Raw genomic sequence first — 58,145 nt, forward strand, 5'->3', positions numbered from 1 at the left:
ATACTTGTTTGGGATTTTTTTTTTCTTCTTTTTAGTTTTAGTCTAAAAATGAAGGCAATATCACAATTTTTAAAGGATGATATTAATATTATAAAGGTTTTATCAAATATGCAAGACTTTATTTTGCACAAACCAAACTAATATTGGATTTAAAAAATAGAGTTTAAACGATATTTTCCTTATTTATATTAAGTTCTTTTTTTAGTCATAGACTCTTTGAATAAAATTGACTCGACCCTATTGAACTTTTAAAAAAATAGGGGTTTTGGCTTCTTAGACATGAATGCAAATACCACCTAAAAATATGTAAATTAGGATTAAGTATGATTACCCTATTCCTAATTTATTTTTTTAGCTCACAACTTCTCAATCTACTTATAATAATTATTATATTCAATAAAAATTATCCACAAAACTTATATGGTTATTATATCATGGATTATATGAAATCATGATAATTAGATGACATTCAAAAGGAATCTATTTTTAATTATTAGTAATACTAGTTATTATTTTATTGAAATTAGTGGAGGTAGTATTAGAGTGTATTTGACATTGATTCTAGTAAGTGTTTCTAATATTTCTAATACTTGAAAAATAAAACTTTTCAAGTATTAGAAATGGTAGAAGCACTTCCTAGAATCACTGTTGTGAGGGTTTCCCTCTACATGTCTTCCCCCAAATTCAAAACCCCTTAGTTTGTCCAAGGTAAGCAGATGATCCGTCTGAGATCAATATGTTTGGACCAAAACAAACTCCGTATGACGCAAGAGGAGATAGATTTTCTTCTTTTTCAATGTCAAACGGAATGGACAAACCAAGCTAACTGGGACTTCCAGACGGACCAACCAACACAACCGGAGATTCTAGCCATTAAACAAATGGTTAATCACACCCAATGCCTGAGTGACGGCCTAGACGACATTTATGCCTAAAAATCAATGTCTACTAATTGCTACGCGCAATCAACGACATTGACAAATGTAAATGCTTAGTCAACTACATGGTCCGAGACTCTTGCTCGACAGTCAGCAAATGACACCAATCAATGGCTCTTGTTTGGTATGATTGCCCAATCCGCGCAGAGATGATGGCATTGACTCTCTTGCTAAGGCTTGATTTCCGCTCTGATAGCAATCATCATGCAAGAAAGGCATGAATGCATAATCAACGCTATGACAATGGTGTCATCCGCTTTATAAAAACCCCTCGAGAAGCATGAAAAAATACTCGCTTACAGAGCCATTCCAAAATAGTTGGACTCATCCTCATCGACTTCTAACTTAAGCTTTGGAGGGGTATACCCGGACCACCTGTTTGGACATCCTTCTATGCAAGGAAGAAGTTCGTTTGACTCTAGTGATGCTATTCAGACCCAAATCCGGTTGACACTACACCAACAACTGCCAAACGCACTCTTAATCATTTTGAGTAAGCTTTGAGAGTTGGTAATGATCATAGTCCTAGTATGAAAGTGAGTGAATGGATTAAGTACAACCTTTCCAAGGATTAAGCTTTATACTTATAATGTGATTATTAATATTTTTATTGGAATTACTTCTAGTGGAAATATTTCCTCTCTGAATTTTTTTTTTAGAGATAGTTACTTATCACATACTTCTAAGAGTACATTTGATAGTGTTTCTACTTATAGTGTTTTTCGTGAAATTTTTTTCTTTAAAAGTGTTTTTAGGATAATTACCTATCAAAAGTGTGTTTAATAGTATTTCTATTCAAAGTGTTTTGTTTGAATTATTGTTAAACAGACTTCAAGTATTTTTCCAAACAACACAAGTTATTTTCCAAACATTACAAGTGATTTTTTTTTTTTTCAGATTTTTAAAAATGTTTCCTAAATTTTACCAAACACTTTTTTTTTTTTTTCAAAAACACTTTTTAGGCTAAAAGTACTTCCTAAAATCACTACTAAACGAAAGTATATTTGGCAGTGATTCCAAAAAGTATTTTTAATCTTTACAATACTTGAAAGATAGAAATTTTACAAGTATTAAAAAATGTAGAAACACTTCCTAAAATTATTGTTAAATGTTTAAAAACACTTCTTAAAATCACTATCAAACATACTCTAAAAGTGTATTTTATAGTAATTTTATGAAGTATTTCTAATCTTTTGAAAGAGAAAAATTTTCAAGTATTAAAAAGATTAAAAATATTTTTTAAAATTACTGTCAAATGCAATCTAAGAAGCATTACAAGTGATTTCTCAATTTTATAAAAATACTTTCTAAATTTTATCAAATCCCTTATTTTTCTTTCAAAATACTTTTGATGCTAAAAGTGCTTTATAAAGCTATTGAAATGGTATTCTTAATTTTGTTGGCTTTGGGTTGCACTTGTTTATTATTAGGAGAACATTTGGTTAATAATGAGTAAGTTTAAGATTGTTATGTGCAAACATATTTTTAGGGAAGGAAATATTATGTTGTTTATCTTACTCATATATTAATAATTAGAGTTCATTAACATTCAAGTCATAATATATACATATAGATATAGAATTAGAAATTTAAATTATTTAAATTATATATAAAAAATAAAAAATTAAATTAAATTTAAAAAATATATAAAAATAATTAAATAAATTTCTTTTTTTTTAAATCTCTTTATTTTCTTTTACAACAATTTTTTGGCAAAATTTTCAATAATCCATCATATCTTTGTGCATTTGCTTCGTCCTCTCAATCACCTTGGCCCGGCAGCAAAAGAAAAACTAATTGCCCATTATGGTACATTTGTTTTTTTCTTTGAAATTTTCTGACAATATTTTGAATATTAGAAGTACAGAATGCTTGAATCCATGTCATTTTCCTTTTTTCCAAAAGACATGGAATCCTCAAACCATGTACTTGGATAAGTTTCCAAGATTTGCAGGTGGGCATCTTCCTAGGATTGGGGGCCATAATAATGTATATGTTGATGGTGTTTGGTCAGTTCTTGTCACTTCTTCTACCCATTTTTCACTAGTGGGTCACACAAAATGATATGTTAATCTTCTAAACCCAAAATTATTATTTGTTTCCCTCAATAGGAAATGAATAAAAGTCATAATAAGTTATAATAAATTTATTTTTGATATTTTTATTTATTTTTTAGAGTATTCTAAAGCCTCTAAATATGATTAATAGATATAAAATAGGATCGATGAATAATGATAATAAAAGTTTGTTTGATGATAATTTTTAAAAATGTTTTTAATGCTTTTAACACTTAAAATTTTTTATATTTCAAATATTAGAAAAATTAGAAACATTTTTTCAAATCAATATTAAACATACTATGTGTTTGTTAGCATGTCTTTTAATTTTTGAATGATGATCCATTACTTTTCTTTGGGTGATACTCTAGAACTTCTTAATGAAACCTTAGGTTTGCTCTCTTTCGTCTTCTAACCATTTTTGTATTCTATATTTTATTTTATTTTATTTTATTTTATTTTTTCTCATTATTATAATTTTATTAGTATTCCCCTCCTTAAATCCTAAAACATTAAAGTTTGTTTAGTAACTGTTTTTAAAAATAGTTCTAAAAAATAATTTTTCAAAACAATTTTTGAAAACTATTATATGATATTTTATAAAACAAAAGTTTGTTTTGAAACCTAAAATATTTTTAACTTGTTTGCAATATATTTTAAAAATAATTTTTATGTTTAAAACTTTATTTTTAATCATTATACATATTTATATAATTATTTTTTTAAACAATTCTAAAAAAGCAAATTAAAACAACTAAAAGATTTTATATAAAAATATTCTATTTTTTTTCTTGAAAACAAAAAACAAAAAATGATTTTCTGGTTACCAAATGTGTTTTCCAACTTTTTTGTGTTTTGAAAAACAAAAACTAATTCTCGAAAAAGTTGTCAAACAAGTCTCAAAGCTCTATCCTACCTATTGGATAGTAGAAATCCATCTTACGTTGTCTTATATTAAGTATAGAAATCTTGCCTTAACGTTATGATGTAGTCACTCCATTATTTTTGTCATGATTCTAATTCAAAAAGAGTAATCATCTATTACAAACAAGTTTGAATTAACTCGAACTTTTCAATCTTTTGTGGATGTTTTTGTCCTCTTATATATGTTTCATGTGTCTATATATCTATATAGGTTGACATCGTTTATGTATGTTTTAATTTGGCATATTAGTACTTGTCTCACTCTCATCACTTGTTTTATGTTATGTGATTTAGTTATTAAATCAATTATTTTGGTTGTCCATTAATTGACAATCTTTGTAATATTGACTATTAACAACAATGTTCTTAAATTTCTATGCAATGAAATCATGTTGATTTAGCTATTTGAAACATTTTGATGTTCAAGCTTATAATTTTTTAAATACATTTGGTAACTTTGTATAATTTTTGCCATATTTAATTAATTTGAACATGTTAAAATTTTGAAATTCATCCTCTTTTAAAGGATAGTTAAGGATAAATAAATAAATTTCTTTTGTAATTTGAAACTTCACTTGAACTTCTAAATGTTGGGATTTTGGCTAATTCTATATAGATTGACTTTTGAGAGTCAAAATTTTTTTTAAAAAAAAAAAGGATAGAAAAAGCTTTTATTTGTGTTTTATTTCTATTTACAAGAATTTAATATAGAAGTAAGAAAAAAAAAAAGTTACTTCATATGGAAGTTTTATTTTGCCCTCTACAAGAAGTTCTTTCCTACTTCTAGCTAGAGCTAAAATAGGAAGTTATTTTGATAAGACTCTAAATTAATACTTCACATATGAAGACTCTAATACATTGTTGTAAATAAATTAAAATAAAATAAAACAAACTTGAATGGAATGGATTCACTCATTAATCGTTGCATGCACATGCATGAGATTACTAAAGAAGCTTAAAATTTGTGAAAGAGGGACAAAAGAAGTACAAAAGGTTAGAAATTCTAATGGATCCAAGTCCATTTTTTATTTAGTTAAATTTTAAGGGCACATTTTAATAGTGAGTTATTAGAAGTGTTAGAAAAGATGATTAATCCAACCTAAGGCAATCATCTTAAATAGGGGTGAATAGGATGATGATCTCTTTTTACAAATTTAAATTATGTGAATGTAAGATACAATTATATGTAAATATATAATAAAATCAATATAAATACAACTGTATCTAAAATAAAAGAGTAAGGAAGAGATAATGCAAACACGAGATTTTTATAGTGGTTCAATGCAATCTGACCTACGTCCACTCTCCTCTAACTTCAATCCCAAACTTGAAGTTCTACTAATTCAAAACTTTCAAACCAAGCCTTCAAGTAATATAATTTGATTATGATTCCAATCAACCCTCTTGGATTTTTGGTTTCAAACACCCTTTATAATATTCAAAAATACCTCATTCTTGAACAACTCCTCAATTGATACCTCACACTTGAGAATCCTCAAGCATTATCTCACACTTAGATTTTTTCTCTCAAAGATTTACAAATAAAAATATGAAATATTCTCACAAAATTCTAATACAAAATTTAGACTCAAATAATACAAGATAAATTAAGATTGGATGGTGCATTAATGATATACAAGTTTTAAAACAAAGTGCATTCTAAAACACTCTCTTAAAATTCAAATATATTTAATAAATGTTTCGAAAGGTTAAACTCTTAAAACAATGAAAATTAGAGTTTTTTTATAAAGGAGAGAGGTCAAACTAGTCGTTGGGGGTTCATCCAATCGAACTCTTGTTAAATCGATTCACTAACTGTTAGTATTTAATACATGACAGGTGATCATTAAACCTCAACCACCTCTTGACTAATACTCATCCTGATAAGGTTCAACCTCAATCGATCAAATAAGCATTCTAGAAAAGAGAGAAGGTTTTTGCAGCCTTCAATCAATTAAGTTAAATCAGTCAATCAATTCCTAAGCCAGTTCAACTAATTGAGCCGTTTTTGGCTCAACAACCATTTTTTTCAACTTAAAACCTTTTAAACAAGTTTATAAAACATTTGACACAAGGTTTTAGTTGAAAATATGAAATCATCCAATTTAAAAAAATTATAAAAAAAAAACTTTTAGATGATTTTGGTGTATAAGTAAAAAAAAATGTAATACATGAAAAAACTAACATACAAACAACCTTACAAAGAGATTCAATGAAACTTAGGTCTTAAAAAACACTTTTCTTTAAGGTCTCCTTATTCTTATTGATTTCCCTTTAACTTGATTTTGTCTTTACGATTGTCACTTTAAAAATCATCTTATCTAGTCACACTTAAATATAATCATTAGTTTCAAATCTTATTTTGATATCATCAAAATCGAGATTAAAAACCAAACCTTGATTTCACAAGAAGATATGTTTTTATAACTTTACAACTTTTTTAACTTATGAAGATAATACATATAAATAATAGATTACAAAAATTGTGTATAACCTTCTATAGTTTTTCTCTTTCACTTTATATCTTTCAAATAGCTTACAATTTCTCAAATGTCTATATTTCAAAAAAATTTCTCTTTTTGTACAATAAGCTAAGGTAGCGTTTGTTTTTTTTACTTAATTCTAAATAAAATTTAAACTAAATAATACTTAATAGTATTAAATATCAAATTATTCATGTTTTTAAAATTTTATTTATATTAAGTATTGAGAAGTAAAGAAAAACAAACAATTACTTTTAGCATTGAGAAAAAGTTAAATATTTTAACTTATTTTATTCCGTCAAAAATTTTAAGAAATAAGTAATAAATTAAGAAAAAGTAAAAAAAATAAATAAAAAATAAAAAATAAAACAATATGCAATTTGAAAGCAAGCAAAAAGTTAAAAACATAAATAAACAACCCTTAAGATCTAATGATATCCAAAAAAAATTAAAATTTTATCCAAAAAAAAAAAAGATGTATAAATGAATTTTTTATTTATATATTAGTCAATGTATTGTTACATGTAGCTCATGATCTTAGGCGGATTATGTGTTTATATTACCCAAATTATCCTTCCTAGCCAAACAAAACTAAAACCATGTAGTAATCATTTTTGGGCCTAAGCCTAAGCCCAACATTGTTTTGGATAAATATCAGGCTTTCTATTTTCTTAAACAATTTCAAGAATTGGGCTTTCTATAATTCTAAGCCCAATCCAATGTATTTGCTTTCATTGGCTGTTATTGCTACCTAACCCAATAAATTAGCAAATATAACTTTTTAGGCCCTAACTTATAATCTTTTCAAAATATGTTCGTTAAATTATTTTAAAATAAAAATAATTATATGTAGAAATAAAAATATCTTTTTAGAAAAACGTTATTTTTAAAATATATATATATATATATATATATATATATATATATTAAATTATATGTATTGATATCATTATCAATTTATTCATTTTTTCTATTTTTATTCTCACTATTAATGAATATTTAAATAAAATAAATAATTATTCCAATCCAAATATAAGAATGATAATCATTAAAATTCTTTAAAAATATAAATAAAAATAAAATATTCATTCTCATTTGTAAGGGACAATTGTGTTTTGGATCCAGCTAAGCCCAAAAATTAAGTTTTTGTTCATATAAGTTACATAATTGATGAGAATGATATAAAATATGAAGAGACTAATTACCCTTCAAAACTATTTTACACTGTTTGACAAACTGTAGAACCCCATTTTGGGGAGACATCTCTACAGCCCGATTATGACAAGTGTCATCGTCTGGGATGACCACGTGTCACTCCAGGACTGGTTGATAAGGTATCAAGCTAATGGCTTTGTTAGCCAATGAAAGCTGGACACATGGAGTTTTCTTTCAGCAGAAAAAGCTGAAAACCGTTGAGGATGGCAGCTGCAGGGTAGTGGAGAGAGAGAGCTGTGTGAGGCCGTTAGTGCTAGCTGCCAGGAGCGTATGAGAAGGGGCGTTTCTATGACAGAAGAAAGGAGAGGAGGATAGTTTAGCTCGGGAGAGGTGGTGCTTTTGGCGGGGGCTGCCTGGAGATATTTTGGGGGGAGCCCATTGACGACTGTGAGAAATTCTGGAGAGCTTTTTGGGAGCTTGGGCAGGGAGCTTCCTGGAGGGGTTTTTTCATCTTTCTGAGATTGAGTTTTTTAGGAGCGTGTGAGAGAGGGGAGAGGAAAGGAAATTTTCTGAGAGCTTGAGGAGAGCTCAGGGAGAAAACCAGAGGTTCAGTGGTAGCTAGATGAAGAACTTTTTCTGGCGAAGCTACTAGTTACAGGAGAGGAGAAACACAGCAGTCTCCTTGCTCATTTTAGTTAGAGAGGGAGCCTTTCAGGCCACTTGGAAGAGCTAGAGATACAAGCCTTGCCCTTGGGGCTGTTGCTTCTGCTGATAGATCAGCACTAGTAAAGATTGGTTGCACTACCATGTTGGCTGCTGTTAAGATGGAGGTCATGACACCACCGAAGGAGTCACTTGATGAAGTGGAAAAGCTGTTTGGATGGCCTACCTGGACATATATTGTTTGGATGCAGATGGTTCTCTGTTTGATGCTGCATATAGACTTATGATGAATGAGAAAATCAGTCAGTCAATTTTGGTTAGTGGCGAAAGCGAGGCGGGTAAAACAGAGAGCACAAAATTGCTTATGCGTTATCTTGCCTATACGGGAAGGAGATCAGTTGACAATGCTCAGCTTAGCAAGAAGTAGAGTTTGGTTGATTGAGGAATTGAGAAAGAAATATACCAAACTCAGCTGTCCTCAAACGACGCCGACGGCTTGCCGCCGGCGGCGAAACACCTCCGCCACCTCAGCACTTTTGAGCTTCTCTTGTTAACGGGCCCCATGGCACTTTTGAGCCAGCTGACCTTCTTGAGGATTTCATTAATATACCTGTCCGATATTGTGGCTGCGGACAACCCAGCTCTGACCCACTTCCAATACCCAGCTTACCAGCTCTTTCCTTGCCACTTTTCTCTCTAAGCTTATTCATACCTATTTCATACCCATTATCCTTCATACCCATTCTTTTCATGCCCACTGATCATCTCTCTATACTCACATCAAGCCCCTCATTCCACACCTCACCATACTCGTCCTTCATACCCATTCTTTTCATACCCGCTGACCATCTCTCTATACTCATATCTAACCCATTTCCCATCACTATTTATACCCATTAAATCTTTCACGTCCCTACTGATATTTCCACCATGCCCATACTCATTAGATGCCCACCATAATCCTATTCACATTCATCCCTCTCCCACATCCACTCGTCTTACCCATCTTCTTCCATCCAATTTTATTCACTACATGCAACCAGTGTGAATTTTGTTGATTTGGCGGGAAGTGAACGTGCATCTCAAGCAGCTGTCAGCTGGACCAAGATTGAAAGAAGGTTGTCACATAAATCGCAGTCTATTGACCTTTGAAACAGTCATGCGGGAGCTAAGCAAGGGAAGACAAGGACATGTCAATTATGGAGATCATAAGCCTAACACTCTTTCTCTGGATTTCATTAACTATGTTGAGGCAGAAGTATCAAGGTTAAAGCAGCGCCTTCGCCAAGAAGTAGCCTCCGCCACCCCTGCCGCTGTCTCTGGACTTCCCATAAACGAAATTCCCGACCTCTTCGCTTCCGCCTACAGTGATGTCCCTCTCCTTGATTTACAGCCCAAAGAGATCCTTGGTCTCAGATGGCCAGAACAGTCTGGGAAGCTATTGGGATTGATCGTGAATTCATTGAGAGCCCTAGATGGCGCGACTCCGCATGATTGTTCCGAGCCAAGGCAACGTCCCCAATCTGCACGAAAGATTGCTTTTGCATTGGATAAAGAGCCCATCTCCCATCAATTCAAATGGAGATTACCTTTTGTTCTTTTCTGAGAGTTACAGATTTTATGGGATGCAATTGGGGCCCGCCATGCAGCATTATTATGCCCCGTCTGATTTGCGAGAAGATGCATGCCATGCATAGAAAATTCATTAGATGCTTCCACCAAACAGTACATGAATGAGAACCCAAGTCTAGCCAATTCTTGCCCGTCTCCAACCAGTCAATTCAACAGCAATAGTGGGCAAAAATGTTGAGTACTTGGTCGAAGCCTCAGCAACTGAAGTTGAGACCCTTAGTGCTGCATTAACAGCTGCAAAATTGAGAAAAATTAATGGAGATGTTGAACAGATACAGGACAGCTTCAGTTTTCCAGCAACATCAGCAGAGGATTGAGTTATGCATGCGCTCATGCTTGGGAAAAGGGCATTAGGGATATTCAGAAAACTCCGGGAGGTCTTCTTTACAGGCAGGAATGGAGTAACACTCAGTCAATGCTCAAGATACCTTAAGTTTAAGATCCCACTCCGGTTTGGTTTGCATGGCCTCGTTGAGGCCACGTGTCACCTTCATTTTCTTCCTCTTTGATTTTAAAAATAGTTTTTCAAATCCCTTTTTTTAAAAGTAATTTTTCTAAACCCCATTTTTAAATGATTTTCCAAATTCCAATTTCTTAAATAACCTCAACTTCCCCATCTTCCATCTTTCGAGATTTTAGGTTTTAAAAGCCTCATTTTTAATCAAATGTTGATGCCATTTTTCCTTTTGGGCATGCAATTTTCATCTCCCTTGTTTTTAAACTGTTTTAAAATAAGCAAGAATCAAATTTTGTAATTCCTAGTGATGGAATTTATAGATTTGGTTCATGCAAAATAAATGGGCTTTGGTGGGGGCCCTACATATGGGACTTCATGATTGATTGACCGATTGATTGATTCATTAGCTATATGTGATTGATTTACCCTGATCCTTGATATACACATAATCATTTTGTGTTTGATCACTAACCTTGTTTTTGATAGCGCACTGTGGCTCGTGGTCCAGGTACGCATCCACTCTCATCCCGATCATTCTTTATATATATTCTGATTCTCATATGTGCATGATTGATTTAAGTAGTCATTGACTTTCCATATCAATTGTCATGATTGCTTCATTTTATTAGTAGAGACCCGACTTTAGGGACTTAGAGGGGTGCTACGCTCTTCACCGTACCTTCCCGATAAGTAACCTGGCCCCCGAACCCGATCCGGTTTTTCACAGACCACCTTTTCCAAAATAAGGAGTCACACTTAGGGTTTTTCTTTCTTATTTTGTTTACCCTTTTAAAAAAAATAAAACAAAAATAAGTGGCGACTCCAAGTCATTTCTTTTTAATAAATAAAATCAATTTTTCAAATAAAAATCGAACTCGCCATCAGTGGGAAACGCATCGAGCCGAAATGCGGGGTCTACACAAACTTTTTTATCTTAATTTTTTTTAAATAATTATTCTAAAAATTTATTATTTTTAGAAAACTATTTTTAAAAAAAATATATCATTTTTAAAAAATAAATTTGACATATTTTTAGTTATTTTTATATACACAATTTTAAAAATATATATTTTCCAAGATGTTTGATTTTTAAATAATAATAATAATAATAATAATTTATTTTTAGTTTTTTAGAAAATAATGTATTTTTTTCTAAATCACTAAATTATATTACATTTTATTAAGGTTTATAAAAGAAATAAAAAAAAAAATTTATAATGAGCAAATATCATTTTTGAAAAGATAAAAAATTCATATCTCCTTTTTAATTTTCATACTTTTTCTAGATCTTAGAATTAGATGAACTTATATCAACCAAACTTAATTTTTGGAGCCAAGAATCCAAAACACAATTGTCGCACTCTTAATTCATAGGTTGACCGAAAACTACGTTAATAAACAAAGTTTAAAGGTTGTAGAGAATCGAGAAAATAAGGACGTTCACATGCATGACATTCGTACAAAGAAAAAGTGTCGTTGACTCTCTCCGACAAATATGGAATCCGATGTACTCATACAACCTAAAAGCATTTTTAATGCTTGATTTTTTTATTAGAAAAATATAAAATCTTCGATACTATCTTAAAATAAGATCTTTAATCTCCAAATCTTCCATAAAAATTTTCAAATTTAAAACCTCTAAATCTTTGTATAAGATATCAGATTCTTCAATTTTTAATGAAAGTTTTCAATTCTTTAATAACAAATTTTAAATCTTTAAGCCTATTTTTGATTGTTGAAAATTTTATTGGATTAAGTTTCTAACTCCTTAATATCTTAACCATTATTAAAATTTACTTATGATTATTATATTTTTTAAAAATTTAAATTTATTTTATTTATTTTTTAAATTAATTAATTAAAAAAATAAAATAATTCTCATATTTATGAATTTAACTTTTTCCTTTTTTTTTAAGAATAATTCATTTTTAACATAAATGTATTTGACTATTTTAAGTATATATATATATATATTAATAAAATCGTTTATTTCTACAAGAAAAAATTGAAGATATTTTTATCAAAATAAAATTAAAAAATGATAAAATATTAGATTTTCAAAATTGGGTTTTAATGAAACTTTTATTCATATAACCTTATTTGATTGAAAGGCTATTCTTCTTTGATATGGGGCTTGAATGCCTGACGCACGTCCTTTTGACATGTGAATTTTAGGTGACAAAATTTGATGTCATAAGAGTCATATCATTGATGTGTGCGGCAAAAAATATATGTCGTAAAAATTTTTAACCCTCTACGAATGGCCTCTTTAAAATTTGTTTACAAAAACAATTTTAGTATATTAAAGATTGAACAATTTTTATTTTATCATCTTTTATTTTTTTTTTAAATGTTATATTTTTTTTTCTTTTGAGAATCTCAACTATATTTGGAATAAATTTACAAGTTGTATGAGTCCATGGAAGAATCAAATCATAACATAATTCCTTTTTGGTGCTTTAACTTAGGATCAAGTTATAACGTAATTCTTTTCTTAGTATTTAAGTTTTCTAGCAACGAGAAGATTTTAAAGCAACTTGTGTTTGATAACTATTTTCGATAATAATTTTTTGTTTTCTATGACAAAAAAGTAAGAAAACATGTTTGGTAATAAAAAATTGTTTTTATTTTTTAAGAACATCTTTTAATTGTTTTATATTATTTTAACTTGTTGTTTGATGGGTTGTTTTTAAAAAATAATTATATAAGCATATAAAGTGATTAAGAATAAAACATTAGATATAAAAATTAGTTTTAAAGCATATTTAAAAATATTAAAAACATTTTAGGTTTTTAAAGTTCTACAAAATATTAACAATTTTAAAAAACAGTTCTTAAAAACTATTTTTTAGAATTATTTTGAAAATAGTTACCAAATAGACCCTCAATTTCCTCTTTTGTGTTTTTGGCTACTGTCTTAGTTTATTGTTCATATCTTGATATATTATTTGTATATATTTCATTATTTTGTATCTTAATTCTGTTGCTTATACCCTCATCAAATGACCTATATTTGATCATACACTTTCAATGATTGATATGCAAAATTCAATGTCATAGTGTGCATCCACATTTTTCACATGCGTTCCCACTTGATGGTGAGACTCATTTTTTATTTATGAAAATTTGATTTAAAAAAAAAAACTTTTAATTGCCACTTATTTTTATTTTATTTTTTAAAGAGAAAACAAAATAAGAAAGAAAACTCTTTATTATCTATTAGGAAGGTATAGTGGTAACACATTTCTAAGCTCGTATATGTACAATCTTAATAACTAATTAAATGATACAAATAAATATACATGAAAATAATAATGAAATCAAATTACAAGAATGTACAAAATAAATGACAAAAGGATTATGCAAATTGATTTATTGAAATAATTACAAAAAATGATATATCAAAAAAATAGTTTTCAAGAGATCTTAAAGGATTTTATTAAAAATAATTTTGAATTAATGACTTCAATTTTTTTTTTTTTATGAACAAAAAGGTTTCACTTTATTTCCAATAAATGATTTGATTCAACTTCATTTATATTAAATTTTCAAGAAAGTTATTTACACTTATTTTATCAAAATAATTTAATACAAAATTTCAATTGGGTAATAAAAATGATTTTTACTTGCTTTTACTAGAAAATAATATTTTTTTTACAATTTTATTTAAAAAAGTATTTAATTTATTTTCATTTAAGAAATGTGATTTATACAAATTATTTTAAAAAATATAACTTTATCTGTAAAAAAAAAAAATAATTAAAAAAAAGACCTTTGTTGCTTTATTTACAAAAATGTTAAAATTCAATCAAAGTTTATTAAGAAAATGACTTCTACAACTTTAATTTACAAAAATAACTCTCATCTTATTTTCATTAAAAAAATTTATTTAAATCCTCTATTTTTAAATATTATTTTTAATCTCATTAAAAAAAAACATTTTTTGGACAATTATATTAAAAATTAACTTTATTTACAAAACAATTTTCAAACAATTATTATTAAAAACAAAATTTTTGAATTTTATTAAAAACAATTTTCTAGATTTTTCTAAAACCATTTTTTTTTATTAAGAAAACTTACTTTTATTAAAAAGAATATTTTCTAAACCATTATTTTATGAAAACATGTTTATTGAATTTTTCCTTTTATTCAAATAAAATTTAAGGTTTGTTTGATATTTAATTTTGTACACAATGAGTAAATATATATATATATATATATATATATATATATACACAAATATTCATAGAAACTAATAAAAATAAAATCAAATAGGAGTGAAAAATAAAATGTGTACTCTAATAAACTTACAATAAGTTCAATATTCCATTAACGGTTTTTTGAGTCTCACTTTATTTCATGAAATTTCATACTATACGTGTCATAAATTTATATTCAACCAATAAAATTATAGAATGGGTTTATATAAAAACAAAAATAATTCAAATTTTATGTTAATTCACTAAAAGTAAATTAATTCAAATTTTATATTAATTTAATAATTCAAATCTCACAAACAATTATTACTATTAAAATGAAAGCAAGAAAAAGTAAAATGAGATAAAATGAAGCAAAATAGTTATTTATTTATTTTTGAAATCATGCAAAGAAGACTAAGGGTGAAGAGAAGGTGAGGGAAATCGCAGGAGGACAAAAGGGAGAAAGGAGTCGTCGGTCGATAGTGACGACTGGCAGTAGGGGAAGTATGGGAGGAGAGAGAATGAGGGAGTAGGTGGGAGGTAAGTGGAGAAGAGAGAAAATAGAGGAGAGAGTCAAAAAGAAAATGAAGAAAAAAAATATAATAATAATAATAATAATTAAAAAATATATATATATATATATATATAAAATAATAGAAATTAAGAATTAAATAATAAATTTATCAAAAATATCATATAATCGAGATTTAAATAAAATTAAATTTAAAATGAATATAAAAATAAAATTATGATAAATTTTGAGGTTTATCCATGACATCGATGTCTTAATTTTTTATTTATGAATTATTGTAAAATTAAAGGGAAAAGTAGTAATGTTATTAGAAAAAAGTCTTTAAAATATTTCAAAAAACATCTTAATTATTGTTTTTGTTGGGAAGCTATTGTCATCCAATAAATTCAAGTATTTGGAAGCCAGCCCTTGATGAGCCAAGCGTCAAGCCTCCCTCAATTTGAATTTTGCAGGAGCGTGTCTCCTCCCTGTTCTTCTCTACAAACGGACAAAACTCCTTCGTCTAATTTCCAACAAAAATATGAAACATCTGTTAAGGATAACCGTGTAATTTCTTATTTCCTCGTTGGCTCCCAACTACGGAAACCGCCGATATTGCAGAGCCTTTGTCAGAGTTGCGCTCCCCGGAAAGCTAACTCTCTGTTCGCGGATAAAACAAATTTCCAAAAAAGGACAAACGTATCACACTTATTCCCTATATGCCAGCCTTGTTTTTATTCGATTTAAATTTCAAATATTTTTAAATTACTAGGCCAAATCATTTGCCGTCCGACCTATGTCAAGCCCGTGATTTTTTCCTCATAAAAATCAAAATTATAGTTTTTTTTTTATAAAAATAATATTACGACAAAAAAATAACTTTAAATAAAAATAATTTATTTATTTTTAAATTAAAATAATTAACTTCTTTGATCATCCATAACCTTTACTATTATTCAACCCATTTTTACTCTAATGATAATTTATGAAGATAAATATGTTAATTTAATTATTTATAATTAAATTTAAATTAATTTTACTAAATAATTTTAATACTTAAAATATAAATTAAATAATAAGTTTTAAATCAATAAAATTTAAATTAAAATCAACTTAAATAATTAATTAATAAATATTAAATTTTACATAACAGATATTTTTGGTTTTCCTTTAACGAAAGTATTAATATTTTTATTTTGGTAATAAAATCAATAATATCATTGGTATTAGGATGCTTAGCCTAGTTTAGGAAAAATCAATTACTTGAAGGAAGGATTAAAAAAAAAATAGTTGGCATGATTAATACTGTAAATTTAGTAATTAGTAATGTTAGAAATAAATGCTTAAAAAGGATTAAATATTAAATTATTATTTTTTATATTAATTCATTTTTTAATCTTAATTGTTTTAAAAGTGTCACGCTGTAATATTGAATTAGGAATTACCCAAAAAACCTAGACATATTTGTCATCGATGTTTGTAATGTTAAAATAAATTACAAATTAAATTAGAATTTTTATTTTTATTTTTATTTTTTTTGCATTTTGTTTAAAAGGAAAACAAAATTCAGTTGCGTTTGCAAACGCAACCAAAAAAGGCCAGTTTTATCCAGAATTTCAAAAAAAAGAAAAATGTGAAAAAAAGGGGGAGGGGCAAAACGGGGATAGAAAAAGAACAGCGGGGAAAGCGGGACCCATAGTTTCAAAATTCGGATGATCCGTCAGCTGACATTGTTCTCTCTCTCGGCTCTGCTCTTCTCTTGTTCGCGAAATTCACGCCGTTCTTCGCTGCTATAAGTCTCTTACCTCTCTCTGAAATTTTCTTATCTTTCCCTCTCATTTTCTCGAGAAAACGACCTTACACACAATCGCAGAAATATCACATCCTCTGGTTTCTTCTCCTGAAATATGAGAGTTTTTTCTCTCATTTTCTTGAGAAAAAACTAGAGAGGGAGAGGGAGATGGTCAAGGTCGCGTTGGCGTCTCTCTCTCTTTTCTTCGTTTGAGCCAGAGAACAAATATCCGGAGAGATTTCTCTCTCATTTTCCTCAGAAAAGATAAAGAAAAGAAACAGAGAAATCAATGATGGCTTTTGGTTTGGCGGTCTGATACAAGGAAATAGTTGTTTTCTTTCTTGTGTTATGAGGGAATGTGAAAGTGGTGGCCACTGGTTTTTTTCGCTTGGAGGAATAAACCAGACCGTTGTTTCTCATTTTATCCGAGAAAAAGCTAGAGAGAGAAAGAGAAGGGGAGAAACGGAGGAATTGATGGCGTTTTGTGATATTTTTATATGAAAGCAAACAACTGAGTCTTTCTTTTCATTTCTGAGGAGAACTGTCCACCGGAATTCTAAAGAGATGGATGACGCAATGACTGATGTTCCTGAAGTTCCATTTGAGGCTCAAGAAATTGATCTTGACTACGAGTTCGATGCTCCTCAGTTCTTTGATTTCACCCGGCCGGAATTGTCGGAAGAGGCTCAAGAAGCCGAGTGCTGGTTTGAATCTGCCGAAAGCTATTCGCCTTCGCGTAAGCATTTCAAGAACAAGTTCTTACGTTTAAAAGTTGATTTTTTTCTTTCTTTCAATTATTTTGTCATTTTCTGTTGATGATTTTCAATGCATATTTAGACTTTACATTTGAATTTTCAGTTTTAATTCGCGAAAGGTTGTAGGCTCAGTGAACAAAGAAGTTGAATTGGAGATTGTTAGGATAAGTGGCGGACGGGATTTGTGCGAGCAAATAATTTTTCATAGTTGGATGAATCTTTACCACCAACTTAGAAATTTTCAAATGACATTAGGTCTTGGTAACATCTGCACGTATGCAATTGAATTGGTTCACAACATAAAAAAGAACAGACTTCATATTTTCACGGCCTAAGTTTTAGTTTTGATATGGATGAATTGGATATTACTTGGTGTAATTGTGAATAACTCTGTTTCCTTTTGTTAATAGGCTTCCCTCTTCTATTGATTTGGTTTTCATCATTCCCATTAAAATAAATAAATAAGATAATGAAGAGTCCGTTAGGTAGTGATTCTAAAAAACGTTTCTAATATTTTTAATACTTGAAAATTTTTATCATTCAAGTGTTAGAAATGCTATAAATACTTTCTAGAATTACTCCCAAACGCACTCAAAGACTACAAAGTTAAATTGGCAATTGCCCTTTTTTTTCTTCTTTTTTTTGGCCTCGCAATTTATTAATACTGAACTTCAAAGTTGTGGAAATTTGGATTATGTTTCCTATATCATGGGTTTGTAACATTCATCTTTTCCTTCTGGACTGGCTACTTTTCTCTTGATTTGTACTATAATTATAAATATAGTTAAGTGGAACGTGCTATAGTCTTCAGTCTGGCTAAGTTCATTGATTATCTGTTACAACAATTGATTTCTTGTGGAACTTTCCATGAACTCTTTATTTTTATTTTCAATCTTACAGCTTTTATAGTAGAGTTGTGTTGGAAAGCAGACAGTTCTTTGGAAAATGAGAAGACCTATCCACAATGCAAAGATGTCAAAAATGCTAATCTAATCAACAATAACTCAGATACTGGCATGGACACTGAAACTTCTGCGTTGGATGAAAAAAACAGAGGTAGAATCTGGTCTGTTCACCCTAAATAGTTGTTGATATTTTAACATTCCAATGCCACTTCTGTTTTTTATTTTTATTTTTTTATGTTTGATATTATGCTATAAAAGTGCATACCCAGACAAAAAATATTTATGGTGCATTTTGATGGCAGAAAGAATGACTGATTGATACATAATTTATGTATTTTCCTCCATGTTCTGTGCATTTTTAACATTAAATAGGTTTAGGGTTACAATCTTCAAACTTGGCTCCAATAAAAAAAAGGCTATATTTTCATATGAAACATGGTTAGGTTGTAATCAATATTGTGATGTATTCAAGTTCGTGGAATCAATTGCAGTTGGTCTCAATACAACACAAAACCGTTAAATTTTTGTCAAACCTCCCAAAGTTTACAGAATCTTGTCAAAACTCCTTTGGTGAAGGATAGAACAATGTAGCCATACCATATATCTAGCTTTAACAGCCTCATTTTATAAGAAAAGAAAGGAGGGACTAGGTAGTTTATGTCACCTATGCTCTTCTTTCCCCCCTTTTTCATGATAGGAAAAAAAAAACTTTTTAAACAGAGTTCATTCTTATATTGTATCAATAATTTAATTTTGAATCCTTGGTGAAATTTATTCAATGTTCATGGGAAGATATTGCTTACTTCTCCATGATGTGATCCTTGATTAAACCTGATCTGTACATTTTGTTTTCTATATTTATGCCAAAATTCAGCTCATTTTTTAGAGTCTCAACAAATTTTTTTTTTAGAAGAAGATAAAGTTGGGTACAATAATGATTTGGTAAAAACCTGCAGAAATTAGGTTGAAATTGATAGGCCAAAGGTGAAATTTCCAACCTCCAAATAGATAGTATGGGAAGTTTTTCAATCTTTACCACATAACACAAATGAGATTGGCAGGTATTTGCATGTTCATGATGCTATTCAACTTGAGAATGGTTTCCTCAAGCAACTGACTGTTGCATTTGGTCTGCGTCTTGGCTTGTGTATGTTAACCAATATTCTAGGTCAAGCTAATAAGAAACCAAGCTCATGCTGTTGACAAGCATTTTTAATATAGAGGATGACCTTAAAGTTCTTGTACAACTATGTTGCATGACCTCAGAGTTTAAGTTTCTATGCAGCTGAACGTGCTATATATTTTTTGGCGATTAACATGCTTCATCTCTCTTTCTCTCTCTGTGCCCCAGTCTCTACCCCTTTCCTTCCTTTAAGTTTGGTATTTTGTTTGTTCTGATTGTTTCATCTCTGCACATTCAAAAGTTTCATATGTGTGTGTGTGCCTTCTGTAACTGGTAAACATTTCTACTCTGTATAAAACCACATTACATGAACTTCAGCAAGAATTCTACAAGTGAATCTTTATAAGTTTCTTGTAGTCCTTCTATTATACCTGTTTCTCTATTTATGTAACTGGCTACTTGTTTGTGCTTTTCTATGATTCAACCATGTGGCTAAAGATATTCCAAAAGCTAAAGCAAAATCTCTGTTCAAGTCCAAGTCATGCTTATCAAGAACTTCAACTTTCATGAAACCCACAGCAAGTCATTTGGCCAAACAAAATCAACTATGGGAATTTCATTCCAGTGAATTTATGAGAAGGTATGAGTTATTTTCTTTAAAACTATATTGATTAATAATATTGGCTGGTCTTTAATTTAATCCTTAAATTTGTTATCCACAACATAAGTTATGGACAGGGTTAGAAATTTCTTCCAAAGATTAGTTAAATCATTTGTAATTCTTTTATTTGATCTCATAAAACATGTTTATGCCTTTTGAGATTTTAGTTTACCCTTTTAGTTAGGAGTTTATGTCTGCTTCTTCTGTCTTCCTTTTGTTCCCACTTTATTTATTTCCTTTCTCTGTTTTTCTTTTCTTCATTCATTTGTTCTTACTCAACTACTAGGTTGCGGAAGCCATTACTTGGAATTGATGAGAAAGGTTCAAATAATCGTTCTATGATTGAAAACCAAGCTACAAAGAGGCAAAAGATTGAGGGAGGTTTCTTGCATAAGGTGCACTTTAGTCCATATCTTTGTGTCTCTGATTTCTCTATGTATATATTTTTATGGTCGTAAGTCTTGTATAAATTGTGTGAATAAAGATGTTGTCCACACATTGAACTTTCAAGTACATAAGCATTATAGTTTGATGTACTTAAAACAACAATTGTCATTAATGCTGTTATATATAACACATTTGAAATCTTCAGTAGGTTATGTGCTTCCAGGAAGCAAATGCAGTGAATTCTAGAACTGAAAATTTCTAAAAGTTTTATATATATATAAATTTAGATTAGCTTTTGGAAATTGTCCTTGGTATTGCAAACAAAGAAATGGTTGGAACTGGAAGGAATTTAAGATTATAAATTTTTGAATTGCTATCTGCAACTTCAGTATGCTTTGATTTTTGACATTATGTCTTGTAGCTAGAACCAATATATCTCAGTCCACATGAAGGTTAAGTGTATGCATGCAAGATTTGGTAATGTTGAATTGCCCTTTTTGTATCAGAATATTGTTCCGTATGACATTCAATAGATTCTTTCACTTCCTCATGCAGCACCATAATAATACTTTTTATGATCATGCAAAGCAGGTTTCACATTTGAAGCACCAAGCTTTTTTGGTACATAAGATACCTAAAAAGGTGAATATCTGCATCAAGAAGTACACACCAGTCTTGTAATGAATATTACCTTTTTATTTTGGATGTTCTATTGCTGATAGCCCATGTCTAATGTCCAGTTGTAGTTTACCTGAGACTTCTGTTACTCTAACTTGAACTATTTAAGATTTTTATATATCTGTAAATTTACTGAGCATTTCTTGGTTCGTTTCTGCAGGCAGTTACTATTCCAAGAGAGCCTGACCTAGAAACTGCACACAGGGCACAAAGACATAGGTATACTCTGTTCTTCTAAGATCTATTGATCTTTGTAGTCATATAACTTGAGTAAGGAATAGAAATATTTTACTAATAAGCTGTAGAGAAGATGTTGATTGTTTTGAATTTCAGATTGAAGAAAGATGCACTGTCAAATGAACCTGTGAAATCAAATGCTCGTTCCTTTAAAGCACGCCCCTTGAACAGAAAAGTTGGTGCTTGCAATGAATAAAAATGAGTTCTTTTGAAAAATCTTGTTGATTAAGCTTAAAATGCTAAGACGTGTCTTCTGGGCTTTGCAGATTCTCGAGGCTCCTTCGCTACTCCTCACAAGAAGAAGCAGAACACCGTTGCCAGAGTTTAATGTAACATGTTATTTTGCTTGTGGATCTTTTTCTTTGGAGCACCTCATCATATGGTTTCTTGATGGAATTTCTCAATCCTCCTACTCATTATTTCCCTTTATTTTATTGGTTCTTAGGTGCTTCAACTGAAGTCATCACAAGGGATTCCGAAACATACATCTGATCATGTAGGTTAACTAAGCACTACTTTACCAAATCCATATTTGGAACTGGATAAAACATTTTTGAAATTTGATTCTTCTAAGTTATGCCATTTTCTAAGATATTTGTTCCGTATGTTTTTGCAGTACCACTCTTAATAGTGGTAATATCCTTAAGATATTTTTAATGTTTCCAATTGTTGGAAGATAATAATATTTTTATTTCAGGGAGTGAACCCACCTAACTCTAGTTCTATTTCACAAAATCCAACCATAGACTCCAAAAGGTAATGCATCTGGGCTTTTAACTTTTGTCAGTTTCAATTCAAACTTGAAATTCCTCTTCTACAGTTTCCTTATGTATTCTGTTCTATTCTTCATTTTAATGTTTTAGCTTCTTGAGCTTTCATATTTTGTCAAAGATCCAAAATCTTCTTATCTCATGTAGTAAACAGTCATATATAGACTTTCCATGTTAAACTTTACCAACATCATTGGTTCTCATATTCAAAATTTCTTTGTTTATCAAGTTGGTTGTCGTTGCTGTCTTCAATGATTATATCATCCTTGTGCAGACCAGACTCCGTTAATGCCTCAAAGCAGGAGATTTGTGATATAGTTCACAGAGTCAGAGTTTACCCTCTGAAGAAGAAGGTATTTTACCATCAACATTTCTAGGCCTTTTGTTTAGTTTGTATTGTTAGCAGTTCCCTGATCAGGAGCCATAGTATTTGATATAGATATTTTCAAGCAAATTGGGCCTTGGCGTCTTCCGCAATATCAAACAAGAAGCCATAGTACCTGTGGTAATTCCTTGAAAACAAATTTTATGCTTGTTAATACTATTACTTCATTATTCGGGGTAGTTCATATTTTTTATTTTTGGCCTCTTCTTGTGTTTTCTTAAAATGTTGCTTGCATTGCTTCACAGGAATTCAAGTTTCCAACTGATGATGGGCTTCCGCATGATCCTCCAATAGAACTATTTAGTAAGGTAGGATACAAATTGAGTTGAGCAAGTTCTATTTATTCCTTAAGGTTATGTTTTGTTGGCGGGATAAGATAGGATAGGATTTATATATCCAAGGATATGATTTCTAATGGGATATGATATCCTTAGATATACATATTCTATGGATATAATATTTTAAAATAACATATCCAATGGGATATGCTATATTATATTATATTTACATTTAATTTGTGAAATGAATAAAAAATAATATGAAATATATATTATTTTTCCACATTTAAAATAAAAATTATATTACATTCAAATATTTTCTATTTAAAAAAAAAATGAAATTTCATTTATATTTAACAATATTTATCATTAAAATATTTAAACTTTACAAATATTTTTTTATTTTATGTTATTTAATATATAAAAATAATTTATATATCATACATTAATATTATTTTATAAATTTTTTTTTATTTTTTCTTTTTTAATCATAAATTTAATTTATAATAATTTTTTTTATTTTATAAAATAAATATATTAAAAATAAAAAATTGATAAAAAGATAAATTTTTGATACATGGGATATGTATATCCCATATCTTACCATGGGATTAACATATCCCATATGAAAGGGATGAAAAATAGAGGGTGGATAATATATCCCACCACTTTTCCCATCCCATGTTTGGTTAAACATAGGATATGATAAGTGATGGGATAACTTATCCTATTTCATCACTAACCAAACATAGGATATGATATACTATATCCTATCTCATGTTATATCTGGCCAACCAAACGTAGCATAAAAGTGGATCTACAGTCTTTTTGCTAGAAGTATTTATTCATTTTACCTTGCATTTTTGTAAACCTTATCTCACAATATTTATCACAACTCTTATTTGGTATCTTCTTTTTTAATATGATTGTCAGCTCTCTCTGAAGTCTGAAGTGAAGTCTTCCCAGCCAAAAATGCTTCATCCCAATAAGGTTTTGTTTAGGAAAATTGAAAAATATCAGTTGTGGAGCACAGAAGCTTTGTTTTGTTTATACTTTTATTCTTATTAACTCTGAATGCATTCATTGTTTGAATAAAGGGCTCAAAAGAGAATGCACCAGGTCCCTTCCATCAAGAACATGGGGTATGTAACTGTGAGAACTTTTACCATGTTCCAGTTTAATTTTTATGTTACCTCTGGTTTCAATAGTTTCTAAGCATTTAAAACCAATGGTAAGGTTTTTAAGACTAGAACCATTTTAATATTTCGAGTGACAGTTCAATTCTTACTCCTTTTTATGTAATGGCTCATAACCTCAAGAATCCAACTTGTAGATGATAAATGTGGTTAAAGAAAATCCACAGAGGTCATGGGGGAATCAGAATCAATGTGGAACTGGCATGAGGATTCCCAAATTTGAAACCTGGACAAACGTTAACAGGTAGAACCTTATGCATTGTGGTCTAAATTGGTTCTTCTCTTTTATTTTACTTTCTGACATTACCTGAAACTCTTAGTAGCCTTTTGTTTTGAATATATTCAAAATCTGTGTTTAATGTCTAGTGAAGTACAAAAAGATGTTGAACATATACGAACTGCATTAAGTTTCCAGTTTCCTGACAAACTCTGTGATGTCCTTTCTATTGTGTTAAAACTTTTAAGTAGGTGAATTTCAGTGTAGTATTATCTTGATATCCAAAACTTGACCTAGGTTTGAAATCATTACCACTAAACCTAATTCTGATGTCATATTAGATAACTATTTTCTAAAGATTGTATTTGGTTTTTGGAAAATTTGAGGAAAAATATGAGAGAAAGAAAATAAAAAAGAAAAATGGAAGGAAAATAAAAAATGGGTATAAAAATGGGTATAAAAATCAATTATTTTTGCATGGTTCTTTAAATTGATTTCCCTTATTTTCATCTTCCATTTAAATATTACATAATTTGAAGATATATAAGTTTTAAACTACTTCTAATTATATTTGACTTTTTTTTTCATAATTTTTATACTAAAACCAAATATGAGAAAATCATTTTCTTTAACATTTTTTTCTTTTCTTAATGCTTTCCTAGAAAATTTGAGGAAATATGCGAAAAAAAGAAAATAGAGAGGACAAGTAAAAAAGAAAGGAAAAAATGAAGAAAAATTAAAAATAAATTTATCTTATTTCAAACCCATTTAACATATAATATTAAATTATTTAAAAATACATAAACTAATTTTAGTTATATTTGATTTTCTTTCATATTTTTTATAATAAAACCAAACATGAGAAAATTATTTTCCTTAAGGTGTTTTTTTTTCTTATCTTTCCTTAGTACTTTTCTAGGATCAAACATAACTAAAGGTTTAAGCTGCTACGTAGTGGTCTAATAATGTATATCAAAATCATTTAGACTTCGTATATTAAAAGTTATGCCATTCAACATTGCTCATGAAGTTTATTTGCTGTGGTTTCTTTGCATTTATTGGGAAATGCTAAAATCTAGATAGGAAATCTGATCTCCACAAACATACTGCTGATGACTTTCAGATGCAAAAAGAAGAGTCTCTGAAATGGTAGGGCACACTATGCCGGAAGTATTCTAGTATCTACAGTGATAATGAGTTCCCTTACATTGTTTCCAGCTCTCACAATCTGATAAACTACTTGATAGAAAGGAAAAATATTTGTCACTCTTTTGCAGTGTCTAAATCTATTTGAAATGTGTTGGCATGCACTTGGCATATGATAAAATACCTTGCAAATTAATATATTATATAAAATTTATGTGATAAGAGTCCACACTCAGTCTTGCAATTATATGTGATGATGCTTTGAAGCAGTCCTTCAATTTTCATACCTAATATCCTTTTGGGCCCATCGACAGTATTGAACGGTACTTTCTTTCAGTAGGGTATCGAAAAGGCACCACCAATTATGTGTTGCCACGTATATATTTTCAAGTTTCATGATTATTACCATGGTCTTATTTGTTTGTATCTTTGTACCTTGGTCCTATCTTTTTGTCTTTGATGTATTTAACCTGACCAAAAAAAAATTATTACAGGAGCTTAGACATCCACTGAGAATAAATGAGGTCAAAGTTATGGAACTCACATGTGAACTACTGCAGTTTATGGATGGTGGGCAGTTCCTGCATTTGTGGATGTAAGTTTTACACCCCTGTGATTGAGTCTGTTCTTGGGACAAAAGATTGTGCTATTTGTAAGTGTTGATCCCGAAATCATAGGGCATCTCTTTATAAAAAATTTGAAAGATCAAAGTTGTACAGCTTTCAAGGTTTCAAACACTTCAGCCTTTTCTCGGTTTCATTAGGCAGCAATAATGGAAAATTTCCTTCAAATTCATGCAGATTAGGGACATTATTCAACATATTGAAATGATTTGGACTGTTTCAAAGACTTCTTCATTGGACTCTTTCATTAACCGATCTAAATATCAACTAATCCACCACATTTTTTTCTTGATAAAAAGATAGTTTTTGAAGGAGATGGGATCTTTGCTTCATTTGGAAAACATACAATATTAATGCTAAAATAGTAATTAGGAAGAAAAAGCTGTATTCATTTATTCTCTCATTCTCTTCCCATATTGTTAACAAAGGGTAATTTTTTTTGCATGGATCTCTTGAATGATACTCACGAGTCCAATACTATATACATCCAATTGTACAATGTAAAAATCTGAATCCATTGGCTATTTCAGATTAAAGATCATTTACCATTTAGCATATTAGTCAAAACTGACTAGAAATTGGAAATTGATATTCGAAATATTTGGATGTGAATTACTTATCCCTTAGTCTATTAGTGAACTATCATTGAAAGACTCTACGGAGACAAAGATGAGCTGTAAAGAACATAGAGGAGGTAGGATGGACAATTGGTCAGATCTAATATGGATTGTATATGGACGGTAGTTGGAGTTGATGACTCCTCCTGGGGTTCTCTTATCTTGGGTCTGTGGGGAAGATGATCAAGTTGACCCTTGGGAATAGCTTGATGCATGGGAGTTAGTCATGCTTGAAGTCGTTACTTTAATTGCAAGGAGAGGGATGTCGAAAGCAAGGCCAGTGACTAACATAAAGTTGTAAAAGGTAACATTACTGAAAGGTATGATTGGATCACCTTCTTTTCAGGGATAGCTAGTAAAATTGTTTAATTAACAAACCATGTCTAATACAATAAGTGTCAATACGTTATTTGTGAGTTCAACCATTCCTCAGACCGAGCCAAGGCACACATAACAACCATGTTTCCCAATTGATCAGAAGAGGTTGTCCGCATTCTTTTACAAGAGTGAACTAATTTTTAGTTTTGAATGGATTAATAACCATGAACAAGAGTACATGTCAAATGCTATGCACCATGGTCACCTACAATTCAAACCCGAAGACTTTAATATAATGCCCATGTAATAACGAGTTGTGACTTTCATCATGATATTCTACTGCTAAATCATATTCCTTACCTACAAGAAAGGCAAGAATCAAGAAAATAATACTACTAGTTTTTAACTTTTAGCACTATTCACAATCCTTTAGAAACCCACAAGCCCTCGTGCATTCCCAACCAAACCAGAATGTTGTTACCTGGTCATCAGCAGACAAAATTTGTGGGTTTTATTATTCCAGTTTCTTATGAATAGTACCCAAGGCAACTTAAACCCAAACAGCCAACTGTGTCCTCTGTACCCCTCTGATAGAACAGCCAACTGTGTCCTATGTACCCCTCTGATAGATGATCTATAGTACTCAGAATCAGAGAAACAGGCTTTCAGACAAAGACTTCAGTGACAAGCATTCAAGCAAGCAATAACTGAATACCCTTGCATTCACTCTGTAACAAAATATTTACTGACACCAATCCCTTTCCAACTACATAGAATTACTTGTACAAATATGTTGAAAAAACCAGCTGCCTCTGCCCATTAGTCCTTAATTTCTTTCTTTCTTCTCTTTTTTCATTTTCTACATCCAACACAATTGTCTTTCACAATCATACATCTGATAAAATCTAAGAGCTAAAAACCAAAAACCAAAAGGGAGTTTATACAACTCCATGTAGCCAAAAGAGAAGCAACCCATTTGAACCAAAATTTGGGATTTTCTCCTTTCTGATGATGGAACCCCAAAATGTTATAGGGAGTTCTTGGATATGACCTCATGGAACCTGACAAACCATTGGGCATCATTGGAGGAGGTATTATTGTCTGGTTCGACATGGGGCGGTAGCTGGGCATTTTGCTGCTTCTGGCCTTTGTCCATCACAAAGTGGGCATAATCAATAGGCTTTGGAGGAGAGGAGCAGGGTTTAGCTGGAGGAGCTGGAAGCAAAGAGACCAACACCCTGGCAACTTCATGCATGGTTGGCCTCTCGGATGGATGGCGCTTTGTGCACAGAAGAGCAAGTTGGAAGGTTTTCCTGACGTGAGCTAAGTCCATGCATGTAACAGAAACCTCTGGGTCAACTGCTTCCATTACAGTGTTATCGTCTGCCTTTGACAATATCTGAGCAGCAAAGTTAAAAAATCAATTACTTAACCATTTTCGTAACATAACCCAAGAGATGTTTGAAAATCTAAATTATTTAATAAATTCTTGCATGGCACTTGCCCTTCAAAATAAAAGCCAGTTTGCCTGACATAAAAAAATCAAGTTTTGGAACAAAAATATATAGCACAAACATTGGGGTTAGAGTAACATACCAGTTGATGCAAATTTGATTCATTGTCTACAGCTTTCTTCCCTGTCAGCAGCTCCAGAAGGACAATGCCAAAACTATAAACATCAGATTTTTCATTGAGCCGCGAGGTACGGGCATACTCTGGATCAATGTAGCCAATTGTACCAAGAACATAAGTTGATGCATGAGTTTTTGCAGTAGGAATGCATTTTGCAATCCCAAAGTCAGAGAGATGAGCATCAAAATTTTCATCCAGGAGGATATTTGAGGACTTAACATCCCTGTGAATGATTCTAGGATTGCAATCATGATGAAGATAAGCAAGTCCTTGAGCAGCTCCAACTGCTATTTTCAGGCGGGTTTCCCAATCAAGTTTCACCTTCTTTGATGGTCCTGCCACATATACCAAACTGAAAAGCATTAGTAAATGTCAAAAGTATATGTTGAAATCCCTTCGGGAGGTTGAGGCTGATACTTGTGTTATCACATTCATTATTATAAATATGTAAGTTCAAAAAACATTGTTCTGGAGTTACCATTACTGCATAACATTTAGCTGACGTGATAGACATCAAAACATGTTTGTATTATATAATCCAAACTTTCATCTGAACTTAGAATTTATTTTAAAAAAAATACATAATGCCTGCTCCCAAAATGCTATACCTAGACACGTCCTTAAAAATAGTTTAACATACCCCAAATTCTTTAGTAGATACCACATAGGCGCATCTTTACAAACATAACTTTCAAAATATTTGAACAGGTATCAACTCAAAATAATTGGATCAACTTTAGATCAGATAATTTATCATATACATTTCCAAGGAAAATGATTAACTAACCGTGAAGAAGATCCCATAGAGAACCATTTTCCATGTAATCATAGAAGAGCAGGTTTCCTTTGGGTGATAGTGAGTAACCATGCAAGCTAACAAGGTTTCTATGTTTGATGCTGCCAATGGTTTCAAGTTCAGTCTCAAACTCTCGTAAGTTGTGTGCATATTGGGAATAGATTCGCTTAATTGCAATAGGTCGGGAGTTCTTCAATACACACTTGTACACTGTGCTAGAAGCACCATATCCTATAATGTACTTTTCGCTTAAATTTTCAGTGATTCTCATGATATCCTCGTAGGTGTGAATAGCCATATCCATGTGCAGAATTACAAGCTTGGTAGGACCTGGAAAGAAAACAAAGTGAGGACTCGAAGTGAATTAGAATAAATTATAAATGAAGCATCAAGGAATGTAAATACCTTGCACAATGTTAGAACCATTTATCTGTTGCTTTGGTTGGTTGGATTTGTAAATTGCAACAACAACCATCAATAATAGAGTGAAGAAGCCCAAAGCTATACATGCAACTGCAGTTCTTGAAAAAATTGCTGGTGCAAAGATTATAAAGAGATGGTAAACATTAGCACCAAAATCCCAATCACCACGCAAAAAAGAAAAAATTATATCCATCAGAACTAAAAAAACTAAAGTTTTAGTGGAGTACCTCTGGATTTGGGAACATATGGGCCACAGATTGATCCCAACCAGTTGCCACATAATAATGGGTTTCCAATGAAGCTGCACACACAAATATATTAGTACAAAAAAATTTGGTAAAACTAGAAAGGTTTGATGGTGTACCTGTCAGGCGAAAATCGTGAGAAGTTCCGAATTGGAGGTACAACCCCTGAGAAATTGTTGTAGGAAACGTTCCTGAAATATACAAGAATAAATATGCAACAGAAAGAAAGAAAATAAAAAGGCTTCAGAACACAGGCAGATAGATGGATAAGCAGAAGCCTTACAAAATGGTGAGGCTGAAACAATTGGTCAACTGATCAGGGATTTCTCCATCCAAATTGTTGTTGTTCAGGATCCTATTAAAGTATTTTCAATAAGACCCAGAATGATCATCACAACTCTATAAAGCGCATGTGACAGAATTTCTCAAAGTCAAGGAAAGCGTTAAAATAGTCAAACATACTTACAATGACACAATATTCTGCAACTGACCTAACTCCCTAGGGATACCACCAGAGAGCTTGTTGAATGACATATCACTACAAAGGCCAGAATAAATATTGGCAGATCAGAATCAGCTTACTTGGATATCATAAGCTAAACTAATCATGAATCTTGATTGCAACTCACATTGTCTGTATGCTCCTGAGATTCCCAAATTCTGCTGGCACTGGGCCATCAAGATTATTTCTACTCAAATTCCTACATTTAAAGGCTTTTCCCAAATCAGGCATCCCATCACCAACATAGTAATTGGATATTCACAATGCTTCACTTACAGTGTGAGAAGATGCTCTAGATCACCGACAGAAGCAGGCACAGTTCCCAAGAAACCATTGCTAGATAGATCCCTGAACATGACAATCCAAAGAGCTCCTTGTTACAGATTGAACCTACCACGTGTAACACACAATCTGACAGAACTTACAAGGTATCAAGATTGACAATTCGTCCCAGCTCAAGGGGTATCCTGCCTTTGAAATTGTTTGATGAAAGATTTCTGGCAGTCCAACAAAAATAAGCTCTTTCAGAACAAATAGGGCAGTTGTATCTGTGACATTGGGCATCAAAGTTTAAAATGAAGTAACAAGAACTCAAAAACTCACAGCACAAAACTTACAGATAGGTCAAGCTCTCTAGATTCTGGAAGCCTGGAGGAATAGATCCACTTAGATGATTACCATGCACATTGCTTTGAGAAAAACAAAAACATAAATAAAAAAGCACAGTTAAAAACATTAAAAAGTGGAGGGAAGAATATAAAAAATTGATGAGTTTGCTACTCAGAAATTTGATAGCCTACAATTGATTCAATGCTGTGCAAGAACTGATGTTATGTGGAATTGGTCCTTCTAGATCATTGTTAGCAAGATTCCTGCAAACCAAGCATGACAAACTGATTAATACTAGAATTGATTGATTAAAAGAGATAAAATAATCCCAAATTTGTAGAAATAATCTCTTTCATGTTTGAACTTGAGAAGAAGTATTCCGTTGTTTGGAATAAATGCCCTTCAACATTTGGATTATTTTTATGTAAGTTTTGGAGGAGAAAGTTACCACAAAGAAGTATGAAGGGTGTTTTTGTCAAAAATGGATTATTATTATTAGGGAAAATATGTGGAGGGTTAGATTTGCAAATTTAGGATTATTCCATCCCTTATAATCAAGTAACCCATAATACTAGTACTGCACAAGAGGATTGCATGTAGAAATAAAAGCATACAGTTCAAACAACTGCTCCAGCTTCCCAAGCTCAGCAGGAATACTGCCAATCAATTGATTGTCATTCAATTGCCTGAAAAAAAAAAATTATATTCCCATGAAATACATGCACAGAAAAACAAAATAATAGAGTCAAAAGTGATTGACAGTTCTTACAAATAGCTAAGCTTTGACATATTGCCAAGTTCTGGTGGAATTGGTCCAGTAAGCTTGTTGCCATGGAGGTACCTAAATTAACAATCCAATGCATCAAGGCACAAGATAAGAAAGAAACAGTAGCATGTATCACTAAAATTTCAAAACTCACAGTTTTCCTGTATAACTTAAATTGCCAAGTATTGGTGGTATGGGCCCAATAAGGTTATTCTCACTTAAATCCCTGTAAAGAATAGGAAAAAAGGGATAAAAAAATTCAGTAATTTATGTGCATAAAATATGGCCACTTCCAATCCACTAGAAAGTCAGTCAGTCAGCAGCAAGACTACTTACAAAACAGCAAGGGCTTGCATTAGACCAATCACCTCTGGAATCTTTCCTGTTAGCTTATTTCCTTGGAGTGACCTGATTAAAGAACCAAGAGTTTTATCTTAAATCATGTCACCAATCATTTCACAACATTGATCAATGCTCTTCCCCAAGTAAATAACTTTCATTTGTCCAGTTTCCAAAAGAATGATCTAAACTAGAAAGCTTACAGTGTAGCCACTTGTAGGAACCCAATATTGTATGGAATCTCCCCGGTTATCTGGTTATATGATATGTCCCTGAAATTCCCAATCAATAAACATTTAATCAAAAGTTTACTAGATATAGAAATATAAATACTCAAAGAGTCATCCAAAGGAAACATACAGGATTTCAAAGCTTGTACAGTTACCGATGCTATCAGGGATTGTTCCAGTCAGATTATTGCCTCTTACATCACTGAAAACAATGTAAACAAATAAATGCAGTTTCACAATAAACAAACATCCATTTGAAAAACCAATGCAAAGATAGCATAACAAGGAAGTAATATCACTCACAAATACCACAGGCCTGTTAATTGGCACATGTCAGGGGACAAGGTTCCAGTCAATGAATTCCCCCGCAACCCACTGTGAAGTTAAACAAAACAAATGGATGAAGCAGCACAGTTGTATATTCAATATGAGAAACACTGAAATATATCAAAGGCTCCTACCATAACCTAAACTCCATTACTGGTGGAATTATAGAATCAAGGTTCTTAATTCTGACTATATTTGGATTCGGCTATTACTTACAGGTATTGCAATACTTCATTCCAGTAGATTAGCCTTGGTATCTCACCCGTAAGCTGGTTTCGAGCCAGGTCACTATAAAGACAGTCACCAAATTATTTGTGGTCAAGAACACAATAATAAACAATCCAAGGGCATTGATTAGGAATTCACTTTTACAACATCTACATGCTAATTTTTTTTACTTAGTAACATTTTATCATCATGAAACCCAGGCTGGGAGAATATCAAATTTAAAAAAAAAAATCACTAGCCACAGTTACAAAAGCTTGACCACACTCTTACAAAAGTCAATATTTACATGGGCAGAAATGCATGTAAATACTACAGAACATGCATTGAAAGGAGCTCACATAGTTTTCAGGTTGGGAATCTGAGTCAATGTTGATGGAATAGGCCCAGTCAATTGATTGTTCTTCAAATTCCTACATTAAAACAATTTACTCAATTGCCTGTCCAACAGAACCCAAATCTTTCTCAAATGAAATATATCATGAATCACACTTTATGAGCATTACTTACAACAGCTCAAGTTTCTTAAGCTTGGAAATTGAAAAGGGTATGTCCCCATACAGCAGATTATCAGACAAATCCCTGCATTACACATGCAAACCCTTTGTAAACCACAAAACAAGCAACTCTAGCGCAAACAGAAACAACCGAAAAAAGGCTAATTAAAAAATGAAAATAAAAAAGAGACAAAAAAACAAATGAGGGTGAGAGGACCATACAAAGTTGAAAGAGAAACACAGTTGCCAATCTCATCTGGGAGTTGACCAGTTAATCTATTCCCCTGCAGGTCTCTGCCAAATTCAAACAAAAAACAACAGACTTAATCATGTGTCGTGAGAAAATGGGTTGGAAATAAGCTTGAAAGCAATCAAGTGAAAGAAATACATGGACTGCAGATTCTTCAAATCACCAACTGCTGATGAAATCTCCCCACCCAAGTTCAAATTTGACAAGTTCCTTCAAGAGACAAGCAAAATGCATCAAAGGAGACCCATTTGGATCATGCATCAAGATACAAAAAGTGAAGAAACTATGAAGCATCCATTGGCAGTGGGTAAAGGTGAAAGAAAAAGGAGGAGACAGAAACTTACAGAGAAACAACTGACAAGCTGACATTGTCACAGAAAACTCCTCTCCACGAGCAGAAATCAGCATTATGGACATCGTCCCAGTCGAGGAGTGCGTTAGCCACGTTGCTAAACGACGCCTTTATGGACATCAAGGCTTTTCCTACACCACCATCTTCTCATTAAACACCACTCAACTAATTTAACCCGTTTGGCTGCTGAGAAAATGTAAAGAAAGAAAAGGGGTGCCATTCTGAACATGGCATCTTCAGCATTCGGGCTCAACCCTAGAAACTAAATCTAATGAACTACTTTTAACTGAGTTGAGTCAAAATGGGTGTTTCTTTGTCATTCCTATCGGAAACAAACAAACAAGCAATACAAAATTCCATTTTCTTTGGTTTTCGCATAATTTCTCTGCAATCAAACAGTAGGTCATATCCAATACAGTGGTTTGAGCTACAAAACAAGTTTGAACTTTCCCAAAAACCAAAAGCAAGACAGCCCCAAACATAGCAAAAGCTTAGAGTCACAGTCACCAAAAGAGCAAGCTCAACCAAGACAGGGCAAAAGAAAAACTAAACGTATAGGGAAAAAAAAAAACGAACAAAATTACCTTCATCATTGAGCTGGAAAGCAAGAGAGGAGAGAAAGAGGAAAACCCAGATGAACAAACACACAACAACCCTCTTCTTCACCTCTAACAACAGTTTCTCACCCATCATGGAGTTAAAACAAAAAAAAAACAAAACAAAACAAAACAAACAAGGTAGAGGAAGGAAGAAGAGAGAGAAAGTAGGAAAAGAAGAAGATGGAAGAAAACAAGAAGCAACAATGGTGGGGAGAAAACTGGAGTGAAAGAGGCAGAAGGTTAGCTGGAAGTGTTGGTGACAGAGAGAGAGAGAGAAGTCGAGTAGAGAGGAGTAGAGCAAATGGGTGAAGGAGAGAGAGTGCAGGCGTTTGGCGTGAAGAGTAAGGAAGTGGTTTTATGAGTGATAAATGAATGAAGGAACAAACAAACCAAAACCAAATGAGAGAGAAAAGAGAGCGAGAGAGAGAGAGAGAGAGAGAGAGAGAGAGAGTGCAAACGGCGGTGAAGGGACGTTAAACAGTAGCGATAGGGGTCAAGTGACAGCGGCCGTCACCCGTACCACCCCCGTTCCCCATGTCCTTTCATCTTTTCTACTTCATCCCCCACGCGCCCCGTTCTATTGCGTGACGTTTTTAGAAAACATTTTCAAACAATCTGTTTAGGAATATTTTCTTCAGAAATAATTTTTTAAAAATAATTTTGATAAATAGTTCTATGATGTTTCTATAATAAAAGAATGTTTAAAAATATAAAATATTTTTCAATCTATTTTTGTGTTTTAAAAATTTTTTTTTTAAATAATTTTTTTCAATAATATTTTACTTTTAATCATTTTTTACATGTAAATATTTATTTTTTAGAAACAAATTTAAAAAAATAGGTAAAAAATAATTAAAACTTATATTTATAGCCAAAAATATTTTCATAATTTTTATTCTAAAAAAGAAGAAAGAAAAATATCTCCAGAACATTCCTTCGGATTAAAAGCATTCAAGTGACCAATCACTACTAATTATTAATTTAATGCTCTTTATTATTCCCTCAGAAAATTTAAACATTTACCATTAAAATATAATAATAATGATAATAAAATAAAAAAATAAAACCAGAAAGATACCGGCGGACTTGTCAGAAAAGGACAATAATCATTATAATAATAATAATAATTATTATTATTATTATTATAGTATTTTAATTATTAAGATATGGTTTGACTTGGTTAGAGGCGCGTCAGGAAAGCGCGTAGGAAGAGATTGATGTATTTAGAAAAAACAAAGAAAAGGAGAAAATGCAGCGATCACAGCAGGGGTGGCTACGTATAAAGCTGCTCATAATTTAAAAAATAATAATAATAATATTTTTATTATTATTTCATTCTTAATAATCATAATATAATATTATATTGGGATTGGGACCCAATTTTTAACCCTATATGCTTTTGGTTCAATGCCCAACGCGTATCCCCAGCCGTCGGATCATCCTTCCGTTGGTTCCCAACCAAACTCTAATGGTCATTCGGTTTCCTCCATTTGTCTTCCCCTTTCTTCTTTTCTTTTTCCCCTATTTATTTATTTATTATTATTTTATTTTTCATTTTATTACTTTTTTTTTAACCTCTTAATTTTTAAAATATAAGTAACACGTAGTCTCAAATATCATAAAAAATTTATTCTATTATTACTAAACATTAGTTATTTTTCAAATAAGAAGATTAAAACCCGATTAAAAAAAATTAATATAAGAGTCAAGGGTTATGGGTTTGATCATATTTGATGTATAAAAATACTGTTTTTAAGTTCGAGGGAGGTCATATTGTTGTAAAAGATTTGATCTATTATCACTAAAAATCAATTATTTTTTAGATAAGATAATCAAAACTCAATAAAAAAATTGGTATCCAAACCAAGGGTCATGGGTTTCAAAATTAGTGAATTAGTATTATAACCAAGGGTCATGGGTTCGATCATGTTTGGGGTCATAAAATAACGTTTTTAAGTCTACAAATACGTCAACTAAATTATGATTCTTAAAACAAGTATATGAAAAATATTTTAATTTTTTAATCAATGTGAACTTATTTTGTATAAGAATTACCATTACTTTTTTATTATTATTAAAGATAAAACAAAATATGTATATAAAATATAAATAGACACTTATTTTTAAATTTAAAATAAAAAGAAAATAAGAAAAATCAAAGTGATATATATTGCCCCCTTTATCTCATTAATTAGATTGTATTTTATTTGAAAACTCCGGGTCCAAACCGCAACCAGTTTTGACAGGACAAATTTATTGCATCTTCATTTAATCCCAGTACCATGTTGCGGCTATTATGACTTATATTTATTATATTTTATTAAATTATTTAAAAATTATTATTTATGCAAATTAAAATTTTGGACTAATTGAACAAGTCATAAATCATAATCATGTTAAATTATCATAATTATTAACTTGTTTAATTTTTTATCAAATGAGTGACTCGTATTAGTGTTCTCCATAAAATAATTTATTTGTGTTTATTTTAAATAAATATAATATATTTATTAAAAAAAATTGTATTTGAATTAAGAAAATATTTCAAGAATCATTTGGACTGACAATGGATTGATATTTGGGTTCTAGTGAAGTTGATGTAATTTGACATTTTATATACTTTTTTAGGACTATAAAAATTATATGGTTTGAGTTCTTTTTGGGTATCATGGGGACTTTGAAGAAGAAAGTTTGGAGTAAAAATAAATGGGTTTGAGATGAGTTTGACTATAATTTGTCTTACCTAATTATATATAATTTTAAATAAACAATTATTTTTGTTGATTTTTTATTTTTTAAACATAAATAAAATATTACGTTTTATATTTATATTTATAAATTATATTTATTTTTAATAAATTTTAAAAATAAAAAATTGAAAAATAATTGAAAAGGTTGAAAATTTTAAAAAAAATTCAACAAAGAGTAAATGTTAAAAAAAAAAATTCAACAAAGAGAAGATCTTGAAAAATAATTAAAATTTTGAAATATTAAAAGCAAATTTCCATCTTAAATTTAAATTTTTTTAAAAATAATTTTTAAGCATATAAGGTAAATTTATACTTTTTTTTTATATAAACGTTTTTATTTTTATATAAAAATTTATATTTTAAGGGAAATATATCCAAACAAAGAGTAAATAATTTAATTGTCTTTCCCTCCAAATTTTAATAGATAATTAAACAAGATAAATGTTTTATAATTTATTTCTTACTTATTTTCCTTATATTTTTATCTCTATTTCTTTTTTGCAAACATTTTGAAAACCAAACATAGTTTTAGTTGTTTTTTTTCCTTTTCCTCTCACTTTTCCATGACATCCAAACATACTTTTTAAACATCATGTATAAAAATTATAAATTTATTTTATATCTTTAAAAATTATTTTTAAGAATTTTTAAATTAATTTTTTTTAATACCTCAATTTAAAAAAAAATTAAAATAATTATTTTTCCAATCTAAGGATATGAGAAGTCATGCATCTTATATAAAAGTTACTACTATTTTTTAATTTTAGAAACAAAAAATAAGAAATGTATTATGAAATACCAAGTTGTCATTTGTTTGCTAATTGAAGGCCTTCATGTCAATAAAAATTTGGGAGAATTGTGTTTTACATCCACTTGGGCTTGAAAATTGGCCCAAGGTCCTCATATCACTTGTATTTAAGCCAAAATCCTAGTGGATGAGTGAAAATTAAGTTGAAGGACTTTACTTTTCAAAATTTCCTTAAATGCCCTTAACTATAAATAAATAAATAAAAAAAACAACTAACTTCCCACTCTCTATCATTCTCTTTTTCCCCCTCTCTCTCATTCTCTTTTTCCCCCTCTCTCTCATCATTCACCTTACCTTTCTCTCACGTGTTAATTGATGGGATATGTAAATTAATTCCTTACTAGGGAGGTGTTACTATTTCCATCAATTATTTTTCTTCCAAAAAATCATGCCTAATAAATTGAATATTAGAAATCAATGGTTAAAAATTATTATTACTACATTTTTAAAGTAAATATTTTTTAAACAACTCATAAATTTTTTTTAAAACTTACAAAATATATAATAAATATTTTTTAAACACCTTAAAAAATATTATTATTATTTTTTATCCAACATATATATATATATATATATATATATCTTTAATGTTATAGACAATTATTTGAATATTTTCTCTATTTTATGGACAATACATAGATATTGTCTTAATTTATTATTTTGTAACATGATCATCTTTTAACTAATACTGATAATTAATTTTTAATTGAATAATGTATTATAACTTAATAATTTGAAAAATATTCAAATACCTTTTTAAATCTAAAATAGATGTGGACTTGACATGGTTTAAATTATTAAAGCACGATGTCATTAAGTCAAGTAAATGTATCATATTAAGAGATGTGTATGTAATTATATCATAATTTTCTCTTTTTTTATTTTTTTTCCTCGTACATGATATCTTTTGTATAAAGTTTTGTAAATAAAAAATAACAAAATCTTTTATATAAAGAGGTATAACAACACATTATAATCGAAAAGAGAATATAATGGAACACAAATTAGATTAAAATCACCTTAAATAGGGATACAATAGAAAACATGTAAATGCAAGAAAAAACAAGTTTAAATGAAATTTAAAATAAAAAATCAAAGAAAATAAATTAAAAGTAATAATATAAAAATCGAAGAATCTTCAAAACTATAATTACAACAAAAAAAAAATTTTAAGTTAACTTGATAATTTAAATTAATGATTTTTAAAAAAAAAAAATTACAAATGTTACAAAGATAATTTTTTTTATCCTTTTTAATTCTATTTAAATATGATTTTTTTAATCTCTGTTGACATTATGTTTATAAAGGTAAAATAGTAAAAATATATATTTCATTCGGTTTACTTGTAATAAATACTTTAAATGTGATTAATTTTAATTTTATTTCTTATGTTTTAATTTTGGTAGGGAATATCTAAATGAAATAGTTTGGTAAAAAATATTGATAATTTTTCCTCAACAGTTATTATATGTTGTTTATATTGTCTTAAGTCATTTGAAACAATGACACTAATGTTATCCATTTATATTAATTTGATTTCACAAAAAAATGTAATACATAAATATTATGGTTAATTTTCCTTTATATAGGATGTAAATGTAGTAAGAAAAAATATTGTTAAAACTACTTAGAAGAAATATGCAATTACAAATTTTGGATGATGAAATTTAAAATTTAAAATTAAAACAATTTTTAGGTGAAGGAATGTGTGGGGGAAAAGTGTTCAATCCTTAGGTGACAAGAAAAAAAAGAGTTCAGAATTGATTGAAATTTTGCACAAAGGGTAGCCTTGTACACTCTTGTATAATTAGTACATTTGCCTCATACAGTTAGTACATTTGTCTTGTATAGTGAATGTAACACCCTTATATAGTTAGTGTAACACCCTTATACAATAGTGCAAATTTCATATACAATTTGTGGGTGACAAAGAAAATAAAGAAATGATTCAAAATCGACTAAAATATTTCACAAATGATAACCTTGTACACCCTTGTACACTTAGTACATTTCCCTTGTACAGTTAGCGTAGTACCATTGTACAATGGTGCAATATATCTCTCCTAAGTAATGTGTCCACGTAAGTGTGTTAACCATATTTTTAATGGTTTAACTGAGAAAAGGGTGGATGAATTAGGGTTAATTTTTTTTCCCCAAACATCATTACTAGGAAAGTATCAGAATTTACATGTGAGAGTTAAATAAAGGGCATGACATGAGTATGTAATTTGTGGGTGACAAGGAAAATAAAGGAGTGGTTCAAAATAAATTCAAATCTTTTATAAATGGTAATTTTATACACTGCTTGTACACTTAGTACATTTCCTTTGTACAGTTAGTAAATACCCTTATACAATGACACAAATTTCATATCCCTGTAGTGCATGTATGTTTATATGTGTATTAAATATGATTCTAGTAGTTTGATTAAAAAAATGACAGAAAACTTAAATCCAATTTTTTTATAAACATATTACATTTTTGTGAAAAAAAAATATACAATTGACCAATTCCTTTATTTAATTGTGAACATATTATATTTTAAAAATAAAAAAAGAATAATCAATAAATGAAATTTAATTTTTTTTATTATCTTCATATAAAAAAATAGTATTAAACAAGGTCTTCAATTTTCATTTTTAAAAATAGTTTTCATTTTTTTTAATTAAATGTATTTTAAAAAAGAGACAATATAAAAAATAAAAATTATTTTTAAAAATAAAAGAATAAAAACTATAAAAAAATATTTTAAAACCAAACTCAAACATAATCTATATAATTTTCAACTACTTGTTTTTATTTAAAATGAGTAAATATATCATTTAACTATTTTATATGAGAAAAATTCAATATCTACTGTACTATGTATTGATATAATCAATTTCTAAATACGAAAACATTTTAGTTGGATATTTAAAATAAAAACTCTTCATCTATCCTCTTTCTCTCTTTTTCTTTTTTCTTATTTCAATAAATTTTCAATTAATTCAAATCATTAAAAAAATTCATTGATAAACAAATTTGGAACATTCATATAACTTATTACCAAAAGTCTATGTTAAAAAAAATATTAAAATGTGGAAGGAAAAAGATCAAAAAAAAACTTTAAACTTTTTATTTTATAATAGTAAAAAAAGTAAACTTTAAAATACTTTTTAGTATAAAATAAAAAAAGTAGTAAATATATTTATTTTAAATAGTGTTTTAATCATTAAATTATTTACTTCTAAAATGTAAAAAAAAAATTATTCATTTAAATTAATATTTTTTTGGAAAGTATTTTCCAAAATAATTTTTGAATCATTAATATAATTTTTGTTTATTTATAATTTAAAAATAGAAAATAATGTTGACTTTTCAATTATTTTTAAAAGAGTTTAAAAAATAAAAAAATATTAAATAAAGGAGAATTTAATGGAAGGAACATATAAAGAGTGGTGGTATAAAGACAAAAATGATGGGTGTAAGTCAAATGGGGTATTTTTGTCTATTTCAACCTTATATCCTTGTAATCGATTATGGGTGTTTGAAGGACCTTTATTAATTATCAAGCCCAAGTAGGTCTAAAACACAATTCTCCCTAAAAAATTCATTCAAAATGCTATTGTGAAAACGAATAATTTAATTAAGTAAATCATTGAAAAGGAGAGGGGTTTGAATGGGATGTTTAAAACTTTTTCCAAATAATCAACCAATGACAAAAAAAAATGAGAAAATGAGAAGTAAGACAGTAATAAATTAAAGAGATTAAGATAAGAGATATGAGGAATGATGAGGTTTCCATTATCAAGACTTCTAATAGAAACATTTAAATTTTACACTTGGATTAATCGATTCCAATGGACACTTACAATCTCTTGAAGTACTACATGAATTTGTAAGTGGAAAATCATTGTACCTAGAATAAGAGCTCTAAATAAGAGAAAGAATATTTTTTAAATTGAATGCAGTGTTTTTTTTTTGTTTTTTTATTTATCAATAAATACTCTAAAACTCTTCAATTTATAGAGTTTTAACTCGGGAACCCAAAAAGCCATAAAGAGACCCTCGATCGATTGTGCATCGATTCAATTAGTTCACTAGTCATTGAGACTGTTGGGCTTTCTAAACTTAGCAAAAGGTGTGACCAATCCTTGACTAGCCCTTAACTAGTCAAGACTATGCCTTAACCTACTATACCCTAACTATTAGAAGAGAGAGAAATTTAAGAGCACCATTGACTAACCCTTGGCTAGTCGAGTCCAACTGGTTGAGTCAATTCCCAATTGATTCAATATGTTCCCAATCAGTTCAACTGGTTCTTGACTTTCTCAATTGATTGCACTAAAATTTTGAGATATGAAACTTCTAGTAACTTGTCTACACCTTCTTATAACTTTTTAGATAATGTTAGAAAGTGTTTAACTCAATGTTTTGAATTAAAATAAAAAATCATCTATTTTCTTAATAAAAAGACTATTTTAAGCATAAGAAACGATGAAAATAAACTTTTAAATACTTAAAAAAATAATTTAAACCTAAATGCACCAACAAATACCATCTTATAAATTGTTCTAAGGTTATTGATGTTCTTCCATATTTGTTTTTCTTTAGATTTTCACAATTCAACCTAAAAGTTTCACTTGAGTTAAATCATTAGTAAACTTAACTTTATTTTGTAATCATCAAAGCTTGATTAAGAGAACCTTTGGAATAATAGGTATGACCAATTTTTTTTTTTCTTTCCCTCAAGGATAAAATTCCTCTTACAAGCAAGATCAAACAATTCCTTCTATTGATTATAGAGTTGGAAACTTTGGCACAGTCAAGATGGGAAACTCTAGTCGCTCTAAGATTGTAGGAATGAGTGATGTTTGCTTTGAAACCAATATGGGATGCAAGTTGACATTGAAATATGTAAGGCATGTTCTAGATTTACACCTTAGTCTGATGTCAGGTTTTGTCTTGGATAAGCAAGGTTATGAAAACCACTTTGACAAAGGCAAATGGAAGCTCACTAAGGGATCATTGGTTGTTGCAAAAGGAAAAACATGTTACACTTTGTATAAGACCCAAAGGAAAGTTTGTAATGATGAATTACATGCTATAGAGGGTACTCTCTTGGAGTTGTGGCATAAAAGATTAGGGCATATGAGCGAGAAAGGATTGCAAGTTTTGGCTAGGAAGTTTTTAATTCATTTGGCCAAAAATGAATCCTTGTCTTATTGTGATCATTGTTTGGTTAGAAAACAACATTGGGTTTCCTTTAGTAGCATATCTAAGAAGAAGTTAGAGAAGTTGGAGTTGGTAGACTCTAATGTTTGTGGCCCCATGGATGTGGAAACTCTTGGAGGAAACAAGTACTTTGTCACTTTCATTGATGATGCTACCAAGAAGGTATGGATTTATTTGCTCAGATCAAAGGATCAAGTTTTTCAATATTTTCTATAGTTTCATGCCATGGTTGAGAGATAGACTAGAAGGAAATTGAAATGTTTCAGGTCTGATAATGGAGGTGAGTACACCTCAAGGGAGTTTGAAACTTACTGCACTAAGAATGGTATAAGACATGAGAAAACAGTTCCTAGCACTCCACAACATAATGGTGTGGCTGAAATGATGAATCACACCATCATTGAAAAGGTTAGGTGTATGCTAAAGACAATTAAGTTGCCTAAGGTGTTTTGAGGTGAAACTGCTCAAACTACTTGCTATTTGATAAACAGATCTCTATCAGGGCCATTGAACTTTGAGGTTCCAGAGAAGGTATGGACAGGAAAAGATGTTTCCTATTCTCACTTGAGGGTTTTTGGATGTAAAACTTTTGTGCATATTCCCAAAGAACAGAGATCCAAACTTGATGATAAGACAATTCCACATGTCTTTGTTGGGTATGGTAATAAAGAGTTTGGATTAAAATTGAAGGATCTAACTAAGATGAAATTGGTGAGAAGTAGAGATGTGGTCTTCTAAGAGGATCAAACCTTAGGAGATTTTGATAGAGCTAATCAATTTAAAAGTACAAGTGATGACTTCATTGAGTTGACACCTATTCCTCTATCATTAGAGCAGTCCATAAATGAAGATGAGGAAATTGATGAGCTACTAAGAGATGATAGTGCAAGTGACATACCTGCACAAGAGCTAGTTGAGCATGAGGAGCAGGGGGGTAAGAGGATTTGATATCCTAAGTTAGGAGGTCTACTAAAGAGCATCGTCACTCTACTAGATATCTCTCTTCAGAGTACGTATTAGTAATTGATGAAGGGGAGCCGCAGAGTTTTTAGGAAGTTATGCAAGATGAGATGGATTCCTTGTAGAAAAAGAAAAACCATGAGTTGGTACAACTTCCTAAAGGAAGAAAATCATTGAAAAACAAATGGATGTTCAAGTGGTTGAGAGATATGGTTGAAGAAAATGCAGCTAAGTTGAAGAAGATTCACATAAACAAGAATGCCTCAAACATGTTGACAAAGGTTGTTCCCAAATAGAAACTTCGATTGTGTATTGGGACAATAGGTTTAAACTCCATGTGATGGAGTTATAGATTGACATTCCTTCCTCATGTGTTGGAGAGAGAGATTGTTGGGTTATGTTTGTCCAACCCATGAGCCCATATATTAGGCTATTTTATATTTGGGTATTCCCTAAGCCCAAATATGGATATATAAATAGCATTAGGGCTTTGATATTATGAGAGAGAAGGGAATTTGATTGAGAAAATGAAATAGGATCAGGGTTGTTTTTCTAGGCATTGTTCTAGGGCTCAAGGGTGAAGTTACATGTTCCTTTCATTAAGTTTTTAAAGAATTCTTGTGGTATGTTTTCTCTCTAATTTCTTTTTGTTCATGTTTCCTAGGGTGATGAATTCCCACCTCAAGTGAGGACTTAATTATTGTATTCCCATTTATTAACGCGAAATAAATTTTCTCTGTGGTTTTTTACATCTATTCAGAGGGTTTTTCCATGTTATATTTGGTGTCCTCTTTTGTTGTTGAATGTTCTTGATTGCCATTCTTGATTCTTGTTAAATTGTTATTATTATTGAGAGGTGATTATTATTGTTGAATGGTTGTTATTCTTGTGGATGAGTCTTTTAACCTTGGCAGGTTAATACTCTAGATCTCTCCCTTTATTTTTTCAATAGGCGGGTATAAGAAATTCTCATACCCACCACATCCTACCCTGTTTAATTTTTTTATTTTTTATTTCAAAATTTTTAAATTTTTATTTTTAAATTTTAAATTTTATTAAAATAAAATAAAATTTATAAATAAATAAAATATATGAATATTTATAATTTATTTTTGTGAAAAATAATATTTTATATATGTTTAAAAAGTTGAAAAGTGAAAAAAATCAACTAAAATAATTTTTTATTTAACATTATATATAATTGGGACGGGGTAAGCCAAAGTCATAATTGAACCCATCTCGATTTTTTTAAAATTTGCCAACTTGTCCCAAACTTGTTTATCTTTATCCTAAACCCATCCCATCAAGGGCTAAGTGTGCCCCTTTGTGATCCCTTATCAGTCTCTTCCCATTTCACACTTGAGGACTAGGTTCTTTTCTTTGGTTTTAAGAAAAAGCCATTACACATCGGAAATTTGAAGGAAAAAAAAATAGATTTAACAACGAACCTTCCATCATTTCATAACAGTTATTGTAAAGGAGAAATGTTGATGCGTCAAACCCTTTAGATACATGATATTTCTTGACATTTTCATCATTGGCTAAGAAAGATGACAAAAAGAGTACATGGAGTTGAGAAAGAAGTATAGTGGACAAAAGGTGGAAAGCATGCTTTTGGAAATACTAAGTTTTGCATCAAAATAAGGTCCATTTGCAGTACATAAATGTACTTTTTTATGTAGGTATTGAAAAAGTACCACAAATAAGGTGGTGTCACGTATATATTTTCAAGTCCCATTGTTTATATCTTGGTCCCATTTGTAGAGTCTACTTGCAATACAAAATTTTTTTTTTTTTATAGGTAGTGAATAGAGACCACCAATTAGGTGGTGCCATGTATACATTTTCAAGTCTAATTATTCATACCTTTGTCTTATTTGTTTGTAATCTTATACATTGATTTAATTTCTTTGTGTCCTCATTCAATGGTCTAAATTTGTCCATACATATTCAATGAAGTATGATGGACAAAAGGTGGAAAACATGATTTTGGAAATGCAAAGTTCTACATCAAAATAAAGTCTACCTATAGTACAAAAATGTAATTTTTTTATGTAGATACTGATCCACATGGTTAAATCTAGTTAGTTTACTTGTGAGAATGAGAGTGATTGGATTATATGACATGATTGTTGTAAAAATAAAAATAAAATTAACATGCATTAATTATTTAGCTTTCATCATAAAGCAAGAATATAAATTTAGCACAATGTAGAACTCTTAGTGTTAAATATCTTTGTAAGGAACCTTGAATTACTTTGTTTCTAAGCTTTGAATTATTAGGGTGTATGCAAACTACTCTTAAGACTCTTTAGATCTAAGCATAGCAGAAACATGACATTTAAAACCAATAATAAAACCTAGATCTAGAGATATAGTTACATATTTGTGATCCAGATGTTCCCAAATCCATTATTGTAGGTGTAGAAAGTGTCAAATTTATAAAGAATCCTATAAACATAACAATCTTCCACCTGATGACTTCTTGAGTGTAGACATTGAGATGGTGGAAATTGTTAAAGTAGATGCAAGGGTTCTCTCTCTAGATTAAAGGGAAAGAGTATCAAAAGTTTGAAGTCCTAACCCCTAAGAGGTATTTATAAACTTTAAATTAAGCTTAAGTAACTTGAGCCAACCTTGGGCTTAAGTCAGTTAATCTAGCCCAAAATGGTTGTTAATTGATTACTTAAGACTTCGATTAATCAATTAGCCCAATCTAGATATACCATTCACTAACTTTTGTGCAACTTTGTATTTTTACTAGAATGCCCTTATGCACATAAGTGAACCAATAGCTAATGTAACCCTCACAAATCATACTATCAAGGTTTATGCGCTCGATTGGGGACCATTGAGACACATAAGATAATACTAACTCCCTCAAAATCCAACTTTGAAGTTGACTCAATATCCCATTATGGAGAGTCAATTGTACTCAATACCTTATGTATATTACAACGATACACTAAGTGCTTGAATCTATGACATGTTATCCATTTTATGAAGTCTCCTCATGAATTGTTATTTGTAATCTAACAAGGTGAAAACTATCAGTATCTCAAGATTACCTCTACCATTCTTAAGTTACAAATCCTTTTATTGTGTGATCAAATGACATACTCTAGCTCAAGAAGAGCATATGTAAAATTCTACTAAAGAAATTATTACGATGCCTCAGATTTCATGATCACACATCCTTAACATCACTTAAGGGGGCACATTGTATCAAAGTCGATGAGATATCATGGTGCCTTTATTGAAAATACTTATTACTACTGACTTTCATCGGTAGTGATCAAATCCATAAGGATATATGATTACTTTAGGATCTTACTGTTAAAGCCATTCCTAATTTTAACACAAACTCAATATTTTTTCAAGGTTGAGAGATGATACAGTATAATAGCTTGGTGAAGTCGTGACCACTCAATAATTTTATGTCATAACTCACCGCAAGTCCTATCCAATGTGTAACTATACACATTAGTGCACTCACTATGGAAACCCATCCTGATAGTTAAGACAAGTTATCCCTCCAATTAAAAAGTAGTGTACTACAACCTTAAATGGATTGCTTAAGTCTATAAACCAATTGTGAGTAATTTCTTTACTTGGAAAGAACCCATGATTTGAATATTCCATGCAACTCTCAATGCACCTAAGTCATATACAATGCAAAAGATCTTAGACGAGAATGCTTATAAAGTATAATACATGGAATAAGGATTAATGGAAGTGAAATGGAAATATCATTAAATAAATAATAAATTCCAAATTTGTTACATTATGTCATGCTTTTAAGGTATTTATTCTAATAATCTCTCATTAGTCTTCAAAGCATAATGCTAGCATACTAGATAATCATTTGACACCTATGTCATCCCTATAACCATAAAAGAAAAAAAGAAAAAAACTCTTTCCTTTAATGTCTTGGTGAAAGGATCCACAAGATTTATGCATAATGGAAAACATGACATTTAAAAACATAGATATAGAGATTAGAGGTGTTTACTTTAAATATGGATATTCCGAAATCAATTCCAATTTAATAAAGAGGCTCCATAGGTGTCTTAGATCTCATAAACAGAATAGTCTTCCACTTGATCACTATTTTTCACAGATCTAGACAATTAAAGAAGCATGGTTTTCTCTCGAGAGGGAGATTAGGGTTTTTATCAAGAGTTTGAAAATTAAGAGCGTATAATGAAGCCCTAACCCCCTAAGGGGGTTTATAAGCTTTCTCGTTGACTTAAGTGACTTAAGCTCAACTTGGGCTTAGGTCACTTAATCTAACCCACTTAGGTCTTAATTAATGCGTTCTAGTTAATTAATTAGTCTAGTCTAGAAAGATCATTCATAAGATCCTAACGTTTTTACCAAAAAGTCTTTATACACACATATGAATTAGGAACTAAAAATTCTCTCAAAAATTATGCCACCATGAATTAGGAGCTTGAGTGGGAATCATTAAAACTTATAGGAAAATATTGACTTCTTTATAATTAAATTCTGAAATTGACTCAACATCCTATTATAAAGAGTTAACCGCACTCTAGTACCCTATGATATTATAACGAGAAATAATTTGGATCTATAACAATAATCCACTACATACAGACTCTCTATGAACTATTGTCTGCAATCTAACAAAGTAGATGCTATCAACCTCTTAAGATCACCTTTTCAGTCCTTGAATTATAAATCTTCCTATTATGTGATTAACTAACATACTTTATCTCATAAAATGACATATATCAAATTGCAATTAAGGAATTACTATGACCATATTTTTTTTATCACATGTCCTTTAGGATCACCTAAGGGGACACTTTATCTCAAAGCCATGAGACATCATGATGCCTATATCAAGAATACTATTGTTACTTGTCTTAATCAATAGTGACCTAATTCATAAGGAATATATAACCACTTTAAAGTCTCACTCATATGCCAAAGCTACTAGTGACCTTGACACTAACTCAATATTCTCTCAAGGTTGAGAGTCCATGCAACATAATAGCATGGTGAACTATGACTACTTTATGGTTGATGGCACGATTCACCATAAATCTTGTTTAATATGTAACCATATACACTAGCATACTTATCATAGTGGAGGTAATGCACTAAGGTGGTAGTATATTATAGTCTTTGATTGATTGCCCAATTTTATGAACTAACTATGAATTACTTATCATCCTATAAGAAACTCATGACTTGGATCTTCCGTATAACTCTTAAATACAACTAAGTCATGTACAATGTAAATGATAGAGATGTGAATGCTTAGATAACAATTAATGTAAATAAGGTAGCAAAAGAAATTAAAATATAAATAAATAAATTTATTAATGAAATTATATTCTGTTATATCATATCATACTTTTAAGGACTCTATCATCACAAGTTGTTTGATATATTACAACTTTCCTAATCCACAACCACATACCTCCTTTATTCAATATCTACTATCTCGTGTATGGCCACAAATGACAAACTAACATTAGTATGATCGCCTTCATCATTAGAAAATCATCCATCATATTGAACATCCTCACCTTCAACACTTGGACAATCATCTTCTTTGTCTTCATCTTTTCATCAACATTATCTTCCCTATACCCTAAATTGATGTAGGGACACTATTAAGCGCACAATCATAATTTGATTTCTTGACATCCCTCTAAGTAACAAATATGTGAAGTTACCAAATGATAGGTTCCTTAGAGGCTCAACCAATACATTGGCAACATATAATTCAATTTCATTCATCCTAAATTTATCATAATTTTGCACAAAGTTGAAAAATATTTTCGCTTTTCATAAGATACCAACAATAAATGACAAATTGGAAATGATTTCTACTAATGCTAGCCATGGAGTATATAATATTCAACAACTATTGAGATTTAGTCCCAATAGGCACATTCATAGGTGCCATTATAGCCTTGCCAAAATAAAATGTTACATTTTCACAATTGAAAAATAATTCTAATAGAATGAAATTGTATCTTAATCATATGGTTAAAAGAATCAAAATTAAAAGTACAATTTTGAGAATGACACATCTTAAATTAATATTGAACTTAAAATATAAAATATTTTAAAATACGAAATGAACTTATTAATTATTATTTTTTAATTTTGAAATGCATATAAACCATGCGTATTAATTATATTTAAGATTTTTTTTAATAAATAGAAATATGTCTTAATTTTATTTGATCATCTACATTAATCCAACATTTATGCATATACAATGGTGGCATTAACAGGAAAAGGAAACCTTTGGTCTACAAAAAAAAATTCCTTGAAAGACAAACTACTTATGTAGTAATATCACCCTTTATAATCTATACAAGTGAAGGAAAGTGGTTCACAAAAACTATCACTTGAGACTTAAAACAAGCTTGTTGGATAAATTAATATAAGATTCTTTTGAAACTATTGAATTTGGCATATTTACCATGCTTTTGCACTACTCATTTATCTCTCCTTCCTAATTTCTTCCTAATTTTGGGTGTTTGATCTCGATATTAAATATATGGATACAATAGATAATAGTATAGGGTGATGTGAATTTTTCGAGACTTTGAGCCTAAAATAATATATATATATATAAAGAAGAAATGAACATGCAAAACTCAATTTGATTGGGATCAGGACCATAGTTGTGTGACTCACAATAGTCTAAAGTCATTTTCTTTTTTTGTTTTTAGTTCAAAATATGAGGATTAAAGATCTTACGAAACTCTTGGGCTATATTTGATTCCTAACATAATACGAGGGAAAATGCGATGAAAAGAAAATAAAGAAAAAAAATATAATAAAAGAAAAAATGAAAAGAAATAAAAATTAAATTTAAAATCAATATATTATTTTATATGTTGCTTTAAACTCATTTTACTCATTTTTTATTTTTTTGTAAATGTCAAATAATTTTAAAATATATAAATTTCTAACTAATTTTAATTATTTTTCTTTTCTATTTTTCACATTAAACCCAAATATGCAAAAATAAAATTTCTTAGCATTTTTTTGTTAATAGTATTTTCCACTAATCAAATATAACATTATTGTTGATCAATACTATTTAGAGTAATGACATTTCCATCATCGTAACAAAACAAATGTGAAGAAGAAGAATAAGCAATGCCGTAAAATTTAATGGCCCACCAATTGCCTTTGTCTCTTGATATTAGGCGTTATTTATTTCCTTAACCCAAGTTTTAGGATCAAGCAACTATTATTTCATTAATGTCTCATTGGGTTGTTCTCATAAATAAATACACATCAAATCAATGTAAATCAGCACAACCTATTGCTACATAGGAAGAGATAGGTGCCTCATTGTTGTGGTCACCATCATCTTCTTGTCATCTTCATCATTGTCACTTGTTAGTAAATATGTCATTGGTGGATGATGAAAGAGATTAGGGATTAGGGTTGTAAATCGGTAAAGTTGAAAATAGAGAGGGAAGAATGAAGGGAAAACAAGACAAAAAAGCGAATAAACATAGCTCTCAATTAGCCTCAACCCATGAGATTGTCCTTGTGGCCAAGGCACATTAGATAGATTTTTTTTTTTTAAATTCAAAATTATATTGATAATTTTTTTTTGGGAGAATAGCTTAGGTTGAAAAGAATAATTACTAGAAAAACTCCATCGTCTCAAGGATTGTTAAAAGATAATTTTACCCTTAAATATGTTTTATATATTATGTATAAATAAATTTGAGATTATCAATTATGTGGGGGTCATATATGATGATAAGTACATCTAATTAATACATTTCTAGGCTCGAAAAAATTGCTGTTCACTTTTGAACAATCAAGTGACTATTTAAAATTTGCTTTTTTTTTTTTTTTTTTCCAAAAAATTGAGATTTTTTAAAGAACCTTGTAAAAAATTAATTTTCAATATCTCATAAATAAAAACTATATCCTAAAATTATTATATCGTTTTATATATGAAACATATAATTAAAAACTTTGTTACCATAATAGAAAGAATAATTATTTTTTACAAACACTTATCAATTAAATAATATATAAATATTCAATTGACTAACACACACCTAATAAATGAAATAACTCACAATTATTCATTGGGTAATATAGCACATGAAATAATTAAACAAAAATAAATTAAATTATGTTGTAATATATTATAATGATAGTGTATTTATATTGTAATTATAATGCATTTATGTTGTACATATATTTTATTATAAAAGTAATAATTCTAAAAATGTTTATTCATACTCTATTGGTATTAACACATCGTATCAATATATTAACAACATTCATATAGTGCATTAAAATTATTTAATAACTTTTGTATATGTATATATATATATATATATATATATATATAAACTACTAATATTGTGAATTCAAATTAGTATTTCATTTTGTTTCAAAAATTATTTATAATATAACTACGTTGTGAAATATGGTATGATCATATAAAATTATTATTTTTATAAAAAATTTCAAAATTTTCCTAATTAGATTTTATTATAATATAAGTGTATTTACATTGTAATTATAACATATTTTTGTTGTACGTGTATTTTATAATAAAAGTAATAATTTTGAAAATCATTGTTTGTACCTTATTAATATTCAACATATCAAATATTTTAACATCAACCACTCAATGCATTGAGAAAAAAAACTATATATGAAAATTAAGAAGAAAAAAAACACCATGCCAAGGAAAAAAAATCATATAAATTTTTTAAAATTATTTTATTATAAAATAAAAAATGATTAAACATTCTCCATCATTTCTTATTATTTTTAAATAATCTAAATGAAAAATTAAACATTTTATCTTCTTTGAAATTAATACAAAAACATAATTTATCAATTTAAAATTAATATATAGATATATGAACAAATCATCATTTTTATTATATAATTATAAAACTTATTTTTTTCTTAATAAAATTAAAAATTAGAATAAAAAATGTAAAAAAAAAAAACAATAAATAATATTTTGAAAATATTTTTGTTTTAAATAATAAATTTAAATAACAAATTATATATAATTGTAAGGGTTAAACCAAAATTTTGATTTAAAATTTAAATATCAATAATTATAATAAATATGAGACCACACATCATAATAAATGTCTGGTTTAAATGTTTTAAATTTTAAAAGTTTTAGTTAAAAAATAATTTTGATATTTAAGTATTTCCCAAGAATAATTAAAAGAGACCACCCTTTTCAACCCGTTCTATTGATTTAAATTTTTTTTCTTCAATGGCCAAAACTCCAAAGAAAGATCAAGTACTTGAAGCACTATATGATAGTGCATTTACCCTGGTCTTCATCCTAGTAAAGGCACCATCAAGTGGTACTTACCACCTAAAGTGCTAAGCGCTTTCTATGGGTAGAAAGGTGGTACAACCCTACAACTCACTCTTTCCACTAGCTTTTGTGATTTTTGAACATGTTTTGAATTTTCCAATCACTAATCAGTGAGTACTAAGTGTCTAACAATCAACAAACCTCATTGGAGAATAGTTTCAAATTAATTTTCTTGACGTTCAAAATTGTGTAGGGCTATGAGGAACAAGATACCACATCGAGTTTCGAATGATGGTGCTAAATTTATCACTTAATATTAAGTAATGTAATAGAAGCAAGATTTCAGACATCAGTATAAACTAGATCAAAAGAATGAAGGCAACAAATGATGATCAATGGCTTTAAATTGCATAGGCATTGATACTAATCTTATAATGGAAGTTGTGTGTGGGTATTTGGATTAGGAAAGAGGAGTGGACGACTGCCCTTTGCTTTATTGCTTCATGAGAGATGCCCCCCTCCCTGCCCAAATCATTCAAGCAGAGAGCAGCTAAGCCACAATAGGAGGCGTGACCATCTGACAACAGTTGTTGAGGCAGCCAGCCCTAAAAGCACCACAGAGCGGCGGTACATCCGCCGGTAACGTGCGCCGTCAGTTGTACCTCACTGTACACCCAAATGCAGCCCTATAAGAGCATTCGCGTGAGGCTTGTGTCCTAAGAGGTACGACCCACACTGGGCATTTAATATTGGGTCTCTTTTGATGTGATTTGGGACACCCTAGCCGAAATTAATCTGTTATTTTCAGATTCTTAAAACATGCTTTCTTTTTTCTATTTCCAAAATACTAAAGCTGATCTGTAATGATTAAGTCAGATTCAGAGTTGTCTTTTTTGCCATGCATGATTGCCACGTTGGAAATTGATAGGGTTGAAAAATTAATTTTTTTTTTCTTTTTACACGTAAATAAAAAAATTTAAAAAAACCCCTCTCTCTAGGATATTGAAACCGACCCTATTCCAAATAAGCAAACAAGGCAAGAAGCGCGTAAGACGGACGGTGTGATCTAAGTATAAAGTTTTAGAGCTTATATTATAAAAATGATGGGAGGAGTAGAAAAAGATTACTTGTGCAGTGTTTAATGATACATCACGAGTCCCATGATGGGTTCAATCAATCTCCTCATAATTTCTCAACCCCACAATTCCCCTTTTTTCCCAAATATTTATGATTCTTTTTGGGCATCATCATTATTCTTTTCCCCTTTGCTGTTGCAGAAGCATTTACACCCACCATGTTGTAGGGTATTTGTAGTAAGGGCTATTTCATCAAAATTTTCATTGTAAATTTACCCTCCCATTTTTTTTTCTTCTCATCTTGACAAAAATATATTTCCTATAAAAATAGCTATTTTCTTTTAAAATCAATTATTAAAAATAAGTTATTTTTCAAATAAAAATATAAAAATAATTAGATTCATCCATTTGAAAATTATTTCTTCGTTTTTAACAAATTAATTCTTTTAATAACGTTATTTGTAACATTTTTATCAATAATGACTATGATGAAACGCTTTTAATAAGAATTAACAAATGTTTGAATATGGATAAATAAATATTTTTAATGATATTTTTATCATATATTACGTTAAAAAAAACATATAACAACATATGCAGCATTTTTATTCATAATCATTAGGTTTATTTTGATTAACAAGTAACTTGAAAACCCAAAATTTGAAATTTAACATTTATCCTTTTTTTTAATCTCTTTTTAACAAAAATACCCTTATTATTTTCTTATAAAAATAACATTTTCTTTAAAAACCTAATGATAAAGAAAATTTATATAAAAAATAGATTATTTTTCAAATAAAAACATGAAAAAGGTTAAATTCATAATTTGAGGATTATTTCATCCCTTTTAACCAAACAAATATTTTTAATGCTATTTTTTTATAATACATTTTATAAAAAAATCATTTTAAAAAGAAATCCTTATTAGTAAGTAAAACTAAAAATCACATTAAGTGGTTTTATAAAAATATATAATTTTGGCAAAAGCCTAATTTTGGAAGTACTTTCTAAGTTCCAAATGAGACAGGACATACAAAGCCAAAAATGATAGGTAAAGCTCCATCCTTCCCTAAGAAGATAATTATCCTTACAAATGTAATTGTTAGGAAGTTGGGAAGAGGAAAATGGCCAAAGGAGTTTTCTAGATCCAGATGGAACAATATAATCCCATCTTGTAAGCATAACCACCACCCTTTTTTTTTCTTTTTCTTTTTCTTGAATTGTAAATGCAATGTTGATAATTGAAAAAATAGAAACTAGGACTTCGAGTGGAAAGTGTTTTTTAAAATAATTCCAAAAAAATAGTTTTTAAAAACATTTTCTCTAATGCTTTTTAGAGTAAAAATTTGATTCAGAACCTAAATTGTTTTTCACATGTTAATATTTTTTTAATATGTTTTAAAAATAATTTTTATATATATTATTTTATTTTTAATCATTCTTCATATTTATATAATTATTTTTTAAATTAAAAAACAAGTAAAAACAATGAAAATATTCTCTTTGAAAACAACTTATTTTTTGTTTCTAAGAAAAAAAAATATTTTTTTATTTTTTGATTGTCAAATATGTTTTTTTTTTCTTAAGAAAACAAAAAACTCGAAAACAGTTACCAAATAAGATTAGGTCTTGATTGTTTGCATTTTACTATGTGATATACTAAGTATTTTAAGAATACATGATCTGGTGCAAAAGTAGAAGTTGGATCTTCACTGAGATTACTCCTTCCTTGTGATGCAAATAGATAGTGATTCTACAAGAGCTATCACTTCTTTTCCAGAGTCTTAAGGGCCCTCAAAACACAGAGATGTTGGGAAGAGAGGGAGCCTCACTACAGTCTCTTCTAGTATCACAATAGTACTCAACCGCTACATCCATCAAATTGATGATCCGAGAAGAGAGGCTTGGTTTCATTTTATGTAGCCAGTAAGATAAAAGGATGAGGAAATCAAATAAACTCTACCTTGAGATATAATAATTAGTTACTACCTCAAATTTCAAATTTTTTTAAAGTAACTTTTAAGGATTTAAGTCAACTCTATATTTTTTGCATAAGAGTTTTTACTTTTTATATAGAAATTTATATTTTTAAAAACACAAAACAGAAAGTATATCAAAGGAAGCCTTAATTAACAATTATCATCTTTGGGTTATTAGATGGAATCTACCCCTTAGATTCTCATACTTCTAACTCGAGCTTAATAAACATCTCTAGGTATCATCTTAGTAAGAGGATCCACTACCATGCGACTCGTAGGAATGTGTTCCAAGACCACTTCCTCCCATGCAACCATATTTCAAATAAAATGACATTTGATATCAATGTGTTTGGTTCAACCATGATATTTAGGGTCTTTGCGTATGCTAGGGCTATCATGCTATCACAATAGATAGTAACTACCTAAGAAGCGCATGCATGCAACAATACTAAGATCATGAAAGAACCTCCTCAACTAAACACCCTTATAAACAATAGGTGAACAAGCAATGTAATCTTAACTCTATAACAAAAATGCTATATATAATTGTTTTTTATTGCTCTAAGATATGACAACATCACTTAGCAAAAAAACATTCCCAGTCAATTTGCACTCACCCAAGTTGCTTCTTCGATTAGCGTCATTGTAACCAATCAAATACAAATTTGATCCCTAATAGCAAAGAATGTAGTTTATTGTGCCTTTAAGATATCGAAGTATCAGTTTTATTGCTTTCAAATAAGTAAGGTCAGGATCTAACTAGAACTTGATAACTAACCCAATAATGTAACAGATATCAAGACGTGTACACATCATGATGTACATCAAGTTACCAATGATGCTAACGTAAAGAACATGGATCAACTTGTCCTTTCTCACCATAAATGTCAATAGGTTTGCAATTTTGCATTTGGAACCATTTAAGAATCTTCTTTATATAATTCTGTTGAGATAAATTGAGAAGTTTCCTTGAACAATCCCTTAGATCTTGACTCCAAGCATATAGTTTGCTTTACCTATGTCCTTCATCTCAAAAGTGGAGGATAGTCACCCCTTAGTAGCAAGAATCATCTCCTTGCCATTTTTAGCCAATGAGTTGTCATCAACAAACAAAGATAGGAAGAGGAATTTATTTGT

At 29.9% G+C, this 58,145-nt stretch overlaps 2 protein-coding genes across 3 annotated transcripts; one reads left to right on the forward strand and one right to left on the reverse strand.

Annotated features, from left to right (window-relative positions):
- The first annotated feature begins 16,688 nt into the window (after positions 1 to 16,688).
- LOC104882102 (protein TPX2) lies at positions 16,689 to 26,351 on the forward strand. 2 transcript variants are annotated; one of them, XM_010664061.3, is made up of 17 exons: positions 16,689 to 17,550; positions 18,470 to 18,625; positions 20,096 to 20,237; positions 20,545 to 20,653; positions 21,237 to 21,287; positions 21,484 to 21,542; positions 21,657 to 21,735; positions 21,827 to 21,889; positions 22,006 to 22,056; positions 22,258 to 22,316; positions 22,605 to 22,683; positions 22,770 to 22,835; positions 22,961 to 23,023; positions 23,927 to 23,983; positions 24,091 to 24,135; positions 24,327 to 24,433; positions 26,047 to 26,351. In XM_010664061.3, the coding sequence occupies exons 1-17, from the start codon at positions 17,379 to 17,381 to the stop codon at positions 26,063 to 26,065; spliced, it is 1,377 nt and encodes a 458-aa protein (XP_010662363.1). In that variant the 5' UTR covers positions 16,689 to 17,378; the 3' UTR covers positions 26,066 to 26,351. The 2 variants fall into 2 exon arrangements, with proteins under 2 accessions (XP_010662363.1, XP_010662364.1); XM_010664062.3 differs by lacking the exon at positions 21,237 to 21,287.
- A 1,441-nt stretch (positions 26,352 to 27,792) lies between these two features.
- LOC100256609 (LRR receptor-like serine/threonine-protein kinase ERL2) lies at positions 27,793 to 35,283 on the reverse strand. Its single transcript, XM_002269504.3, has 27 exons — positions 34,888 to 35,283; positions 34,296 to 34,434; positions 34,090 to 34,161; positions 33,924 to 33,995; positions 33,715 to 33,786; positions 33,546 to 33,617; positions 33,196 to 33,267; positions 32,956 to 33,027; positions 32,783 to 32,854; positions 32,626 to 32,694; positions 32,420 to 32,491; positions 32,238 to 32,309; positions 32,087 to 32,158; positions 31,932 to 32,003; positions 31,509 to 31,580; positions 31,326 to 31,397; positions 31,134 to 31,205; positions 30,985 to 31,056; positions 30,836 to 30,907; positions 30,673 to 30,744; positions 30,490 to 30,561; positions 30,326 to 30,397; positions 30,189 to 30,262; positions 29,944 to 30,072; positions 29,530 to 29,868; positions 28,707 to 29,077; positions 27,793 to 28,509 (listed from the first exon to the last, which is right to left on the reverse strand). The coding sequence occupies exons 1-27, from the start codon at positions 34,994 to 34,996 to the stop codon at positions 28,138 to 28,140; spliced, it is 2,970 nt and encodes a 989-aa protein (XP_002269540.2). The 5' UTR covers positions 34,997 to 35,283; the 3' UTR covers positions 27,793 to 28,137.
- Between the last annotated feature and the right edge of the window lie 22,862 nt (positions 35,284 to 58,145).

Source organism: Vitis vinifera, chromosome 16 (assembly GCF_030704535.1).
Source record: "Vitis vinifera cultivar Pinot Noir 40024 chromosome 16, ASM3070453v1".
In the NCBI taxonomy this organism is placed as follows: domain Eukaryota; kingdom Viridiplantae; phylum Streptophyta; class Magnoliopsida; order Vitales; family Vitaceae; genus Vitis; species Vitis vinifera.

Excerpts from the sequence above, each read along its gene's own strand:
- LOC104882102 (XM_010664061.3), top strand. The coding sequence starts at position 17,379 with ATGGATGACGCAATGACTGATGTTCCTGAAGTTCCATTTGAGGCTCAA. Across the intron at positions 20,238-20,544 it reads TCCAGTGAATTTATGAGAAG|GTTGCGGAAGCCATTACTTG; the intron begins GTATGAGTTATT and ends CTCAACTACTAG. Across the intron at positions 21,288-21,483 it reads TACATAAGATACCTAAAAAG|GCAGTTACTATTCCAAGAGA; the intron begins GTGAATATCTGC and ends TCGTTTCTGCAG.
- LOC100256609 (XM_002269504.3), bottom strand. The coding sequence starts at position 34,996 with ATGATGGGTGAGAAACTGTTGTTAGAGGTGAAGAAGAGGGTTGTTGTG. Across the intron at positions 30,562-30,672 it reads TTGCAGAATATTGTGTCATT|GATCCTGAACAACAACAATT; the intron begins GTAAGTATGTTT and ends ATACTTTAATAG. Across the intron at positions 28,510-28,706 it reads AATCAAATTTGCATCAACTG|ATATTGTCAAAGGCAGACGA; the intron begins GTATGTTACTCT and ends TTTGCTGCTCAG.